The sequence below is a fragment of the Calypte anna genome, chromosome 6 (genome assembly GCF_003957555.1).
Source record: "Calypte anna isolate BGI_N300 chromosome 6, bCalAnn1_v1.p, whole genome shotgun sequence".
Taxonomy (NCBI): Eukaryota; Metazoa; Chordata; class Aves; order Apodiformes; family Trochilidae; genus Calypte; species Calypte anna.
Genome location: NC_044252.1, coordinates 29,624,828 through 29,696,506, shown reverse-complemented (window position 1 = coordinate 29,696,506; position 71,679 = coordinate 29,624,828). Strand labels below are relative to the sequence as shown.

The 71,679-nt window shown below is 41.0% G+C and overlaps 1 protein-coding gene across 1 annotated transcript; it reads left to right on the top strand.

The window, feature by feature from the left end:
* Positions 1-22,049: 22,049 nt before the first annotated feature.
* CACUL1 (CDK2 associated cullin domain 1) lies at positions 22,050-68,769 on the top strand. The gene is made up of 9 exons (XM_008494967.2): positions 22,050-22,446; positions 28,768-28,894; positions 33,249-33,351; positions 43,716-43,811; positions 48,997-49,099; positions 63,259-63,348; positions 63,923-64,061; positions 67,172-67,215; positions 68,265-68,769. Exons 1-9 carry the CDS (start codon positions 22,149-22,151, stop codon positions 68,303-68,305), a joined length of 1,041 nt encoding a protein of 346 aa, XP_008493189.2. The 5' UTR covers positions 22,050-22,148; the 3' UTR covers positions 68,306-68,769.
* The last annotated feature ends 2,910 nt before the right edge of the window (positions 68,770-71,679 follow it).

Sequence of the window (71,679 nt, the reverse complement as noted above, 5' to 3'; positions counted from 1 at the left end):
GTCTCCAGATCTATATCTAAGCCATTTGTCCACTGAGTTTAGTGCCTTTTATTAGAAATTACTTCCTGGAGAATAATGTGTTTCAGATTTAGTGACCCTGAGCATTAGAAATGGGTGAGGAATTGATTTTTTTGGTTTGCTGACTGGCCTAGGAATGTCTGATGAAAATGCTTGTGGGTTGAATCCCCCTCCTTGACTTTCTTCATTTTCTCACAGAAACTTAAAATCAATAAAGATTAAAAGGATTTTTTTTGGCCCAAACATTTCTTCGACATAGAACAGAACATGTTCCAAAATGGTAAAAATGAATGGCCTAGCATGCTTTTACCAGAAAAAAAATAGTATGTTTTCCAGTGAAAACATCAGAATTTGTGAACTATCCCAGTTCTTCAAGTCTGCACTGTGTTTTTTGTATAAATATTCACTCTCCCTTCTTCATCCCCAACAAATGTAGACAATTCTGCTGGGTGCCCTGGCAGGCCAAGGGTGGAGGACTGGACCTGTTGTAGCTGCTGGAGCCTGAACTGGAGTTGGTTTCCACTGTGCTAAGTGCTGCATCACCACCACCTTGCTAAGTTGGGGTGTTCTTCATCTTATTTCATCATTTGGATGTGAACACCTCCAGCTCCATCGAACCCCAGTTGCTCTGTCAATCCAAAGGAGCAAAAATTCCTCCACAAGGCATCTCAGCTCCTACTTCTGAAAATGAGTGAGGTCCAATCCCCTGCTGGGTCACTGGCAGAGCCAACTCATGGTCCAAAGGGCCTGCAGAGAAGCAGTGCCTGGTTCTGCTGGGCTCACATGGCATGGGCATCCCTGGGTCCTCAGTTGGGAAGAAAGCTTTTCCTGCTGCCTTATCCCTGCTCCCTTCAGTCTGGGATGTCCTGGAGTGGTGCAAACCAGCAGAGCCTTCAAACCAACCAAGCAACTGATGTGGAGTGCAATCAAGGGACCAATGACTGCTTGTCTTGGCCTCTGGTCATTTCCCAGGTTTTTATGAATGAGTGGTAGTGCCCAGCAACAACAAAACATCTTTTCCAGAATTTTCAGCAGCAAGAGCTTTGACAGAAATGGAAATCCACCCAAAATCCCATTTTTTGGCAGGCTGCTCCTACGTTCTTATTTCACAAAAAGTGTGGAAAATAGTGTTTTCCAGCAACTTAAAACCTAAGCTTTTGTGTTTTAAATGAAAGAAAACCAAACAAAGAACGAAGCAGTTTTTGAGTTTTTCAGTGCAACTTCAAAAACTCTCCAACTTCTTTTCAGCACAGAAAATGGTGTAACTTAGTCCACAAGAATTTCTCTGAAACCAAGTTATATCTTTGTAGATACTTAAATTGCACTGTGGTCAGAGCCCCTGGCTGCTCACAGTTTTGTGCTCATGAAATTTATCTCTGGGCTTTTATTTGGTTTTTAGCTTAGAAAGGGTTGATACAACCATAAATGAAGCTTTTGTGCTTGCTCTCAGATGAGCCAGAACATTTGATAACATTTTCTTGGTCTATTTTCCTGTCCTGTATCAAGTAAATAAATTCTTTGATGTGCCAGCAGAAGACCTAATCTTTCCTATAATGATTCTTTGTTAAGTTACCTCTTTTTGTTGCCCTGTGCAGATATTTTCCATTGCCTGAGTTCAAGATGTTCTTCTGAAAGGCCATTATATGATACTTTTTAGGGGATTTTTCCAGAAAAACTTTGGAAACTTTTGAATCTTGGTTAGTGAAAGAGGGAGGTGTTGTTGAAAAAAGTGTCTTGAGAGCCAAAGAAGATGGCCTTGAGAGCTTCAGAGAAATGAAACTGCCCTATTTGAAGAGTTCCCTCTCTGGTTTTAACTGCTTTTGTGTACTCCCCAGTCTGGTAATCTTCAGGGGGTGGAATGTGCTACTAATTGGAGAGAAGGGAAAACCATGGATGAGGATCTTCTATCAGGCAACAGGAAATCACTGAAAAGATGAAACCTTGCTTGCTGCAGGGCTCTGCCCCTCTTGCATTCCCATTTCTGTCTGCCTCCACCCCATCTACCATCCACCTCCTGAAACCTTGATCCTTCCTTCCATAGACTCTAATGACACTAAAAAGAAGTTATTCCTCACCTTACAGGGCAAGCCACAAACTCTTCATGTTCATCTTCCATGAGGAGGGCAGAGGAAGAATATCTCCTACATCCCTTTACCAGAACTGTCCTGGGAGTTCTACCACCAGGGTTATTTTTCCTACCAGGAATTTGCTTTCTTGCCCTTTCCAAACAATTATGTTTCCTTTCCTCAAGTCTTCCTTGTTCCTCGGAGCTGGTTCCCCAGCTGTGTTTGTTTAGCCCCACCATACAGATCTAACACATAAGAGGCCATTGTATGAGGTTATTAACTGCTGCTTCCATTGAATCTGTTTCATTTCAGACTCAGAAGCTCCAACTTTTGAGTCACTTCTTTTTTTATTTATGATGCAGAAATGATGATGCTGAATTAAGATTCAGCTGTAAGCTGTTCCCTACCTTTTGCCCCATCCCTTATTAATTGTTTTAAAGCTCTATGATTCTTCCTGCTGCTCTCAATGTGTTCTCCTTGTTTGCAGTTCCTTTTGTTGGTATTGGAGCATGAAAGGACACCAATGGAACACTACAATAATATGAGGTCAAGGAGTCACTCAATGGAATTGATAGGAGGTAAACAGAGAAAATTAGTATAAAGCAGCTGCAAAATGAATAGAGGCTGGAAATTGGCAGAGAGATTTTAGGCACTAGGGGACTATGGTCTTGGAACAGATGCCACAGCCTTGGTTGCTTTAAGGAGAGAGTTTGATCAGTTGATGGGCATGGAATTTTACCTGGAAGAGCTCTCTGTGATAGCAGGAGGGAGTCTGAGCAACCTAGAAGGTGTCTCCCAGCACTACTGTCTTGCTCTTACAGTCAGACACACTGCAGGAAATGCTGCCACAGGAATCTTTTCCTGCAAGGAGGAAATTCATTGCCTTGATGGATTAGAAACATCTCCTTCTATGCTGTGGGATCAGCAGGATGGGTGGACGTGTTCTCCTTGTGGGACAGGGTTGGCAGCATGTTTTGTGGAGGTGCTTGAGGTGCCAAGGGCTCCTACTTTGATGGCATTGCCAGAAAAGCCTGGATAGTCTGGAGAAAAGACTTTGAAACTGGAGACTGGGTGGACCAAGTCAGGGTCCCACTGACAGATTAAGGATCTGAAGTGAACAACAGACAAAGCTGCTAATGAAAATTAAGCAGCTGTGCCCTCCAGGTAGGTATTTGCAAGGAAACAGCCACACTGCAAATAGTTTGTTAGCAGCAATATGTTGCCTACCAGGGTACAGAGCATCTTAGCTCTCTACATGAGATGGAGAACAGGATCAAGTGCAGCAGATGGTATCATCCAGGTTAGATTGGAAAGCATCATGAGTGGAAAGGGAATAAATGCCAAGGGATTAGTGAATTCTGTGCAGACAGTCCCCAGGCTGTCTCAGCTGCTTGATGGCCTCAAATAAAGGCCTGACACCACTTGCTCCTTCTGAATGCAGCACATCCTCTGGCTGTTGGGAGAGCAGAGCCAGTTCCTTGCTGTTGCCACACGGGTCAAGCCTCTTAAAATCATAAAATAGTTTGAGTTGAAAGAGACCTTAAAGATCATCTAGTTCCAACCCCCTGCTTTCCCTTTTAGCACCTTTTGCTCATGTTCAAGGCAACTTTTATTTGGTTTAGTCCCCCAGATTTGACATCTGCCTGCTTAGGGCATTGAATTGGCTTGTGGGGGTCAAAATTATTGTAAGTGGGGTGGAAGAGCAGGCTACCTGTTTTTGCCAATGGTAGCCCATCTCAGCCTGCTTGCTGCTCTGACAGTGCCCTCAGCCTCTTGTGATGACTGGGTCAGCAGGGAGTGTACTGGGGAGCTGTGGGGATCTCCTGCTGGCCCCAGCACCCACGAGCTGCACCTTTGTCATGACAGCTGAAAAGACTTCAGCTGAGAAGAAAAAGGAACTGGTGAAGCAAGACGAAGATAGAACCCACTGTGAAAGAGGAAGCCCTGCCACAGAAAGCACATCACATCACATCTCTCAGGCTGGCCTAATTTGATCAAATATTCATGTTGTGTTTTCCCTCATCCCGACTGTGATGGCAGCTGACATCGATCACCAAAAGCCCTTTGACAGGGATAATGTCCTTGTTGAGGCTGCTTCTCTTTCAGCATGCCCTTAGCAGCATCTTTTCACACCTTTATAGATCTGCACAGTTACTCCCATGACTTGATTTCAGGAGCCTTCAGGCCTCTGGAGTTCTGGTGCCTGAGGAGAAGCCTGGGCAAGCAGATGTTGATTTGAACACAGGGCACATCCCCACAGAGCCAGCGGTGCAGCCTCCTGTGGACACTTTTGATGTGACATCTATTAACATGTCATGGCACCTTTGGTACAGCTGACAAGTGTGGCGTTTTTTAAGAGCTAAAAAAGAAAGGCTTTCATGAAATCCTGCTTCATATTATTGCCTCTCTGCTATTTTTGAATATTGTCCTCCCTTGTTATGCAGAAGCAAATTGTGTGACTTGGATAAATTGTAGCACTTCACACATCTGCAATGGACTAACTTGATTACAATACTTTAATTCTGCTTGATATCAATCAGCTCTGTACACAATAAGATTAATTACTGTTGTCATTTTGTCAGCTCTGTAATAAGAAAACACAGATTATGAGTGACAGGTGCAAATTTTGGAGGGAGCAAGAAGAGTGAGTTTGCCTCCCCTGCTCCTCGGGGAGGGAGAAAACCTGCAAAAGGTGAGCTGACCTGGGAAGGGATGTGCTGGATGGAGCTGGGATTATCACCTGCTCTGATCTGCAGATGGATGCTTGTTTGTATCTAATCCAATTCCTCTTTTCTGTCAGCACGCCAGAGCATCTCACAATTACATTTGCCCAAGCAGATTAATTTTATTTGCAGGTGTGAGATGGTGAGAATGGAAATGAGCTGCTGCAAACTGTTGGTCTTCAGGAGGCTGTGTTAGATATTTGCCTCTCTTAAACTGCACCTCTTTATAGTGATTTTCCTCTGATCCAGAGTGGGTGTAAATGCCACCAGATCAGAACAAGCAATGATTTCCACCTGCTCTGCACTGCTATAAATGACTACGCAGGGAACTTGACTGAAAAGCTGCCTGCTGCTGCAGAGGTGACAGACATAGCTGGTATTTTTGCTTTGTTATCGTGCACTGGCATTCTAGTGCAAAAGCTATGTTGAGTTGTAGAGTAGTATTGAATTCTCCTCCTCTCCTGATATGAAGTACTTTGGTTACCTTCCTGCTAGGGAGGGAGCCAAGGCCCCCACAAGCTGCTCCAGGCTGGCTCTGAACCAAGGGGTAGTGGCAACCTCTTCATTCTTCCCACTTCATCTTCAGAATAGGGAGCAGAGCTTGGAGCAGAGAAGAAAAGTGAATGTTTTGGAGGGTGCTGTGATCTTCCCCGCCCCACAATGCCAGCAAGAGAAATGATGTGTCCTGCATAAATCCTTTTTCATTCCTTATTACACAGCACATACATCACTGTGGTGCTATAGAGCATCTGAGAGCTGCCTCCAATATCTCACACAGAGGAGAGGTTGATCTTATGAGGGCTTTAATGTCACATGATGATCCCCTGGCATTGTTTGTCAGGCTCCTGTTTCCAACTGGAATGCTCAAGGATGTTCAAGCCTGCTGCCTATGCTTGTATCTGCCAGGCTGTGTAATTCACACACTCCTCCTCAGTGCTTACTACTTGATGTCAAGCACTGAAGGAAAGTGATTGATGATAAACTACAGGAATATATTTAACCTTAACTCTTATTAAATTATTGCTCTTCTCACTGTTTCAGCTGTCAGTGATCAAATAGATACTTGCTAACGACTCCTGTTTTTATAGGATGTGGTGGAACTCCTGAAATTCATCATGGACAGTTATTCATGCAGTCAGAGTGATGTTTTTATGGCAGTAAAAAAGGACAGTTGGAGGGAGTGGAGGGACAGGAGGGAATAAGCACTTGCAGATCATTCAGCAGAACAGCATTAGCTCACTAAAACTCCCATGTCCCTCCCCAAGAGCTGTGCTCTGGGCTAGGAGCTTCAGAAGGGGTTTTAGGCTGTGCCTTCACCTGGAGTGGGAAGGGCTGGATTCTCAGGAGGTTAAGGTAAGGTAAGGTAAGCAGTCCAAGGGGCAGAGATCAGCACAAGCAGTTCTCCAAATTTATATGGCTTTTTTTCCTATCCTTACCTATGAAAACATGGAGCCATGCCCTCAGGGAATGTGGTCTGGATCAGCAATGTCTCTTGGATGCCTCCACTTTGAAGATGAATTGTCTTGGCTGGGAGGTGGGACTTGAACTGTGAGCACTGCTTCAAGAAGCCAAGGTCTTAGGGATGCTGCAGGTATTCCTCAAATGGGAATTCCTTGGGATGCTGCAGGTATTCCTCAAACGCTGAGCTTCATTTAGGTGTTAGGCTGTGCAGAGGCAGCATTGGTGACTCTGAGACAATCCTGATTGTCTACAAGCACCAAAGAAGGTTGTGCTTGCCTGGAGGCAGCTGGGATAGGGAAGGAGGAGATGGCACTTCTGGTAGCTGATAACCCTTTGCAGTTGAAGCACAGAATCACAGAAGATAAATAAGGTGAGCCCCTCACCACATGGTTTCCAAGGACACAGTCCTTGGACACTGCCTGGGCTTTGTTGCCTCCCTCTCATCCATTGACAAAACAGCAGCTAACAAAAGCCCTTTGCTCATCTTCTCTGGGCTTTTATAGTTAGGTGGCAAAAATACTCTTCTGGTAGTGGTGTTTATTCAAAAATTGAGCATAATTTTTGTTTTTAAACAAAGATTTTGATTGGATTACCTAAGCCCACAATGTTGCTTTGCCCTTTGCTAAAACTGACAGCAATTCAGCAATTGTTTTTGTGATGGGATCTGTCTATCAGATGTAAACCCAGAGAGACTCCTGGGTCTCCAGAGAGACTTCTCAGCTTTCTCCAGAGCTACAGAAGACTCATTTTCACTTTTGATTTAGGTCGGTTTTGAATAGGTGATCCATCTGAATGGGAAGGACTTTTCCAGCTGCTTCAGTTACTTACTCTTTAGTGATTTTGATCTTGCTTTCTTTGATGTGTTTCTACTGCTAATCTTTTGTTAGTGATGCTTAACTCAGTGTTAATCTCAAATACCTGCCTTTACTGAGAAGCACCTTGATATAAATCAACCATTGTTGTATTAGGGAGATGTTCAGAGTGATGCCTGAAACTTCAGGGCAAGCTAATGGCTTGAGACCAGAATCATTAAAGAGTGTAGGTGTTTCTTTGTTTTAATTTTTTTTTTTTTTTCCTTCAGAAACTCACAGACAGTATATTCTCAGTGGTCAAGAATTCAGGAAGGAAAGGAGGTTTTTATCACAGCAGCTTGAGTGCTGGAGAGGGACCATTTGAAAAGGACAGAGGATAAAATGCCATGAATCAATATTTCTATATGCCTTCTGCTGCTGTTTATTTGAATCCATTTGTTCTGCTGACATCTTTCCCAGGTGTCTGGAAATGTTATTTCTGTTGATAACATCAGCAATTGATGTGTTGCTGTACAGCTGGGTGCATCCTGGGCAAAGGGCTGTCACTCTGACTCTCTAACTCTTCTTTACAGAAATAAAAAAGGTGCACGGTCACTTTTATCTCCCAGCTCTGCACCCCTGTGTCACAGGCACTGGGTTCTGCCCCTGGAAATGCTGCCCTTGCAAGGGATGAACCAAAAGGCAATGAAGAAATGGCTGTTGACCACCAAGGGTATGCCATCAGTTTTGTTTTCCATTTTGTGTTTCCATTTTTCTGGGTTTCCATGTGAGACAAAGTCTCTGAGAATGCCATGGAGGGTCCAGCAGCTCTGTTGCTGATGCTGCACACCAGATAGTGGTGGGGAGATGACTTCATCAGTGGAGTTCTAGAAGCTTTTCAAGCAAGAAAGGGCTACATCATCAGCCAGAATGCATCACAGATTTATTGGGAGGGTAAACAGAGAGCCTGCTGGTTCCTTCACTGGCCACATATCTTAGAATCATAGAATCATAGAATCATAGAATTAGCCGGGTTGGAAGGGACCTCAGAGATCATCTAGTCCAACCCTTGACCCACCGGAGCAGTTGCTAGACCATGGCACTGAGTGCCACATCCAGTCTTTTTTTAAATGTCTCCAGGGACGGAGAATCTACCACCTCACCGGGCAGTCCATTCCATAGCCTAATCACCCTCTCCGTGAAGAAATTCTTTCTAATATCTAACCTAAACCTCCCCTGGCACAACTTAAGACTGTGTCCTCTTGTCTTCTTGAAGGTCATCTGTGAAAAGAGTCCAGTTCCCACCTCGCTACAGCCTCCTTTCAGGTAGTTGTAGACAGCAATGAGGTCTCCCCTGAGCCTCCTCTTCTTCAGGCTGAACAGCCCCAGTTCTCTCAGCCTCTCCTCATAGGGCCTGTGCTCGAGTCCCTTCACCAGCCTGGTTGCCCTCCTTTGGACCTGTTCCAGGACCTCTACATCCTTCTTAAACTGAGGGGCCCAGAACTGGACACAGTACTTGAGGTGTGGCCTAACCAGTGCTGAGTACAGGGGAAGAATCACCTCCCTGGACCTGCTGGTGACGCTGTTTCAAGCTGTTTAATTCCTTACTTTCACTATTGAAAATGTATCCCTAAAACCTAATGTATTTTTCCATTTGTTGATTGTAATGGTGTAACAAATGCATTTAGCCCAATATTACTTAAGTTTATTTACTTAGAATGCAAAGAATTGTAAAAGATTACATATTTCACTAGGAACTGGCTTGACCTCACTTGGAATAATGGAGAATTTATTTTTTTAAACAGAATCTACACATAGATACATGTACATACCAGCTTTGGGCTGGTATTTTCATCAACCTACAGCTCCTATGAGAACAGGAAAGATTTTGTTGAGCTGCAAGCTAGAGTCTGATGTGTTGTGTGAAAGGAAACAGCCTTGATTTATCTGACTCCCTTCCAGCCCATGTTCTGAGAAGGTGGCACTTCTGCTAAAAACTCCCCAGCTGAGGCAGTAGTAATTGTAATAAATGACATATTGCTTTGTGTAAAAACTCTGTCTTGGGCTCTTTCATCATTACCAGTACACAGGAAAAGCAATTATATTCTCTTTCAAGATTCAACGACAACAAAAAAAGAGCAGCTTCCCAATGAATCACAGAACTATTTATGTTTTGGGGGGAGCATCAAGGCGAGCAGAGTGGGAACAGAAAACAGTTTCCAAAAAAAAAAGAGAAAAAAGAAAACAGTTTTGCCTGCATTCAGTGACCTAGAAAAACATTTTTTAGCCTCTCCATAGTTACCAGAATATCCATTTTTCGTTTTGTTTTGTTTTGTTTTGTTCTCAGAGCCTGGCAGCCCCAGGAGGTGATTTCTGTGCTCTTTGAGCATTGGATCAGTAAATGGAGAAGAGCACATCCTTTCTTTGTAAAAATGTGCAGTCTCCTACAGTTTTTCCTATTCAGGGGCTGCTGAAAAGAACACACCTTTCAAACATAATTCTTGCTCTTTGGGAGGTGCTGAACAAAGCTGAGGCTGGATACTTATCTCTTAAAGGAAATTCTGCCTTTTCCAACATGGAGCTGGTTACATTCCTGTTCTGATTGGCTGCTAGTTCTACTTTTTGAAAGATGAAGAAGCAGATACCAATATAAAGGGATTCACACTTGCACATGCAAGTTGCCATGTCCTAAGTCTTATTGTGCATGTTCATATAACTGATAAATAAGTTGGTGTGGTGAGGTTCAACTTCAGGAGAATTCTCTCCCATCATCTGGCTTGTTCTTTTTATCCTGTCCAACATCTGCTCAGTAACTTGTGCAGAGCAGAGGTTTATTGCTAGGTTATTCTCTTGGATAGTGGCTGGTACAGCAGGGACCTGGGTCTGGGCATGTTTCCTGGTAGACTCCTCCAACAAATAATAAATGGCAAGAGGACTGAGATCCCTTCCACCAAAGTTGTTCTGACTGCCCCATTTGGGCAATGTGAAAAGCCAGAAGAGACTTTCTGGAAAGTTGCAGAAAAGGAAGAAATTGTGCACAGCAGCCTGGCTACACTGGGGTCTTACAAATTCATCAAAGGAAAGACACTACAACAATCCTGAATGACAAGCAAAAGCCATGGTACAATCCTGCTCCTGACTGCCCCACACAGGCACCTCTGCCAGAAGTACAGTCACTTCTGAACCAAGACCCTGAGGTGGTTTTTTTTCTGGTTGAAGCAGAGCAGCATCAAGGTCAAGTTGGAGAGGGACAAGAAGGAAGGAGATTGAGGTCCTGGAGCGGGTCCAAAGGAGGCAACTGGGCTGGTGAAGGGACTCGAGCACAGATCCTGTGAGGAGAGGCTGAGGGAGCTGGGGGTGTTGAGGCTGGAGAAGAGGAGGCTCAGGGGAGACCTCATCACTCTCTACAACTCCCTGAAAGGAGGTTGGAGCCAGGGGGGGGTTGGGCTCTTTTCCCAGGCAACTCTCAGCAAGACAAGAGGGCAGGGTCTCAAGTTGTGCCAGGGGAGGTTTAGGTTGGAGATTAGAAAGAATTTCTTTACGGAGAGGGTGATCAGCCATTGGAATGGGCTGCCCAGGGAAGTAGTGGATTCTCCGTGTCTGGAGATATTTCAAAAGAGCCTGGATGTGGCACTCAGTGCCATGGGCTGGGAACTGCAGCAGTAGTGGATCAAAGGTTGGACTTGATGATCTCTGAGGTCCCTTCCAACCCACCCAATTCTATGATTCTATGACAAGATGTCTGTGCCCGAGTCTCCCCACAGAGCCAGCACAGGAGAAGGATTTGCACCCTGCCTTGGGAACTGGGAAAAACTCTGGGAACTCATCTGGGGTAAGTGTCCAAGGCTGGTGGCAACACAGGGTGATGGAAAAAAAACCAACATGGGTTTCAGAGTTTTATGAGGCAGCAATTTGGAATGTTTGGGTCCAAGGGAACTGTGAATTTTAAGACATTTGAAAAATTATCAGCCAACCCATAAATTAGCAGCATCAGTTCACTGCAGTGTGCTGAAGGTTGATGAATTTCTGTAAGCTTTTGAAGACAGGTCAGGAACACACTGAATTACAAGTGCAGGAGTAGTCTGGTGGATATTGCATTTCTTAGCATTACCTGAAGCATGTTCTCTGAAACTATAGTTGACAGGTGAATGCAATAAAGAAAATCTGGTTCCAGGATGCATATTGAAAGCAGGTGCAGTAAACTGAGTTCAGTGGCTCAGAAGGGGGTAGCTGTTACAAAGCTCGACAGAGGATAAATTATGAAGTGCTATTTCTGGCCTAGGGCAAAAAAAAAAGAGAAGAAGAGAAAAAAAAGAGGTGGGCAATGGAAGATTGATTTGAAAACAATCAGTTTAAATTATTTTAGAACTGTATGAAATGAAGATATGCTGCATTTACAATGATGAATGAGTCCAGAAGCTGTCCTAATTTCCCTTATTTCTGTCATATGGGCTTTTATTTTCCTATTTCATTTACAGAAGAAACATTTAAAGACACCATAAAGAAATTTCATGTATGTGAACACACGTGAGAGGCTACTTGCTACCTGGTTTATATACTTTTATTTAAGCAACAGCCTACTAAGTATTTAATTTTCTTTGTCTACTTCAACCAGATCCTCCATAGCTGGTAATTTATTTGGGATTGTTTTGCATAGAAGTTAACTTGGTTTATCAAGCAGCAGAGAAAAGCTCACCTAAAATATGATAATTTTCATTCCACCTCAACAGGGAACATGTGAAGAAAACTACATGACAGCTGCTTAGATTGGTGTAACAGTAACAAGTCCCTGTGCTTTTCTTCATTTTGCATAGCAGTGAGTTTCCGAGTAAAATTTCCACATGCCTTGAGCTATACTAATGAATACACATAAAAAGTGAATTGTTTGTGATTTTCCTCATGCCCCATTCATTATTCCCTGTAAATAAAGTTGATTTTGTTCAGATTTGCTCCTGCACTCTTTTTCACAGAATCACAGAATCACAGAATCCTAGGGGTTGGAAGGGACTTGGTTGTCTTGTAGCATCTCCATTATGACTTTGATCCTGGGTGACATTTTCAGCTGATACAGATCAAAGAAATTGCACCAATGAATTAAGGTATTTAAAAGCTTAATCCTTCTCTCCTAGACTCAGGCATATGTCAAACTGGGAGTGTTTGCATCAGGAATGCTCTGCTGCCACTCTAATTTTGCCACCAAAAGCTGCCTTAGGTAAGAAATTGTTGTCTAAGAGGAAAGCACAAATTGTTTTACCACATCAAGACATAAGAGCATTTTCTTTGAGTTCTGCTTTGACTTTGAGGGAGATCTCTATGAAGACAAGTGGATAGGTGTCTGCTTTAGGAATAAAATCTGTCTGGGTGATTCAGTCTTGGAGCAGGGAAGGAGCTGCTTGCAAGGAGTATCAAAAGCAGAGAAAATAATTGTCCTGAAGCTGTTGATGTTATTACCATGGAACAACCACAAAACAGGATGAGATTTGATACGTTTTTTGCAATGTCAGAAAATGGTATTTGAGGCTTGATAGAGTTTTAGAAATCATTTGCAAGGCTGTTTCTCCTTCTCATTTCCTGATAAGGTCTCTCAGTGGTTAGATACAAATACCTGACAGAAGCAAAATGTGAATTTAAGTTTGTTTGGGGGTTTTTTTATATATATTTAAAATATTTTAAAATACTGTATGTATAGAAACCTCCTAGGAATGCTTTTGCATGTTTTTATCCCTTTCCTGCTGGTGTGCCATGTGCACATTTGCTATGTGGCATGAACAAATGTAGTTCCATATTCATTTTTGCTTTCATTCTGAAGTCAGAATCCATGATGTGCATCAATGTTCTTGCTTCTTTTTATTATGCATGTTTTTATTATGTTCTGTGTGTCTTTTGCACCTATATTCCTGCAGTCTGCGGTGAACCTGGGAGAAGTTTGCTCTCAAATAGAAAGGAGTTGGAGGTATTTTTTGATGAGGAAAGACTATGGATTGATTTATTCCCTTGCTGTTGTATTGTAGAAGCTGGTCAGGGATCCAGAGCCCTTTGTGGTGAAAGAGAAAGGCAATGTCTGTCCTTCAGAGCCTGAGATCTCACTAGGAAACAAGAACTACTGAATGGATATGGACAGGCAAGGAGGCAGAAAGAAACAGGAGCTCCTGTTAGAGGGTTCAGCACAGCCCAACACTTTATGATTTTATTGACCTAATGTCAAAGGAGAACTTTAAGGATAATGAGGATAGTTTTACAGATACTCATGTCTGCCTGGGGAAAAACATCTAGGTGCCTGAGTGAGTGTTTGAACTGGGAGAAAAGGGCTTTATCCTGAAGGGACTGAGGGGACAGAGTTGGTTTCCTGATACTTAATGGAAGACAAGAAGTGGATCATTAGGAACCCTTTCAAGGAAGAGTCTGTTTGATGCGCAGAGAAGGTGGTCCAGAAACTGAAGAGTGTTTAGTAACATGGGTGGTTTGATGGATAAGGGGAGACCATGACTGCATTTGGTGGGTAGGAGTGAAAAAAAAGGCCACTGTAACTGAGGAAAGGGGAGAGACTTGCACTGCTGGGTAGGTAAGAGAACCCATAGGGAAAATTTTACTGGCACCCATTTCCAGGCAGGATGTGGGACACAGAACCCAGGTGGAATATGGGACAATGCCCGAGAGAAGACGTAAGGAAAGGAGATAAGGCAGTGATTCAGGAAGGAAATTAAAAGCTCTCTTTGAAGTTGAGCTTATAGCTTGATATGTTGGGATTGTATTATTGCCCAAAAGGAAGGGAGGAGGAGAGAAAGCTAAGCCAGGGACACAAACACAACCTGGGTGGTGGAAAAGAGGCTGAAGGGAAGGAATAACTGGAGTAGGAAGAAAATTAGAGAGTACTGAGCCTAGAAGCCAGGCAATAAGGTTTTGTGAGTGATGAATGATGCCAAAACTCTGGGTAGATTGAGGAGAAAGAGGCTGGAACACTGATTGTGAAGTTTGATTAAGATAAGGCCACTTGCCACACTGGTAAGAACATGAGGACTAGAGGCTGGCGTCTGTGTGTCTCTGGTCCTTGACTAACCACACTTAAAAAGCTCTTGCATTTGTTATTTCAGTGTTTAAGTTTGCCTGTAAAACCTCTTGCATTTGTGTAATTCCTTTGACCCTGAAGTATTTTACAGAGGGGAATTATTCTGGGCAGCTCAGAATTTGGAGCTGATCAGAGCAAGTGTCAACTTCTGAACACCTGGAGAATTCAGAATGAAATGTGGGAAACAGCACCAGGTCCCACAGAACGCTTGGGGGGGACCTTCCTTTATGTATCAAATTGAAAACAGGCCAAGAAACCACAAGATAGCTGTGATAACCACAAAGAGACTCCACTGAAACCTTCCTCAATGTGGCAGCTTATTGGCAGCAAAAGTTTTAACAAACCAGTATTTCCTCTCTTGTTTCTACAGAAAGCTCAGTCATGGTGTTACCTTCCATCAGAAGGAACTCCAGATGCTATTTTTCCATTTTCTGAGAAACTCTCAAGAATGAGGAAGTTGATACCCAGTATCAAATACAAAACAAGACTGGGAACCAGCTCTTCGGTTGCTGCATACCAGTGGTTTAGGCCATCCAGATATGTGGTGCTCATATTATTTTCCAGAATGTCTTAGATGTGAAAGGAAACTAAAGAAGTGATGGAGAAAGCTTTCCTACCATCTTATTAAACTGGCCTGGAAAGGCCCATTTTTGAAACAGCAAGAGAAGTGCTGCCTAACAGGTTAAATCATTAGCAGGGCTCTGGGTGGCAGGGCAGCAAAGCATCACTCTGAAGGGGAGTGGCTACTTCTTCTCTTCCCCTTTATATAAAAGGGAATATATATAGGTAGGTATTCTTTTTCCCTCCTCCAGTCTCTCCAGTTTTTCCCCTAAAAGATTCTCTTGTGGCTATCACACAAGTATCACACATATCCCAAACCTTACAGTAATCTGCTGCTCACTCCTCGTAAGGATGTGTCACACACAGAGCCAGTATCCAAGCAAAAACATGACTTTTTTTAAATTTTCTTTCTCAGTTTTCCTACATTCCTGCTCAGAAAATGTCGTTCCTCTGTCTTCAGCCCTGCAGATGAATGGCTCCACCTCTAGGTGAAGGAGAGCTGGCTTTACAGGGAGAGCATCCCCAGCACTCCTTATGCTGGTTTGTTTTCATTTTCATTTTAGAAAAACCAAAGCAGAATTTTTTTTGTTGCTTTGATGGCTCTCAGTAACCTGCACAATGCTGCTGTTACACTTGCCTGCAGGAAGTCTAGGAGGAATGGAAGCTTTCACTCTATTCACTGTATTATGAAAAACTCCCAGATATTTCCTAATTTTTACATCTATATGTATTGCTAATGCCCCTTTTAAAAGATGTCTCTAGCTACTGAAAAAATCCTATTGGCATCAGTTAATATAAAAATTCTTTTCACTTTTTTTTCCCCCCAAAAACTACTAAAATTGTTGTACTTTTATACCAAAACATCTTTGTATTTGCATTCTCAGCTTAAGAGGTGGAAAGGGAGACCTAGACCTAATACTGAAGCACAAAAGCTGTGGCAGATTCTCCAGAGATGTTCCTTAGTGTATTTTGTGATTTACTCTGCTTTTACTGGAACCAAAGTTTTCAGGATCTCACATGTACACTCTGAATAACATTGGGAGAAATCAATCAAATGATATTATTGATATAATAAGTAAAATTTGCTTTGACAAGTCTAGAGTTTCCTTTTTGCTTTTAGCCAAGAAGCACTTGTTTGATAAGTGGGGAGCTTTTAGAGAGCCTGCTCACCCGAGAGGAGGGGAAAGCAGGGCAGAAGATTACCAGGAGGTAATGCAGCAAATCAAATGAGAAAACATGATGAAACAGCAGAAAATTTACATGCTGTTTTGCTTTTGCCTTTTGCATTAATAAACCCAGGGATTTTGTGTTTATGCAACCCTGTAAGTGTGTGTGGCTGGATGCACCCCTGTGGCTGATGACCTGCCCAGCCCAGGGGACATCTAATGGCACAAGCTGTAAAAACAGCATGGGAGAAACTCCTCCACAGCTTTTTATGGTGTTAAATGCATCCAACCTCTCCTGAAGAACTTCACTGGGGAGCCAGAGTGATGTCTTTATCCACTCCGGCTCCAGTGGGAACACAGTGGATGCAGCTGAACCACCAAGCAGTGGTGGTGCAGGGCTGGAGGCATCTCCTCTTGGTGGGGACCTTGGTGGGGAAGCTGTTTGAGCAACACCCAGCACAAGGACCCACAGCCAGGACTTTGAAGAAGACTGGGTGAAGGGGGCATCACATCCCCTGTGAGGACACATGGTGCTAGGAATGGCATGGCTGAAGCTGCAGTGGTGGCTCAGCCTGGCTGGTGGGAGCATTGCTTGTGGGGACAGCAAGACAAGAGGGCACAGTCTCAAATTGTGCCAGGGGAGGTTTAGGTTGGAGATTAGAAAGAATTTCTTTCTGGAGAGGGTGATCAGACATTGGAATGGGCTGCCCAGGGAAGTAGTGGATTCTCCGTGTCTGGAGATCTTTCAAAAGAGCCTGGATGTGGCACTCAGTGCCATGGGCTGGGAACTGCAGTGGGAGTGGATCAAGGGTTGGACTTGATGATCTCTGAGGTCCCTTCCAACCCAGCCAATTCTATGATTCTATGACATCCTGCAACTGCTGAACACCTGGTACCTTCTGGCATGGTGTTTGCTGCCATGGGTAGCTCAGAGGTGGCCAAACCTCACCTTTTGTCTAATTGTACACAAGAAGAGGTTCTCTTTTCTTCCACGCTGGGTGAGCTGCTGGTGTGCATCCTGGACCTTCAGGTGTTTGAGCTTTGCCTGATGGGTGTCTTCAGCTGTCTTCACCACATTTTGTGGTGCACAGGCAGCATTAGATTCCACTGCACATTTTTCACACTTGCTGGAGGCAGGTGGTTGGTTTGGTCAAGCACTGATCCACAGTCCTTGATACTGCTCCCACTGGTCCAGCATCAGCCAGACTGGTTGAAGAAAGGCCCAAGGAACAACCAAGATGAGGTTAGAAATGAATACCAGCCAATGCATTTTATTATTTAAACCTGAGTTCCTTTTGCTTACAGGACAGAATAATTAACCAGTATCACATACCACAAAAATGCTTGCAGTGCAGTGATGCTAAAAGAGTGGTGCTTTCTATTGGCAGTGTAAAACCAAAACCAAACCCTTGTGAGCAAAATATATATGCTGTAAAATTATAGGCTGCACATGCCACCTCTTCTGCTGTCCTCAGGGCTTCGGTTAGGACATTGTTTTATGGTCCTGACAGATAACAGAGCATCCAGTGTACGTTCAGCTGGTTCTGGCCCAGGGACTGTGTCTGCTCAGGGCTGTCTCTCCTGCCCGTTCCCATGGGCTAAACACCAAGTGATTGTCATATCCAGGAATGGAGTGACACTGACCTTGGAATAATCCTGATTAATAATTTATGAAAGCAAGTGACATGTGCAGACCTGGTGGAAGAAAGTGACAGGATGTACACAGCATAGAATGGGCAAGGAGTGAACCTTGAGCTCTGAACTTAAATGGAGCTGGACAAAAGGGCAGAAGGTTTATGGGTGGGGGGGTCCTAGGTGAGTCTGGCCATGTTAATGTTAATTAGTGCACTCAGGGCCCTCCCATTAGGCACAGATGATGCAGGGAATGTGACCACTAGTGGAGAAGTTGGAAAAATGTCAGTGAATATACTGCTGCAGTCATCGTGCTTTTAATATCTTGCTGCTGATGTCATTCAGGCAGAGAAAAGGGAAATAGATTTGCATTATAAACAGCTTCACACAGTCCTGGGTCCTGTCCTTTTTGTAGAGGAGGGACACAGCCTTCCTTGCTAAAGGACAGAAGTAGGTGTGCACTTCAACCTAATGTAAAACTTTCTGATTTACCCAAAATGCAAAATATCCAGCTGAATTTTTTTTGTTTTGCATGTGTACCCAGGGTTACAGAAGGCAAACCATGGTGTCTTTCCTCTCTCTTAGGCTGCTTTCAGGAGAATACAATCTGATTTGACTTTTAACTTTTTGTTATGCACTGCACAGGGAGAGTGAACCTGTATGTCTGGTGCTGTACAGGAGAAAGAACAAGCATCTCTGGAGCATTTCTCTTGGGGTTTGATCAGCACTTACCCCTCTGTTCCATGCTGTGTGGTGAGCACTGCTTCTCTCCTCCACCAAAGGCACCATGCTGACACCTGGCTGGAGCATCTTCCTGCTGCCTTGGTAGGGGATAATTTGGGTTTCCTTGTGTTCCAAATGCACTGTTTCTTGTGCTCTCTCCTGCCTGGGGAGGGTGGCAGGGAATGTTCCTCTTCAGGCAGCTGATTTCTGCCTGTGCTGTGTTTCCTCCTGAGCTCTCAGGAATCGATACTGCTGCTGAAATGTGTTAACAGCTTTTCCTTCCCAAGGACTTAGCACATATGCTGTTGTGTTTTGTTTTGTTTTTCCTAGGCAGAGACCAACTAAGCCATTGCAATATAGACTGCATAAAGTCAGCACTCGCAGACTGTATATACTCAAGAAGCACTAAGGATGGTCTCCCTGTTTCAGAACTGGGGCATTTTCATCAAAACTTTAAGTTAATTTAAACTTTAAGCCCTATGCTCCTGGGAGGGGTACCCCACAGACTGCCAGACTGCAGTGGGACTATCAGAGCTCTGAGCCTGAGCAAGTCACCTCTTGGAGTTTGTAAAATTGTGGCTCAAAACCAAGCACTCAAACCTCCCTTTTGGTTTACCTGCTCTTTGTCATTATTCTGCAGTCAGCTGTCTCACTTGCCTTAAAAGTGCCACATTTTGTGTGCCTCCCAACAGAGTGCTATTTAAGGCTCTGCTTAGTATTCATATTTGTCAGAATTATTATTTTTTTCATGTGTCTTTTAGAACCAGAGCTATAAATCCGAGCAGCATTTTACATGCTGTGTTAGGGCTTGATTGAAATCTCATTGAAATCAATAAAAGCTTTCCTATTGACTTCAGCAGCCTGTGCTCTTGGGAAATAAGGAAAAATGTTCTGGTTTAAAAAAAAAAAAAGAAGAATTGTGCCCGTGTTATAATGTTTATCACCAATAGCAGTCAATAAACCAAAAGATATTATGCATATCCTTTCCCAGCAGGCTTCATGTATCATTTGACTGCTACATATAGACCCCAGCTGTGCTGCAACAAGCTCTTCTGGGGTACCTAATAATTCTGTTTCATAAACACAGATATCTGAGGAAAAAGAACATAGCCTTATCTGATGGATACACGTGTTTGTGTAAAATTGGAGCTATGCAAAAGATGAGCATCCAGCAGAAGGAAGTGTTGCAGCCTGCTTCTGAGAGCCCTGAGGGAAAAGCTGCCCTGCAGCCTCATTTCAACAAATTTCTGTGTAGAAAATATTTCTTCCCTGACTCACACGTTCAGTGGGTACTGTTAGGAAACCCTGATCTTCCTTTTTAGTTTGTAGTAAAGCTTGTGGCTGTGACCTGCTTATAAACAGTGCTGGGCCAAAAAAAAAAAACATTTAAAAAAAAATTGTGTTATTGAAGATGTAACAAATGCTTCTGATCTTTGTCTGAGTAATGAAATAGAGACTCAAAGTCTAAAATGAAAGTGTGAAATGTTACGTTGCTGGCCAAAGGACCACAGTTTACTGATGAACTAGTTGCAATAAAGACACCTCTCAAGTCTCCAGGGATTTTGTGGAGACATGAGGACACCCAGGTCTTGTCAGAATTTGTGTTTGTACGTTTGTATCCCCAACTAGTACTGAAAATAATTATAGCTCTGGTGTTGCAAAACCTCATTTTGCTAGGGCTGTGTTTAAAGCCTGAATCAAACTTTCACATGCTGACGAGGAAAAAAGGAAACGATGTGGAGAAGTCTCTGAAGTGCATGCAAAAACAAGTGCTGCTTTAATGATGAAGTATTTGATAGGGCCTTTATCAGCATGCAGTCATGGGTTTGAATAGTGTGAGCCACAGATGACTCTTGCAGCCTGTCATTGGCCTCATGGCAGGCAAGAAAGGGCTTCTTGTTTGATTTGTAAGATGAGCCAGCTTGTTGCACAAGGCAACAGAGGAGTCTCTGTAAAGGACTCCACAGTGAAGTATTTCCTAAGCTTTTCTGGACTCTTGCCACCAGGAAGTGCAGTGAGTGCAGGCATGGGGCAAGGAATATTGGGAAAGGGATTAGAAAGGAAAAATCATGGTTAAAACAAACCAAAGCAAACAAAAAAACCAACCAAGCTGGTCAGTACATTGCAGAGATGGTAACAAAACCAGGTGTGTGCAACAAGTGTGTGAAATAGACAAGAAATCCTAGAACTGAAAAATGCTGTGTTTGTCTTGCTTTCCCACTGCTCTTGGATGTTACCATAAGCACCTCTGCAAGAGTTAAGACAGAGCTAAAGCTACACTGATAAATTCCTGATTTCTCCTCAGGTCACAGTGTTCTTAAATACAATCTGAAAGCTGCTCCCAGGATCAGTGGAAGGGGATGAGTAGGAGGGTAGGAGGGAGTTGCTCTGCAGGTTGAGAACCCAAACGTGTCTTTCTTGAAGCAGTGGAGATATGCAAACTTCACTGACGTTTCTTTGTGGTTAGAAGAAAATTGCAACACCTACCTAACCTAAAAATGGTTTGCTGCTTCAGCTGAGTTCAATATCCATTAGAAATGACTACTGCTATTTACACTGTATTACACATCCCACTCCATAAATGCAAAGATGCAGAAGAAGTGAATGAAAATGTAATTTTTTTTATTTTATTTTATTTTTTTTTTTCCAGCTGTGGTTAAGGTGGTGGTAGAAGTAGATCAACAGCCAAAGTGGGTGTGTGAATATGCTGACCCCATAAGCTCCATGTGTAATGCAGCAAACAACCTCCTGGTCCCTGAGACCAAGACACAAAATGGAGAGGATGTGAGCTGAACAAACCCTGGGTGTTCACAGGGTGCTTTTCACATCTAAGAAAAAAAATCCTGCTGATAAAACATGTTAGCAGTCTTTAGATCCCAAAGATTTCCTTCAGATACATAAGGAAAAAAAAGCAATAGAGACAAATTCTTTTAATTCCTTGCCTTTACCCAAGCAACTTGAGACAGATTGATGCCACAGTGTGGGGACATCAGGGGCATCTTCTGCTTTTATAATATAGGACAATTTTGTCTCATGATGAAATAGAAGTCAGTACTTCTATTTGGGGAAAAAAAAACCCACGAGATATTTTTGAAAAGCCTGACATTTCTGATTTTAGATGCTTTTTTTTTGTTTGTTTGCCAAGCAAGAGCAACCCCCCCCACAGTGACAATTTACTTCCAGTAAAAACCCACTATTCACTTCCCTTCTCCCATCCCAGTAACCAGGTGCAAATGAAGAAGCCAGCTGGAAACCTGAGGAAAATACCCCAGAAGGCAACTAAGACATCAAAAAAATTGTTAAATGTTGCGTTGTTCACTGACAAAAGAGTTTTATATGTTATTCGCGCAGACTTCCCCACCTAACAGGAGGAAGGAAACCCTGTCCCCTAGCAAGGCTGCGCAGGCTCTTCCCAGCTCTCTTTAAGCGTTTTTCCAACGGGGATTTTGCCTTTTTTCCCCTGGTTGCCTGCGGAGCCCGTTCCCGCTAGAGGGGGATGCACACCGGGACGAGGACGGAACGCCGGCACCAGCCGTGGGTCGGGCAGCCCGGAGCATCACCCCTCAGCTGCGTGGACGTGTCGGAACCTCCCGGCTCAATATTAACCCTTGGGCTTTGAAAGCACCCCAGAGGTGACCCCACTCCCCTCCACCTCCTTCTCCTCCTCCTGACAGGGCCGGCGGTCCCCGCTCTGCAGCCAGTGGCGGCTCCGCTCCGCAGGACTACAACCCCCAGCATGCTCAGCGCTCCGGTGTCTCCGGTCCCGCCCGCCGCAAAGTGTCGTGCGGTACGAACGGAACCTGGGCCGGGCTGGGTTGGGCTGGGCTGGCGGCAGGGGACCCTGCCCGGAGCCGTGCGGCGGTGAGAGCCCCGCCATGGGCGGTGGGCGCTGAGCCCCCGCCCCGGTCCCCGCCCCGGTCCCCGCCGCGCCGGCAGCCGCCATGGAGGAGGAGAGCATGGAGGAGGAGGGCGGCGGAGGCGGCGGCTGCTGCGAGGCCATGATGGACGATCAGAACCACAACAACTGGGGCGCCGGCGGCTACGGGAGGCACCTGCCCCAGCTCGGTGATCGCCTCCTGCGCGGTACCGCCGCCGGGCCCACGGCCGGGCCCGAACTCTCCGCCGGGCCCGAAGCCAATGGTTTGCTGCGGGGCTGCGAGCCGGGGGGCCCGGCGGGGAAGGGGGGAGCTGGAGCCATCGCTGCCGCCATCAACATCAACGCTTCCACCTCCAAGTTCCGTGAGTGACCTCCCTGCCCCTCGCCCCGGGACACTTTGGGGAGCCGGGGGCGGGTGGTTCAGTCCCCGGTACCCGCTCCCTCCTCACCCCCAACTGCTTTCTCCTCTCGGGTTGGTGCTGGGTCTGACTCACGGCAGGTCCCGTTTGAAGGTCTTGATCCCAAAGGCTTCTTAAAGAGAAATCCATTGGGTTAAGGTGCCTTAGAAGGGGAAAATCCCCTTTTTTTAGCGCTCACCCCATCCTGGCTGCTGCCCTGTCCCGGGCAGGGGATGCGGTGGGTTTGGCAGAGGAGCCGATGGAGGCAGCTCAGAGGCACTGCTGCTTCTCCTGAGGCTTTCAGCTCAGGTTGTCTTGTCCTGAAGATTCTTCCTGTCAGCCTGGAAAGCCCAAAAGATGTGTCTGGAACCTGTGTCAGATCGCTGAGGGTGCAGAGCCCCTGGGTGGGATTTGAGTCTGCAGAGGTCTGGTGACAACAGCTGGAGATGAATTTACAAACTTCCCCCCCTCCCAAAAAAAAGAAGAAAAAAATTATTTTCAAAAGATCTTTTACTTGTAGCTTTTACCAGAACTGGCAGGTTTTTTTCCTGTTGTTATTGCTGGGCTAAGGTTGAAGGAAGGGAAGGTTGTTTACTGTGCATTTCAATGCTACTTTCATTTCCAGAAGTTGGGTCTCTGGGGAAATGTGCCCTTTTCTCTAATAACCGTTGGAAAACTTGGATTTGGCCAGTTAAAAGGATTCCTGGAAGTGTAACTATGTAGCTGCCATGATGAAATTCTGATGGGAAGCATGCCTTTTTTTTTTTTTCTTTTTTTTTTTTTTTTTTTTTTTTTTTTTTTCTTTTCTTTTCTTTTTTTTTTTTTTTTTTCGCCTTATTTCAGCCCTTTCCCTAGCCCAGCTCATTTGCCCAACTAACTCCTCAGCAGCTCAGCTCCAGAGCCCATCAGAACCTTGAAGTCCAGGCTTTGGGATCCCTGGATTTCCTGGCAGCAGGCACATTGCCAAGCCTGGCTGCTTTGAAGTTGAGGCTCCCAGACTCTGTGAGCTCTCTGGCTCCTTGCCTGCCTTGCTTGTCAGGGCTTCAGGTATCTTGAGGTGGCTTGAAAACACTTGAGACAATTGAAATGAAATGTTTGCTCAGCCTTGCTAAACTAAGCTCTTGAGTTCCCAATCCAGAGTCTTGCTTCTCCCTTCAACTTCAGAATGAAAAATGGTTTTCAGGCTGGATCCTCACCAAATTGGAAGGTGATTTTTGTTGTTAATCTCTGAGGGGGAGAAGCAGCAGCTTTGTGTGAGGTTGCTTAAGGTGTGGTTTTTGAGTTCTTGTTTTCACTTCTCCAGCATTGGTATCCGATCACAGTGTCTGCCTTACTAATGTTAAGTATTGTTTAATAGAAAATTAAAATTCCAGTGAAGAACAAAATTGTCTGAATTAAGTTCATTAGAACTTTTGGCATCTTTGTGTTTTGGTTAGTTTTGACAGTATTTTTCTATGAACAGAGCAAACCCAGTGAAGAGGTATGGACTGAGTAAATACAGAAGCTGAGTGGGATCCTGCGTGTTCTCATCCTGGCTCTGACAGAGGATCCTGTAATCTCCTCTGCTTAATTTTCATGTACAGAAAAAGGTAGAAAGGTCACTTTTGGTGAAAGTGGGCAATGATTAGGGAGGTATTGTGTGCCAGATCCCCTCCTCCCTGCTCCATCTGAGTGATGGCAGAACGGGTATAGAGAAGCTGATAGCACAGTTGTCTTCTCTGCTGCATGGAGAACTTCTTGCAGTCAAACAAACAAGGACTCATGCCTTGCTTGCTTCAGGATGGAGAGGCTGGTCTTAGAAAGGTTATCCTACAGGTGGCCTTCAAAAAATAGGGGTGTCACCTGTGATAAGTTGGAGTTCCTCTGGCATTCAGATAGGTCTCTCCCTCCTGATTCTTTCATCCAAAACAAAAGGTCCAGTGCCTGTCTTCCAGTACTTGATTACTTGCAGTGTGCTGGTTTTGTTCATGTTTGTAGTTGGAGGCTGAAGTTGTCTTGTGGGCCTTTTTTGGTCTAATTTAGCTGGTAAAATAATGGAGGAAGAAGATTAGATGGAAAACCTTTAAAATCTTTGGAAGGGCTTAAATCTGTTTCTCCTTCCTTGATATTTTGGTGGAACTGAGGACAGAAATTGGATACAATAGTACATAGTGCTTTTAATAGCTTTTCTTCTAGTTAAAGCAACTTAAGTTTATAACAACATGAAAAGTTTTCTTATAACCAACTCTTTATTCCCAGTTGATCAGTTTCAGTCATAGTTACAGATTTATAAAGCAGTAGTGTTATGAAAAGTATTCTTCAAAGACCGTAAGGGAGAAGAGAAGAGGAAGAACTTTTAATACTTGAAACAAAACTCTTCTATAGCAGTAATTGCAGGATGAGCACATGTGGCAGTGAGTGTTGGCATGGAATTAAAGCAGTGACTGTCCTGGTGTATGACATAGCTCAGTGCAATGTGTAGGCAAATGGATGAGGTAAATGTTTAACGTTTTTCCTAACCAGCTTTCATGCAGGCTGAGAAACATGTCATAAAAATAGAACAGAATTGAAAGCACCTATAGGGCAGACTCATAAGGTTGCTGGGGGGGTGTAGAAAAATCTGTCCTGTAAATGTGTACAGACACAGGGGGGAAAGGAGAGTGCAGAGCTGCAAGGCTGCAGGTTTGTCTGACAGCTGCTTGAAGAGTTTGTACACTTTGACAAAGTGGTTTAGGCTAATGAAGCCAGAAAGCTTCATAAATGTCACTTTCTGAGATGAAATAAAGCTTTTGAAAGATGCCTACATGCTCTCTTTGGTTTTTATTGTCAGAATAAGTGACAGATAATTGTCAGACTGATGTCTGCTGACAGGTTGGATTAACTCTCCTTCTCTGTCCCCTGCTTTTTTAGGTATAATTTTAAAGGAAGAATTTTTTTAAAATATATGTCAACATAGTAAATATTTTGAGTATTTTTTCTGGTTAAGTTGTCTGAATAACAAAAACAACAGTATAATTAATATTTTAAAAAGTTATTATTCTGTTCTCATTCTGTGCTTATGACTTTTTTTTTTTGAGCTATGTGTGTTTGTAAATTTTTCTGATCAGTTTAATGGTGGATATATGCCTGCTATTGGACTTTTTGTTTTAAAATCTTACTGATTTTTTGCCACTCTTCTGATTGAAGTTGACACCAATGAATTTGGTACCTTGGAGGAGGCTGTATTTCAGTTATGGCTATGATACTGAAATATCTAGGTTATGATGTGAAGCTCATGCATATTCTTTTTCAGTTAAATGGTTTCACTGCTGCATTTGACTTAAACAGTTTTTCTTTTGAACTTTTCTGTATATAGAAAAGCATCAGTGGCTTCTCAAGCTTTACTTGTCAAGCTTTTTGTCATTCTCTGGAAAACAGTTGCTTCCTATCCAGCTGATCAGTCTGATTTCTTTCTCCAGAAATCTGATTTCAGTCTGATTTCTCTGTCCAGTCTGATATTTTGTCTTCTCTCTATCACTCCAAACCTGCTGTAGCTGGAGAAAATCATGCATTTTTAGCATGCTCTGTACAAAATGTCTGTGTCACTTCTCAGAATCTTAATAAATTAAGACAAAGGAAAACGACATTTTTCCCTGTGGTTTGGAAACTGAGGCTATAGAACAAATCCTTTTTAAATCCTAAATACCTACTGTGTGGGGGGGATAAACATTTAACAATGACATCCTAAAAAGATGAAAAAGTAAGAAATTAAAGAAGTATCTATAAAGGCAGCCTCTTTTTTCTTTCGAAGGGTTTGTGTCATTCCTTTCCTTCAATGGTCTTGAGGTTGTCTTGAGTTTGTCATCAGTGGGTGCTTCTTTAGGGCATTCATTACTTTTTGTCTGTGTATGTAAACACTGCCAGGAAAAAAGATGTTAATTATTTGTGACAGTTACTGCTATTGAAAAATAATTAGTTTTCTGGATTAGGAGAATAAAAATAGTGATTCTTCAGTAGTTAATAGTGAATATTGTAGTTCACTAAATGAGCAGTGAGTGCTTTCTCCTTGGACTCTTAACTGTATAAATATTATTGTTGGCTTAGTTTCAGAACTGAAGTGTGGAAATATTTGTAAGAGCCTTTTCAGTAAAAATGAAGCTTTTCTACAATGTTACTTTGAACTCATCAGTGTTTCCTTTGCCAGTCTCCTGAGGCTGTTCATAAAAGCATTTGGTGCTTTACCTGTGCAACATTTTTAATGGGCAGACCTTCTGTTCTGCAATTTTTCTTTTTCCATATTGCCAAAAAAACCACAAAAACCAAACCAAAATACCAACCAACCAAAAAAAATTGACATCTCAGCAACCTGTTAAAAAAACATTTTGCAGTTTTCCCAATTCTTACTTGACGAGAGCTCATTTAATATGTTAAACCAGATGTGGGTGTGATTATGCACTGAATCTTAAATCAAGACTTAGCCTAATATTTCTGCTGACTTAATGTTTTCTGTAGAACAGAATAGTTCTGTGGAGACCTGGCTTATTTTTTTCTGGGGGTGTAACAAAGTGTAATATAAGTGCTCAAATCTTGCTGCTGAGTTTAAGCCTGGATATTAAAGCTGCTGCATGGAAGCTGCTCCTGAGAACATCTGCCCAGAGCCTGTGCTTTGTGAGGGGAGAGAAATATCCAGAGAGATGAATGAGGGGTGAATTTTGTTGTCAGGCAGGTGCTGAGCTGTTCCTGACTACAGGAATATTTTTACCTCCTGGAAGCTGACTTGTTGGACTTGTTAACTTACATCCTGTAGTTGTGGACCTGGACCTGTAACCTGCACCAACTGGTTAGTAAGTGGGGTGATAGTTTTAGCTGGCAGGCTCCTGCAGCAATTGGTACTCTGTGAACTGGATCTGTTTCTGTAACAGGTTTGAGGCAAAAGTGAACCAGCAGCTGGTTAGGTGATGCACCCATCATCTAGAAGTACTGCACTAATGTTTTTTTCTCAGCAAAATTTCTGGCTAAAAAACCCTAAAAAAGACACAGAACAGGAATCTACAATATCTGCTTTTACACATGGTGTTCAAACACTTATCTCACACTTGCTGTTTATGTTGTTCTTTTCCCCATAACTGTTAACTGGTATTTCCCTACAACTGTTCTTCATAATGTTGCCTAAAATGACTGACCTGGCTCCTTTCAACCCCTTATGAAAATAACATTTCAGAAATCTTCCACCTCAAACCCAGCACTCAAGCTGCATTTACACATGTATTTAAAGCACAGCCCTATCAAAAAAATGTCTTTCCAGTGCAGTGTTCAAACTGGGTTGTTTGGGGTGAGGACTATCTTTATTCTCTGTTCCTTACAGCCTGACCCACGGGGGGATTTCTTGGGCTGGACAGTTTTGGTATGAAATGTGTGTACCTTACTGAGGGCTTTCTTTTGGGTGGCTGCAGTGAAGCTGTGCTGGTGTGACAAGCCAGCAAGGTAGTCCTGTAAAGAACATCTCTACAGGGAAGGTGCTTACCCTTCTACTGTGGCTGCTGTTGGAACTAAGCCACATATGGTTGGTTCAGAAATCTTCCTTGAGAAAAGATATTAAAACTCTGGTGTGTTTGTGGAGTCACAGCAAGTGGCTTGCTTAGAGGGTGCAGTTGGAAAGCTCAGGAGGAAAATCAGGGAGTGATGGAGAAAAGTTATTTAAAATACCTCCTCTTCTTCCCAGTGTTGATTCTTATCTGGGAAAGGAGCAGTATGATGCCTGCTAGAGGGGGAACTGTAATAAATTCAATAAATTTTCTTCTGAGCCTAACTGCAGTTGAAGGCAGAAGGAATCTCATCAGTTTTTAGACCAAGGAAACTGCTGGTCCCAGCTGAGACATAAAAAGTTAATACATCTGTTGGGTACGAGTATTCCAAAAGCCAAGTCTTGTTCACCTGCATGGGAAGACCAAGTGTTAATTACTGATTCTGGACTTGCACAAAGTTGTAGAATTAATTAATCTGAACTAACTACTGAAATACTCTTTATTTTTAAATGATTGATACTGTATTGTCATGCTAGAACTCTCAGGAGTTTGTCCCTGCAACTTGGGCCCCTAAGTAGTATCCAAGGACTGATTTGTCAGTTTTTCTGATTCCATTTTATTTTCTGTAAATAAAAAAGTACACATTCAAGCCTGGGCTTTAATTTTAGAAGAGGTTATCTTAGTGACTTGTTCTCAGATTGTTTTGGCCAGCTTATTGGTGTGATCTGAAATTGCAGAGCATTTGCCTGCTTCTGATCTTTTAGCTGACATTACTAAATGTAGTTTTCTCTTTTCCTTGTAGTAATGAATGTTATAACAATTGAAGACTATAAGAGCACATATTGGCCAAAGTTGGACAGTGCCATAGATCAGCTTTTAACTCAGAGTCCTGGTGACTACATCCCTATCTCCTATGAACAAATATACAGGTAAGGAGATATTTTAACTACATTCCTTTTATTTGCTACATTACTAAATTTCCCCTTTTCTTTACACTTAAATGTTTCTTATCTTGCAGCCTATGCATATGTCATATTTTGTATTTATGGGAATAGTGACAAGGTTATGTGGAGTACAATATTGTTTAAATGGTTGGAATGATTGAATTATAGATATATCTTCACATGTTAACAAGAATAAATACTAAAGAATTAAAATGCATGAGTGCTGAAAAACTTGGAAGTAAGCTCCACCACAGCTGCTCAGTGTGCTATATTAAGAAATGTATTAAAGTCTCAACATCCTTTTCCTCAAAGGGGAAGAAGAGACTGGCATGGTAGGTGTTTGACTTTGTACTTCATGTGATCATGTCAAATAGGAACAATTTGGTGCAGAAGTGAACAGGAGTGACAGGGTCCATCCATATAAGCTGTCATTTGTGTGCTTTGGTAGATTTGGACTGACTTCCCACTGCACATGCAGTTAGAGGCTCTCTGAAGGACTGACACAAGACTCAGGTCTTTTTATCTCCATTCTTTTCTGGGGAACATTTAGTTTGTACCTGGCCTGGTGCTGTGGTTTCCTTTGCTTTAAAAGGGATCTAGTGACACAGCAGAACTGCCCTGCACACTAAGATAGTGGGCATGGTAGGAGATTGCTTCACAACCACACAACTGCTCCAAACCAAAATGCTAAATCAGTGGGAGGCCCAGCAGTCTCCCAAGAGACTGATTAAAAATGGAGTTTTGTTCTGTTGGTGGTGGGGATCCCTCCTGTTAGTAAATGGGATGGAAACTGAGCATCTGCTGCTTTATTTACTGGCCAAGATGCTTGTAAAACTGCTGACCCTTGCCAGCAACACAACTACTAGCACTGCTGTCTTCCTTTTCTTTCCTGTGGTGCTGTCAGGAGCTTTCAGCTCTGCTGGCCTCTTGCTTGCTTGCTTTTAGCCACTTCATCTCTTCCAGTTTGAAACTTTGGATTGGGGAACTGGAGCGAGATTTTTAGTCTTCCCTCTTTAAATCCAGTTAAAAACTTGAATAAATTTCCTTTTTTCTCTCCAAAATTTTGGAACTGATGTTGTCAGAACTTGGATGTCAGCAGATGTATAAATAATTGAGATGGTAAATTTGAATGGAGAGACATTTTCCAACTTTAGGGTAAATAACCAAAATCCTTTTCCTATCTTGAATCTCCAGGGTGCAAACATGGGTCAGTAAGACTTAAGCCAACATCTCCCCATAGTCATCCCTGGTAAAGAACAGGTGTGCAAAATTAATTCTTTAATATCCAGAGTAGGGCTGTACCTAGTCAGGGTTTTCAGATAGCTGCAGTTTATCCTCTTTGCCATCTTTTTACTGCTCAAAAGTTTTATTTGTTAAATGTTCAATGGGGTTTAAGTTTCTTCTAGATAATCCTTCTCTATCAAGGTGACACTTGGGGCAGTATTGTAATGCCCAGTTGTCTTTTGCATGTATTTTACCAAAACAGAAGATTGTTTGTAGTTTAGTGCTGCTGATAAAGATACTTAGTCAGTTTTTTAAGTTTTCTTTTAAAAATTATGCCTATGGATGTCCTCACTCTGACACAGCCTCTTCCAACCAGGAGTTGTTTGGATTTTTTAAATTTTTTTTTTTATAGTGTCCCTTTTCTTGACTTACAACCTAGACAATGTAGATAGAGGGTGGAAGCAAAACTACTTTTTATGTTGAATTTAATGATGGTGCTTGCTTGGAGTGTTAGAGGAGGTCTGTAGCAGACTTGAGGTTTAGATCCTCTGCACTCCCCTTGGGATGGTTCCTTAGTCTTCAAAATTGGGTGTTTTTTGAAGTGGTTGAAACAGCTACAGATTATTTTTTAATTTTTTTTTTTACAGTGAAACTGAGCTGAAAATACAACAGCCTTTTTGATTGTCTTTGTATTGACTAAAGGAATCAAGGTTCAGGATTAGATACCCAAACTTCTGTGTTTGACATGATCAGTGGTAACTCTAGGTGCCTGCTCCACAGCAGTGAGAGCTAGGAGGTAACTTCCAAGGTGTGTATGCAGATATTTACTCTGGATTAGTTTACCCATAAAGTATCAGAGTTTAATTAGTAACTGTTTTCATCTTTGAGTCCAAAGCCTGCCTGTGCAGAGTCATTTCCTATGAAAAGGGTGAAATATATTGGCAGAGAGATGTGAAGGAAGCTTTGAGGTGAGGAAAATGTGAACAGTGAGGTTGTACTGAGGTACACCACAACTAGATTGCTGTTCTTTGGGACAACTTACAGGTCTCAGATCTTCATCCTTGTGATCACATGAACCTTCTAACATCCTGCTTGGGTCTTTCTTTTCCTAAGGTGTTTGGTTACACTGAAGCACTAACAAGCTGCTGACTTCTTCTGGGTTATAGCAGAGCAAGGATGATTCACAGACCCAGCCCACAATCAGGAACTGAAAGCAGGATTTGAAAATGGGGAAGAAACCTTGAAATAGAAGTGTTCAAATACAGTATGCACACACTCCACACGCACAGGTCAAGATTGGTGTTTGGCTACAGAATGTGCTGCAGAAGTAGGAGTAGCAATGTTGTATGCAGCAATATTTTATGCTTTAAAATTCAGGTTATTTGCATCGTTGCAAATGAAGTGGTCAACCTGTGGAAGTGACTGGATACTGATTAGTTATGAAGCAAACATAGGGCTTTTGCTGGTGTTACCCAGCTGGCTGGTTTGTAAGAGATAACAAAAACCAGTCTGGCTTTTCTTACCAGAGTTTCACACTTTGATCCAAAGAAAACTGGTATTTTTTGCTTTTACCTCATCACACCAAAAATGGCTTCTGCACTTGCTTGTTGCAAAATAGGATTTGCTTTTGGTAGAGTTCATGTGAAAGAAACAGGACTATTTTGACTGTTTTTAAAATAATATCAAACTACAGATATTCAATTATTTTTTTAATATTTAATAGAAGTGTGGGCTGTCTTTTGGTTTTTAAGAAATAACATGGTTTGCTAAATGAGTAGACTTTGCATAGGGATGAGGGAATGCTGTGGTTTTGAGGCTTGTGAAGTCGTCAAAAGGAATAAATAATTACAAACTTCAAAAAGTTAGAGATAATTTGCTTGCAAAACCTTCCTCCAGACGACTTCAAGGGTGGCAGTAATTGAATGAGAGCACTGTCTTGGACCCCCAGGATTTGGAGCTGGTGCCTAACCTCTCACTTGCACTATAAAATTCTGATAGCCCACAGCTTACAGCTCTTTTAATCCCTTTTCTGCAGTTGGTTTGTTGTTCCCTGACCTTCTCAGCAGAGAATTGGGATGTCATAGTTCCCCTACAGAGACACAGTGTTGCTGTACCAACACTTCAGGCTTTTGGTGTTATTAAAAGCCTGAAGAATTCAAGTTTGGGCTCTGGACCTTGCTAGTTTGGTTGCAGCTATCCTTAGAAGCAGTCCCTGGCCTAAGTGGCTCCAGGTCCCAGTGCTCCATACAGAGGGATGGAGGGAGAAGGGAGCAGAACTGAAGTGTAGGGAGATGCCCAAGATACCAAGTGAAGTATTCCTTGTGCCTCTTAATTCTTGGCAGTAAGCTTTCAAAATGCTGTCTGCAGGGAATGAAAGCACTCAAGGGAAGTAAAAGCTGCTGGTGCTAATGTTGGTGTTAGGCCTGATGATGATCACTACCTTAATGTAACTACTTGATGAAAGGAATAGGTGTATTTGTTTTACAATTGTGGTAAATGTGTTTACAATCCAGATTTGTTATATTGCAGTATGGCAGCAATAAAATGTTCTTAAAAAAAAAAAACAAGAGGGGATGCTGAAGACCAGCATTAAAACAAGCCACAGAATGTAGAATTTAAGATTTTTGTTCTTTCTCTCCATCTTTGTTTATTATGAAAATTTAGGGTTTTCTTAGAATGTAAGTAACATGCTTGGGGCTGTGAGTTTGGAACTTTGGCCATTTCTTTTTAAAATACCTGCACAGTTTTGGTGCAACTTGTAGGACTTCTTGTCATCCCTTATTTTAAAAGGTTTTTCCCTAAATATGCATATAATCATTAAACCTATTTATTTTAATGGAGATTTCACTCACATAGGAGATACAAAAGCCACTGTTAGGAGAACTTGTAAATTAAAATAAGGTTGGGGAGGAGCAGGACAGACACACTGGGACTTCCAGAGGAGGCTCAAGCATCTGCTAGAGCTCATTTCAAGCTTAGGGCTGATTTGAAAAGTTGGGGAATCATTCAGTTAACTCTGTTACCCTCTAAATTGTGACAAAATAATTTGAAGTCTGTTATCCTTCATTGCAAACTGTTGTGAGTTCATTGTTTGTTCCTATATTTGTTTCTGCAGTTGTGTGTATAAGTGTGTATGCCAGCAGCATTCGGAACAGATGTATAGTGACCTAATAAAAAAGATAACTAACCACTTAGAGAGAGTCTCAAAGGAGCTGCAGGTAAGAAGCTGCACAATCTAATTCTGTCTTTCCTGGGATCTGTGATTATATCAGAGGAGCATGTAGATGGCCCATGGAGGGGATTTACACTAAATTGTGGACTACTTCATTCATTAACTGGCTGTCCGAATACCAACTGCTAGGTCCAGTTGGATGACACTGATCAGCCTGGGAGATCTGAACCACGTGGAGAGCATTGGCTAAACTTGAATGTGTAATATAGAATCAAAGATGAGAGAACAGGAAGTCTGCAGTATAACCTGGGATGTAGAGGCTTCAGTCAAACTTGGTCTGAGCACATGACACAGATGTCAGTCATTGCTCTGTTAATCTACCTAAACTCTGTATAGTCCTTGTGTATCATGAGCAGCATAAAAGAGAAAATCTAAAGGACAAAATTCCTTGTTAAATAGAGTTAAATAGAAATAGTGAAGAATTAAGTAGAAATTATTGCATATGAAAGTTTTGTGCTACAGTTCTGCATTTTTCTTGCCTATCTCTAGATGTCAGTGGTTTACAGCAGTCCTCATACAGCTTGTATATCCCTATGCTTCTCTGTATCTTATTTGTTCATCCATGTTTGTTTTCATATGTGTTCCTTGGTGAATATTTTTTTTTTAGGTTAGAATCTTAACACACTGTTGAAATTACCATTTCTGTAGCAGCAGTGCTGTTTTATTTCCCTACAGCTTCTGCTGCTTCCCTAACTGATTTTTGAGTTTGGTACTGACTTGTAATGCATTGTGTAGGGATGCCAAAGACAAAGAAATCTTAAACTACAGCAGCTCCTTCACTGCTGTATGATAAGTAAATTCTGTCAGTCCAGAGCAGCTGAACTGCTTTTAACTGCATCAGGTACTTCTGGCTAAATGTGCTCTCCCATCAAAATTCATAGCACTGTGACTGTTCTTATAATCTTTTTGTTTCACTCTTTTTCTCCTGTGGGTTTTCTTATGAAGAAAAATAAGCACCCTGCATTTAATGGGTACAGCCTTTGGGGCAGTCTTTGACTATAAAATATCTAGGTTATCTTGAGCCAGGTTTTGCTTCTTTTCTCTTTTGCAATTTGTTTATTCCCTGTGGAATGACAGCCTTGCTGTTCTGTACAAAATGGCTGGGACACAGTGTTTAAAATGAAACCTTCCCTTGGTTCTGCTGAACTGCTGCACCCTGTACATTTGGCTTCTTCTTGTGAAAGCTGAGGATCATTGCAGCTGTACAGGTTTGGCCAGTTCTTCTGATACATCCCATGGTAGTCAACTGCATTATTTTTGCTTTGAATTTGGGAATACCCCAGATTCTTTACTCTGTGGTAATCCTCTATTGGTTCCTCTAAAGTTCCAAAACGAGGCAGCTGCTATTAAAGTTTAACACAAAGGTGCATTAAGTGCTTCTGCCTAAAAACAAGGCTGCCATCTTAACACCAACTGTTGCAAGAATTGGGACAACTGCTGAATGCAATCTTTGTCTTGCAGAATTTTTTACACATAGGTTAGACACACCTTGTGGCAGGTGGCAAGAGGGCTGTAATATGATACCATCTTTGAGTGAAGTATGAGAGTTTTGTATGACATAAATGTGATTTTGGTTTTGGATGATAAATCCCTCATTTTGAGTTGCTGGAAGTAAAACTCCCTAACTGTGACTGTGGGTTATGAAATTTTTGCTTAAGAAATTCTTTTGTGACAATATATTATCCTGATTATTGTTTTTCTTTTTTTTATCTGAATATATTTTGCTGACACGTAGTCATTTGGCTTTTATCCTGAAAATGTGGTGCTAGGTCTTTACCCTAGCAATAACAAATTACTTTGTCAATGTTGGTCACTTTGGGAGGTTTGGGTTCACACAGGCTAATTATAAAAAAGCCTTGTATATGCAAATCCTTTTTAATGCACGTTATGTTGTGCTTTGCTTTCTCTGACATAAACTCATTTCATTTGCCAGTGATATTTAATGTAATTGCAGAGTTCTTTTTAACTGGCAGAATGTAACTTGATGCAAGATAATTAATTTTTTTTTACCTGCAGAGATGCAAATGTAGCCCAGTAGAAGCATGAATGTTGGCTTGTCTCAGAAAGCAGATAATCATGAAAACTGAAATGGCAGGCAAATGCAGTGTCTTAATCTGGACAAGCTGAGCAACTTCTTTGCCTGGAAGTGCAATGGTTTAATAGCAGGTGGATTGCAGAATATCTGCATCTAACCAGCATGCCAGAGCAAGCTGCTTCCTCCAAGAACCACTCAGCAGCAGCACTACAGCTATCAGATGCCAAATAGTAAAACCAGGAGCATCTCAGGGGGCTGCTCAAGATTGCTCTTACATGGTTCTAGCCTTACTGGAGTTTGTCTTCTTTCTGCATGGCATTCACTGCAGAAATTCCCTGTTCTATTGTTTTTTTTCCTTTTTTCCCTCAGCTGAAGTCAGCAGTATTGGGCACTCAGTGTCTTGGATGCTGCCACCTGGATCCCACAGGGCAATGCACACTCTCTTTATTCCCCCTCTATGGCTTCTGCTCTTCCAGGCTACAAGATCTTTGTGTGGTGTTGGTGTTTGTCTCCACCTAAAAAAAACCCATCAAACTTTCAGTGGTAGCAGAAATAATATGAAAATGTGAGTGGACTGCTGTGTTCCCTGCGTGTTAGACCTTGGGTGAAGAGCAGTAAAAGTTGCCTGCTGAGTAGCAGTTCACTTAAGATGAGATGAAATGCTTATTATCAGGCCATCAGCTCTTTGATATGGAGCCTTCTTTGTCCCAAGACATCTACAGCTCCCTGCTAACTCTGGGTGTAAGTAAATGATCCTCTCTTCAGGCTCTTTCAGTCACAGGAAGGCTCTAAGCAAGGATTGCCTTCTCTGCTTGCAATTGATGTCTGACCAGTTTCTCTGCATTAGTAAGACTGAGTTTTACCATATGGAGCTTCCAGTGATTGAGAATTAAATTTCCCTAGTTCTGGAGTTGATCAGAAGTTTGGATTTTGTGTCTTAATGGCTGCAGGAAGCACAGATGCACATGTTTGCTGTTGTCTTGAGATCTGTGAAGCCTGTAGGATGACAGATGTCCTACTACATGTTGTAGTCAACAGATGACTTTTCCAAGATGCTTTTTTTTTTTGGAAACATAGTTGATTCTGTTGTGGTTTAAAATAATGATAGCTGTCCTGTGGCTAAGTGCTGAGTCATTCAGGTGTATGAGGTAGGGTGGATACACAGGCTTATGCTTTCAAATTACATACATCTTTTTAAAATGAAAAATATTTGCATTAGGCACTGGTATTTCTGGTTTACTTTATTCTTACACACTGATAAAGTAATTTAAAATCAATTACTCTGGCCATTAAGTATCTCTTCAGCAAATGACACTGGTTAGTGCTTTAAGCACTGGCAATCAAAGTGCATTGAGCTGACCCATAACAAAAGTTGCCTTTTTTTGTTTGTTGAAATTAGTAAGGAGAATCAGTCTTCCAGTAAATAAATACTGGCTTGCTTGCATTGTTCTTTTTTAAATCAAACCGAAGTAGCAGAGCTAAACCTCCAGTATTTCTTGCTTAAATTCCATCTACCTGAAAGCACTGGATTAAATTTAGAGCCAATTGCTGCTTGTGTACTTCTGCTTTTGACCATTTCAGGGTGCTTGGGGATTTTCTCCTCTATTATGTCTTGAGATACTTCTGTAGGTGTGTATTTTTTTTATAATGAGCATGACTAAACTGGTGTGCTAGATAATTTTCCTGGTTTCTCTGTGACCCTCAGGACATGCAGATTTAGGGTTTTTACTGTGCAATGCAGAAAGTCCTCACAATTTCTCAGCCTTCTGTCTTGTCAGCTCTCAAACCACTCAGAGCAGTGTACGAAAATATTTTCTCAGTTATTATTTCCTTGGAAGAAGTCTCATTCGAGTCAGATTACTGTAAAAGTCATTCTGCTATTCTGAGGACTGCCAGCTCTCTGGGAACTGAGTGCCTTCTATCATGTCCCTGTCAGTCACCATCTGTTCTTAAAAATATCCCAGCAGTATCTGTTGGGGACAACCTGTTCCTTCCTTGCCTTTTCCTTTCTTCATTTCGTGTTTACCTTCTGCTGGTCCTCTCTGATTATATGGAGTTTTCCTATTTAGTGGTGAGGAGCCTGTGGTTTCCTGCCCTAATTCTCTGAAGCATTGATCTGATAAATACAGATGCTTGACTCCAGTCTTTGGATTAGGTTTTGAACTTCCTTATTTGTATTCTAGACACAGTTGTCTAACTTCCAGTGTTTCTCCTGATGTCAGGAGTACAAACAGGAAGTTTTAAGTGACCTGTCACAGCTACCTTGTGAGCTTTGATGGTATAAAACTGCATCACAGAATCATAGAATTGGCTGGGTTGGAAGGGACCTCAGAGATCATCGAGTCCAACCCTTGAACCACCGTTGCGGTTCCCAGCCCATGGCACTGAGTGCCACATCCAGTCTCTTTTGAAATATCTCCAGGGATGGAGAATCCACTACTTCCCTGGGCAGCCCATTCCAATGTCTGATCACTCTCTCTGTAAAGAAATTCTTTCTAATATCTAACCTAAACTTCTCCTGGCACAACTTAAGACCATGCCCTCTTGTCTTGTTGAAAGTCATTTGGCAAAAGAGCCCAGCCCCCCCCTGGCTCCAACCTCCTTTCAGGGAGTTGTAGAGAGCGATGAGGTCTCCCCTGAGCCGCCTCTTCTCCAGGCTGAACACCCCCAGCTCCTCAAGTGATGCTTTGAGGGACTAGTAGATCTGAACTCCTGACCATGAGCAGAGTTATGTATTGGGTACCTCCTCATGGCAGTCCTTTATATTTATGCTTTAAGGTAATTTTACCCCAGATTGTTTTGTATGTATATTTTGGTTTCCTTCCCAGGTGTGCTGGTGATTACATTATCTCTATATATTGTAAGTGGGCAGTTATACCAGTCTGTAAAATAGAACTTGCAACAGCATTATCTGTGGCTTTTTTTTGAGTAAACTTAGCAAGTCAGATAGCTTAGATTAATGGTAAGACTTCAGTAATGTACTTCTGGGAGGCCAGGCTACCTCCTCCATCCATGTGAAGAAGCCTGTTCTTATCACACTGTGTGTGGGCATTGGCTGACTTGCTAGCCAAAGGAGAACCAGCAAGCCTTCTTCACCACCACTTCTTCTCCTCTCTTATAGCATAGAAATAATATTCAAATTTACTCTTTTCAATTAGAAATTAGTTGATTCCCTGAAATAACTTCCATAGTTTCAATGTTTTTTTGAGAAACACATTGTATAGAAAGCAGTTTTCTCTCCTTCATCTTCTGCCTATAGAAGATATGAGAAATGGAGGTGAAAAATGGAAATGGAGAACTTGCATTGCCTGATTCTTTTCTTACTAAATATCTTACATCGTGACTGCTTTCTGCAACTGTAATTGTCTTTTAATATCAAAAGCCTGTTTTTTTAAAGAAGAGATCCAGACTGGCCATTGATCTGGTCTCTAATATTTAGAGGTGAAAAAATAACCCTGAGCATCCAGTGCCATAGACTTTTATCCATGGGGTTTGCTGGAAGAATATTGCTTAATTGTGTGTGAAAAAGCTTTTTACTGCTGTGAATCATCCTGAACTGAATCAGGCCAAATGAGTGATCAGTATTAGAACTCAGATGGGAGAAAACAACAGTGTTGGAAATGTGTGCATCTTCATGTGTGGACATCAAAAAGATGGCTTTTAGCTTGAGGTGAGTGTAGACATCACCACGTTGCCAGAATTGCTATTAAAAATGACATTGTCATGAGCAAGTTAACCTGAGAAAAGCATCCTCACTGGCAGATTTTGAAAGCTTTTTGAAAGGGCTTGTGTTTCTGCAGTCATTTTTGGTTGCTTGCCAAACTCCACTGGGTACTGGGGCCCCTGATATAATTACAGAAAGATGTAAGTACATACAGCACAAATGAGTGTGTATTTACTAGACGGAAAAGGTTTTGAAAATTTCCATCTAATAAACAAGAGTTTTGATGTTCCTTAGATACAATGTCTTTTTGTCTTACCAACATGCAGAATGGAAATGGAAAACATGGGCTACATCTGCTGCCCTGTTCTGTGACAATTACAGGAGAATATGTCACAATGGAAAGACACAGTCAGTCTTTGAATGAATTGTACTTTGCCTTGATGTCTGTGTTTTTTTAAAAAAAAAAATAGTTTTAATAGCACCCTTCTCCAGTGAGGTAGCCCTGGGCATCACATAAGTTGTCTGCAAGGCAAAGTAAACAAATTACTTTTTCTTGAGAAAGAACAAAAGCTTGTTTTGAAGGGTTCAGACCACTGACATGAATAACAGGTTAAGTTGTGTAGTCAGAGCCATTCTCCCTTTTTACTTGGCAGGCGTGGGAAAGATGCTGCAGCATGTATGCTGGCATTTTGGCAGTGAGCATGTTCCCAGGAAAATGGAACTGCCAGTTCAACATAGGAATGTAAGCATTCCTGAATATATTGCTGATTGTGCCAGAGGACCAGTCATAGACAGAGTAACTCAGATCTGCTCTCTGTGTTTCTTCTGAGCCATTTCTGAGTTGTCTTGAGCCAGCAGCATGGCTTCTGGTTTCATTTGTGTGTTCAGGCAGAGAATGATACTCAAACTGAAGAAAACCACATCTTTTTCATGTATGCAATTTCTTTCCCACAAATTGACTGGAATTCCTAGATACCAGCTTTCAAATAAGGGAAGGGTGATTTAGAATACTGGGTCTGTGGTTGCTTGGTTTGTTTGATGGCTTTTGTTTTTGCATGTCATCTTTTCTCAAACGTGTTTTCTTGTTGCTTTTCATTTCTCTTGCTGCTGAGATGCCCACTATGGTATGTACAGAGACTAAAGGATGTCTTTAACACCAGTTTTTAGCAGCCACCATAGTATTTTCTGCTAAGAGGTACTCAGCTCAAAACCAAGCTGAAGATGTGAAGGCACTGCAACTGTGTCACAATTTTAGAAGTGTGACCAAACATTCAGTCCCCTTGTAGACAAGTGCACTCTGTGCTTGCTACTGGAAAACTGTACCTAACATTGAGTGGTAGATGAGAGCAAATGGAGGAGTGGATATAAGCTGTCTCCTCATACACAGTGTCTTAAAAAAACCCAAACAAAACAACAACTGGATTGACAGTTTGATAGGATTCAGAATGGGGAGTGAAAGAGTTGAAGGGTCCTCTTCCTTCCTGGCTAACCTTAGGCTAGCAGTATATTTTAGTTTGAATAGTTTCTGTAGTACCTCCTTCAGGCCAGGTAAGAGTGGATTTAAAAACTTAATATTTTCTAGGGGTTTATGAGAAGTAAATGTCATGCTTAGTTCCACCTCTTCCCCTGTGGTTAAAACAGATGAATATATGTTGTATTTTATCTGGATTAGGACCAACAATGAAAAATATCAGTAAGTATTTATTCTGTTTTTTTTTAAATAGTAGCTATAGCTGAAGAAACCTACATTTAAATGGAGGCTCCACTCTAATGATGGCCATTTCATAAAAGAATCTTATCAGCATCTGTTTCCTCATGAATCTGGTGCTGCATAGTGTTTTTTAGCTTATAGAGGTAATGTAGTTTATGGAACTATTGTCTTATTAATGTGAATGTAGAGATATAGAGGGAAGTTCCTGTACTCAAAATATTAATTGAATTCATCCTTGCAGTTTTGAGCAACCATCTAGTAACCTGCTTAATGAACAGAAAACAGATGCTTCTGTTTTCTCCACACAGATTATGATGATTCAGAGATGAGAATATTGTTACTGGTTGCTTTTTGGCTGGGGTATTTTTCATTAGTTTACAAGTGGAGTTTTTTGGAAACAAGCAGAGTCGGGTAGCATCTGCTTCCCTCTTAGTGTCTTGACACAGAGGCTTGACATGAGACACATGCAGGGGAATAAAGCTGCAAGGTAACATCTCATAAAGCAGTTCACGCTGGGACTGTGCAGTGCAGAGGTTAAGGCTGAGGTCTGATATGTGCCTGACACTAATGAGTGCTTCTCCTCAAGCTGTCCTGACTTTTCTTAGCTTTTTTGACTTGACCTAGAGCAGCTTTCCTTTTCGTTGCAAGGTAGTGGTGGTGGTAACAGCTTCCAGGTATCCTTCTTGAGGTGCTTCTCAGGAGACAGCTTAGTGTACACTTGTTATTCACTTTTAAACCCTCTTAATGTGAGACAAGGTAGCAGAGTTTTCATTTTAAGTGGAGAGAAAAGATATCAGTCCTTAACATCCCCTGTAAAATGAGTGGCAGAATGGCTGGATGCCAGTGCTGGGTGTCTGTTCAGGGGATTAAACCATATACTGTCTCTGTTTTTTTGGGTTTTTTTTCATTTTGTTTTTTTGGTTGGTTTAGTTGTTTGCTTTTTTATTTTATGGAAAGTATAAACTGTCAGTGAGGGAGGAGTGGTGCCGTGTGTCAGGCAATGGTCTCCTTTTGTCTGACATGTTCTTTGAAGTCGAATTTTCCTTCTTCTTTAATCTTGGAAGCTGTATACCAAGTCTTTACAAATCAGAGTCTAACCATATTTAAAGCTGAGGTTAAAAAGGAGTGAAGCAGGAATACATACTGCTTAGAAATGCAGATTTCATTGCATGCTATTTGCAACCAATTATATATGTAACTATATATGAAAGGGAGTCCTTGGAGTTCACAGCCACTTTCATACATTGTTGGCATTTTGAACTAAAATTTTTTGGCCACCCCTGAGAACTGCATCTGCAATAAGATTAAAAGCTTATGATCAAAATGAGGAATAACCATATATAACCTTTGGCAACAGCATGTGGAATAACACTCTTTATTCCTTTGCCAGTTCTGCTTTCCTTTCTGAAATGTCTGCTCTGTATTGGTGTTTGCTGTGAAAACTACCCACGTGTTCATTAAGCTTGTTTAAAGGGAAAATAAACCTACTTTTATGAGTTTAGAATACTTAACAGAGCAAAAAGTCAACATAAAATTTTAACTGTTCTTTTAGTGCCCCTGGTGAATATCTGTACAGAACCTGAAAAATCTGCTCTGTGAAGATAAGAGCTTTCAGTTCTGATAAGGTGGTTGAGGTGCAGCTGACCATGAGTTTTTCTCACACGACTGATGCTTTGGCTCTAGAAATATATTTGAGGTTTTGTTTTTCTTCTTGTGAGATCTTGGGCATTGCTGCATTCTCCATCCTCTTCTGGCCTGGTGCTGTCAGAGAGGAAAATGGTGCAAGGGAAGGGAATTTTGCTTGTTGTCAGCAAGTGACACTGTTCTTGGGTGTGTCTGGGTGTGTATCTATATATGAACAGCAGAAACTTGAGCAGCTACCCACCCTTTCTCCCGAAAAGACCAGGGAAAGCAGGAGGAGTTGGGTCAGAGGCAGAGCTGTGTATGTGGGTGGGTTGGGATGGAGGGAGGGATACTGAAGGAACATATTACCCCAACTCCTCTTCCATCCCTGGGTGTGTAAGTGCACTCTTGAGTGCTCCAAGGCAGCTCCCCTGCATCCCTCCAGGTAAATAGATGTGAAAGAAACAGTGATTAGAGCTTCCCATTTTTCTGATTCCCTTCTCCATTTCACTTAGCTTGCTGCAGAATAGATCTTTTTAGCTTCGTTTCCTTCTTTGAGAACACAGAAAATAGCAATGCTGTCACTGTGGGATCTACAAGGCCTGTTGTAAAGTTGGCACGTTGAGGTTTTGTGCAGTAAAGTTTTTCTTGGGGCTCCAGGGTCATGCTGTGTGTTGGAGCATTCACTGCAGGAGGTTTTCATCAGGAGTGCAGGATGCCAGATGTGGAGCTCTGTCTGAACACATTGCTTTGTAGTCCCTTGGTCTCAACACCCTGAATACTTACCTTGCCCTAGGTGACCCAGTGAAATGTTTTCTGTGAAGGGTGGTGTTCCCTGGAGCTGCAATGCAAGCAGCTGGGATGCAAAATAGGAGTTTAATGCCCCCCTGCTCTGCTATCTTGGAGTAAAAGCCCATGGAGGGGTTGGGGCACTCACTGCTGCACTTCTTGAAATTTAGTTATGGATTCTAGGTGTGACAAATAAGTCCTTCAAAACAAAGGTCTGGTCTTGAATAAAGTTTTTCTTTGCTTATGTGAAATGCTAGTTTGTTGCAGGTATATATTGTATTTTTTACTGAATGGACCTTTTGCTGGGCAGTGACACAGCTCTAGGCAAAAACCAGTTGTCAAAAGCCCTGGTTTTTGGGTAGGGAGTTAGAGTAGAAACTCTGGAATGATGTGTGGCTTGCTTTGTGTAGATTTAGTGTATCAAATACGTGGCAGTTTTTTGGAGTTTGCTATGAAAGCATAGCCCATGCTGTTCCAGATCTTTCTCTTGTTCAGATCACAACCTGACTTTTTAATGGTTTCTTGCAGGCCAGCCCTCCAGATCTTTATATTGAAAGATTTAACGTAGCTCTTGGACAGTATATGGGAGCATTGCAGAGCATTGTGCCTCTTTTCATATATATGGTAAGTCTGAGAAAATCCTTTTCAAATAAAGTATGTCCTTATGCAAGATGCTGACTGAAAGTGAAAAGAATAAAGTGGAAGTTCTAATGATTTTTAACTTGCAGAACTTATGATTGATGGGTTTGTTACTTGCATAAGAGCACTGATCAAATTGTGTGGGGAGAGGAAGGGGAAGCCATGATTTTAAATGTAGATTTAAAATTGTTTTTTACCCTTTCTTTTCTTGATTGGAAAAAACCTTCCCTTATAGTTAGGTCATTATTTACATGCTTTTCAACAGTGATAGCTTGTTGGTTTGTTATGTTCTTCTGGTAGATTGTCCAGGTTTAAAAGGTGATTGTTTCTTGCTTTGAAGTTGCACAGAATCAGCCAAGAAAGAAAGGTCACTTGGAAACATCTGTGTCCCTTGATAAAGGAATTTAGTGCTCTGACTGGATGAAGATGAGCTCAGGTTCATAGCACTGTCAGGCACACTTGCAGGGGTTCAGAAACCATTCCCCATAAGTGTTGTGCTGATATTTGAATGTATGAAGCATTTACATCTCTGAAGTCAGTTTATAATTTGCACTGGTTTTATTAAAGGACCAAGGCTTTTTATTGTTTTCTCTATAGTAATGAATAATTTAAGCTTGAAGTTTGTCCTTCCAGACAATAATTTCCTTCCAGAAATTATTGTTGCTTTAGAATCACTTAGGAAATAAGAAAAGGAAAAGAAATAAAGAAATTATTTGTTTGAAAAAAACTTCCTTTTAAAGAAAAAGAAGAATTTAAACTGATTTAGTTTAAATAAAACTCGCTCTACAAAATTATTCTCATTGGTAGCTTCCAAGGGTTTGGCAAGCAGTATCTTTTAAAAAGATGTCTATTATTTCAGTGAATGCACCTGAAACCCAGTAATTTGCTCCAGTCCTTCAACATAGTGTCACTTTATAGATTCATTGCATAAGAAAACAGGAAGAGACTACTATCATTCAGCTATTTTTAGATTCTAGCCATTTTTTCACCTGTGTGCTTGGCTTGTTTATTGCAGGCAGGTGTTTAAGCAGTTTTATAACTTTATATCCATTTACAAATGGAGATAAACTGTTCAGGTGTGGACTTCCATTGAGTGCTCATATCCATCACTTCCATCACAAAGCTATCCTTAACAATTAAGACTTAAGTAATTAAAAAAAAGGTAAAATATGTTCATTATAGACCTGTAAACAGACAAGTTCTATCATTATAAGCTTTATTTATGTCACCAGACAAGGTATAGTTGCTCAGTAGACTTCTGTATCCTTCTAAATGCACAGCTGTGGTGTGGTGTGTGCATCTTTAAATAAGGAGCACACTGTATCCCTTCATTTCTCTCTGAGTTTGAGTCTAGGTGATATCTGAATATAGTAAAAGTGGTTAATGACTAATAAAGAGACCTGTAAAATGAACAGTTACAAAGGCTGTTGGGTTTTTTGTTTTGTTTTTTTCTAATTTGACAACACAGAAAAGGAAAATTAAAGGAAATAAAAGGAAAATGCTGATTTGGTCCAGCTATATAGCTGGTTTTGAGGGCCAGTGTCAAATTAAGGCTCATACTTTTCCTCTGAAATAACTAATCAGTGTTGTGCATGATATGGAAAGTATCTCTAGAGAAGTCAGGATGAAAATGTTTTTCTCTGGTTTTTTTGTATGCATTTAGACTTCTATCAACATCCACTCTTGCAATTTTACATTGTAGCATCTAATCAAGTTTTCTTTCATACAGAAGCAGCAGTTTCCTTTATTTAGGCAAGAAAATACAATTACAAAACAATTGCAAGAGGTGAAAGCCTAATTACAATATAAATTACAGTGTTGTATTTATTTTAATAGATACTTTCAATGTATTTTTAAGTGGATTCACTACTGAACTCTGCCTTTTTGTCAGAGAAGCCAACAAGGCCTTTTTTTTTTTTTTTGCTAGTGGTGTGATAGCTTAAATCAGGAGTTTCCAAGGCTGTGAAGTTGCACTGGAACTCTGTTCTGAAAGGATAATTACATCATTGCTTACCAATATGCCTTTAAATATTTAAAAATGTAGCAAGTCAGGGACCTACATGTTTTTTATATGACTGGAACATGGTTTTGTCCCTTGGTGGCCAAAAAAGACATTGCCTTAAGCTTAGTGCGTGGTGTTTTGACATCAACAGCAGCACAGGTCTTGTTTTTCCTGGTGCTTACCAAACCATATTCTACTGTGGGAATACAGGAAAGGTGTTTTCTTAGCCTGCATGTGACCAGGGTGTGTTTTGAAGCTTTTATTGAGTGATGGTAACTTTGTAATTGAGGGAGTTTTCTTTTTCCTCCTTTTCCTTGGAGCACCCCTGGTTTTCTTGTTCAGGTGGTGATGGATTTTTTTTCAGTCTTGTGGTGCTGCAGTGGACTTTTCAAGATAGCATTAAGGACCACTTTTGTCACTCTTATTCTGCAAAGTTCCATTCAGGATGTAACCACAGATAAAGTGAATTAAACTGGAAGTCAGCACATGGTGCTTTGTTCCAAAGAATTATTCCAAGGGAATAACTGTTTGCTTTATAAATCTGAATGAAGTTGTTCTGGATGCTTACAGATTGTGCCATGTGTGCCATTGTATGCCAAGGAAATGAATGAAAAAAAATCATATTTCCATTTTATCCAAATGATGATTATTGGATTTTTTTACTCTTTTTTACTTTTTTTTTGTTTGTTTTTTTTTGTTATAGGTTCTCAATTTTTAATTATACTTTGGGTTTAGCTGAAAATCTGTTTTCTGTGGAGTGAAACAAGGCTAATATTTGTGAGCACTGTGGTTTTGGGATAGTTAAAAGTTTTTATTGCCTCTAAAACAGTGCTGGGTGGTATTGCATTTCATTGCTTATCAGCTAGAGGGCATTTTGTGTGTGTCTAAACACAAATATATGTGAGTGTATATATGAACTGAATGAGATAAGCACTCATATACTTTTTTTCTTTTTTCTCTTTTGGGTATTTATTGCTTTCCTTTTAATAATATTAGCAGAATTGTAAGTCTTAGCAGTTGCCAGACTGCCTTATATAATATGGTGGTTTGTAGAAGTGATGCTTATGTCATGTCTGACTTTGTCAGATGTTGCTGTCTGCTTCCCTTTAACCTGTCACTTGGACCTCCAGGTGACTTGACACCCTTTTCAGGAACTACTGGTACAGCCTGGGTAGTGACATCTTAGACAGGAAAGCTTCCTGCTGTTCCTCTCTCAAGAGCAGGGAAGGTGACAGCTCTTCTCCTATCTTCTTTCAGTAGTGCAGCTTGGAAATAGAATACTTGTGTTAGCTGAGTTTTCAGTGTCTATTTAAATCCAGGCAAGTATAACATCTCTTTTGAAAGATGTTTCCAAGTGAGCAAACAGGAAGAGAATTTTACAGTTGTGCTTTGTATAAGTACTGTATTGTAACTCTTCTTGAATCTACTGGGATTTTTGTGTTGCTTTTTCTGGATTTTTGTGTTCTGCTTTTTAAGGTGTAGGCTTCCCAATTCTTGAACAAAAACCACCATCACAGTGAGCACATATTGCCAACTGCTTTTAGTGTAAGAAGGCTGGGGATGAAACAGACTTAAGTTATTTTTCTTTAGCCAGTTGCATGTCATCTGTCAGCTTGTAAGAAGCAGTAGCCTGACATTGCCAGGTTTGATTCCGGGCATTAGATTTGTGTGCAGATGCTCTTGTTGCTCCTGTGTGTGGCACCCATGGGTACATGGTGAGTAGTTTGTGGTCAGGAAGCTTAAGGTGGAAATGTTTTAGGAAATCAGGTCTGATGAAAGAGTGAAGTGTGGTGTGTAGCTTAACACTCCCTAGGAGATGGACATCTTCAGTTGCTGTGACCTCCTGTTGGCGAGTCCCCATTGACCAAGATTATTAGAGATGAAGTTAATCTGTTTCTTCCAGGTTATTCTGTCTGCAGAGCCTTTCCCTCGGTCTCTGTTCAACAGGCCCAGGTGAGGGGGAAAAACTGAGTAACAGCCTGTGATAAAACCTCAGCAGGTAGGATAGCTACAGGGAGGGAACCAGCAGTGGAAAGCTAATGGATTTTAGAATAATCTTTTTCAGGTAGTTGTCTCTCGTTGCAACAAACCTAATCTTCAACAGGGGAACGTATTCAGCCTTTGTTCTAACAGGTTCAGTTTTTATTAAAGGTAAATACCTGCTGCTGAATGCTTGCCTTGAAAATTTCAGTGGTTTCTGCATGGGCAGCTTGTTGCAGTCTGTGTGTAGTTATGGTAAGGGCCATGAGAATGGGTTTCACAAAAAAATATAATCATTGCTCTTATAGTACTCAGAGGGTTTGTTCCAGTTATGTTAAATGCTTTAGCAAATAGGAGAACAGCTTGATTTGAAGTATGGAAAAACCTTTCTCCCTCAAGATATCCCTTTCTCTAGTAAACCTCTCAGTTAAATGTTTCAGTAGGTTATTTTTTAATAAGTTGGTTTTCTATTAAGCCATCCGTTTAACTCTTTTACACAAGTTGTCCAGTAAATTCAGTTGTTCTACTTGTGTGTTAGTGCTGTACATATAGGAGAATTATCTTAAAGTAATTATTTTTTTCCCAGCATTTAAGACCCACATATGAATGATGTACAGACAAGAAACCTTACTATTAATTTCAGGCTAGGAACTGAGGAATGACACCAAATAGGTGCAATTGGTCCTTGGGTAACTCATGAGTAAAATTTCCTCTGAGGGTTGAAGAGATTATCTTATTATCAATGCTGAGCTGGTCAATATAATTAAATCCTAACAATTTTAATATATCTGAGTTTTGTATATATCACCTATTTCCACAGCTGATTAATTTTGAGTATCTGTCTTCTAAGATTATCAATGAACCACACAAGTGGAGAGCTGTACAATTTGCTATTATAACATACCTATTTTCATGGTTTAATCACTTTTAGACATTGGTGGAGATCTTTTCTTTCGTTAGGAACATGGTGTCCAGCCCTATTTTGGTGTTCATGAAGTTGTAAAATAGAGTGTTTTGTTTTTCTATGCCCTTCCCAGCCTGGGTAGGTACAGTGTTATATCTATAGATATAGAAAGGAACCAAAAAACATATGTCAAATATCCTATAGTTTTAAAATTTTAAATTATTTTTATTCAAATATTTTGAATTACTTTATTCCAACTTGAAAACTTCTGTTTGATTTTCCAGAATAAATTTTACATAGAAACCAAGCTTAACAGAGACTTAAAAGATGACCTTATAAAGCTGTTTACGGAACATGTTGCAGAAAAGCACATTTACAACCTAATGCGTAAGTAAACCCATTGATTGTTTGTTTTATAATGGGACTCTGGAAAACCTCAGTGCTCTGAGGTACTGCAGAAATTCACAGAAAATAGGAAGAAAATGTCAAGGGATAAGTGAATTTAAATACAAACTTGTTTTTAAAGCATCCATATGAAGAAATGTTTTTGTATAAAGTCATGGATTTCTTGAGTATCTGGGGCACCCAATAAATGTTTTCCCTTATGATTTGTGATGATGAGGTAACAAATGTTATATTATCCTGTTGCTGGTGCCGTTACTCTTTAATTTCAGATGTCATTAAGAATGTGGTGTGGTCAAAGAATTGCAGTAGGACTGGGGTTATTATCATGATGTACTCCCTGCTGCTCAGTCAGCTGCACAGTGCTGGTTGAGCTAATGGGATAATGCAAATAAAATATGCTCCAGGCAATTTCTGTCCCTTTAAGTGCTCCTGTGGTGAAACCCTTGAGTTTGCCTGCAACCTGCTACCATCACTGTGTGTCTGTGAGCCCAAGGACCTTGGTGCTCCCCTGCTTGAACCCTTGAGAGGGCAAAGAGGTAACCAGACCTGGAGTTCCATTTCCAGGCAGAAAGGGACCTGGGAGTCTGGATTGACAGGAAGCTGAACATGAGCCAGCAGTGTGCCCAGGTGGCCAAGAAGGCCAATGGCATCCTGGCCTGGATCAGGAACAGCGTGGCCAGCAGGTCCAGGGAAGGGATTCTGCCCCTGTACTCAGCCCTGGTGAGGCCACAGCTTGAGTCCTGTGTCCAGTTCTGGGCCCCTCAGCTCAGGAAGGAGATTGAGGTCCTGGAGCAGGTCCAAAGGAGGCAACTGGGCTGGTGAAGGGACTCGAGCACAGATCCTATGAGGAGAGGCTGAGGGAGCTGGGGGTGTTGAGGCTGGAGAAGAGGAAGCTCAGGGGAGACCTCATCACTCTCTCCAACTCCCTGAAAGGAGGTTGGAGCCAGGGGGGGGTTGGGCTCTTTTCCCAGGCAACTCTCAGCAAGACAAGAGAGCATGGTCTTAAGTTGTGCCAGGGGAGGTTTAGGTTGGATATTAGAAAGAATTTTTTCATGGAGAGGGTGATCAGACATTGGAATGGGCTGCCCAGGGAAGTAGTGGATTCTCCATCCCTGGAGATATTTCAAAAGAGACTGGATGTGGCACTCAGTGCCATGGTCTAGCAACCGCAACAGTGGTTCAGGGGTTGGACTTGATGATCTCTGAGGTCCCTTCCAACCCAGCCAGTTCTATGATTTTATGATTCTATGATTCTATGATTTGGGAGAGTTTACAAAGAGGTGAGCAAATGATGTGATGCTGGGAGAGTTCCCATTGCAGGTGTTCAGTCTGGAGCCTGATGTGCTCCTCTCTGCACTCCAGCCTTATTGCAGTGTCTTTGTTTTCATCTCTCTTCTGCACACCAAATGTCTGCCAGATGATGGGTGATTTAGTGTCCAGTATATTTCCCGTTTTGTCTTGGCTTGAGTACGAGTTCTCTGCAGCAGAAGGCTGGGGGAAAGGAGCTTTGCTGAGCTTTTTAGGGTCACTGTGGGTTGGCATCCTAGGGGTAGAGGGAGTGAACAAGGTGACTGCACTGAGATCCATGGGGCTTGGTACCTGGAATGTGGGAGATCATCAGCTCTGTTGCCAATCTTCTTCTTTCCATCTGACAAAGCCTCCCTAAGAAGTGCTTTTAGTCATGGAGCAGATCAGCTTAGCTTGGGAATAACAGGACAGCCACAAATGCCCACCCATGGACCTGGCATTCTATTTTGTGCCAAAGCTGCTTTAATGATGTCACAAAACCTGGAAAGATGATTGCTGCAGCAGGATCATGAACAATTCAGCTGATATTGCCTTAAAATGAAACACATCTAATTTTAAGTGAATGCATCTTTTCAGACAAGGAAAACCTTAATGTCCCATTTCATTTTACTTTTTTTCAATGACAGAGTGAAGGTAACACTGGTCAGATCTTTAGAATATAAGCAATGTCAGGTTTGTGTTACTACAGGATTAGTTTTATGTGGATGATAATAGGAGACTCAAACAGAAGTTAATTGCAGATCAAAAGGAAAAGAGCTGTGGTTCTGTATGAGAAATCAGCAATACTTTCCTCCAGCTCTGTGTTAGTACTTGCAGAATTAAAATTAAAAGAAAGCATTGAAAAATACAAATTGTCACTGACTGTGTTGCTGTTTATGGGATGTACTGTTTAATGAGCAACTTCCTTAGATTTCATTTCAGTCTTAACTGTCAGTTTATTAGTCATTAATTTTTATCTTACTTCTAAGTAAGATAATGTATACTGACTTGTATGAACTCCTTCCTGTTGGTGATCTGACTTGGTGAAGCCTTGGATAACAGGATCTTTAATTTAAAATCTGCCTAAATAAAATTCTAAGCTTGCTAGCAAGATTCCTGGAAATAATTGTAGACATGTAGCACGTGATGTAGCACTGTAGAGGTGCTGAAAAAGTTCTAGTGTGTTATTTTATGCTATTTCCAGCTGTTCTTTCTAGCTTGCTGAAATAATTATCGTAATAGATAAGGATTGTGCCTTGGTTTTTCTGAGCTGCAAATGCTCTGTGAAACCAGAATAGAAGTCAGTGTTTCTTTATTACTTCCCAATAGATTGAGTTCAATGGAAGGGTGTTTTTGTATTATGAGGGAGGGGAAAAAAAAAAAGTATTTTGAGTGGGTATGCCTAGGAAATTAAAGTCAGTGAAACTGTGATCTAGATGGAGGAAGGGAATTCTGAGGCTGGTTTTTCTGAGATGTTGCAGCTGCCACTTCAATCAGAAGCAGCATGCTTTCCCTCTATTTTAAAAAACAAACAAGAAAATCTGTTTAATCTGTTGATCTAGACACAGAGGACAAGAATAACATCTGCTCTTGAAATTTTTTGCAGCATTTTTCATTCAAAGGGCTTTTTGCTTGTACTATCTTGTCATTCTATCAGAGCTTGGAAGCTTTTCTATTTGAAGTTGTGTGCAGCAAGGATTGTAAGTACATCTCAGGTTCATTTGATGTAAGAAGTTCCTCCCCTACTTCAAAAGATGGAGGAAAAAATGTCAGAAAAGCAGTGCAGCACAGATCTCTTCCTCAGTGCTTGATGTTGCTCAGACTCCCACTGGCTGAGTCAGGCCCAGGCCCTGGGCTATGTGGTTGAAGGCAAGAAGATGCAAAACAAAGTCCTGGTACAATGGTCTTATATCTGACACTTAATTGAAGAAGATAGTGATGAAGGTATAAAGTCATTATTTACAGAAGAAATATCACCTGAGTGAACTTCAATTTGAAAAACTGAAAAATTTTGATTTTTGCTTGTACAAACACAAGTTGGTTCCTTTTTTTTTTTTTTGATAGAGAACCTCTTTAAAAAAGAGAGAGCTTCACTGTCTAGAGCACTTCTGAGAATCTAAATAAATACACAAAAAATACACAATACACAGGTCCATGAACACAGTTTTGTTTGTGAAACACTTCTACACTCACACATATTTACCAAATCAGTGCTTTTCAAATTGAAGTGGATACATTTGAACTAACTGAATATATCCTGATTAATTTTTTTTTCCTTACAAAGCTAAAGCTGACTCTTGCTGATAAGGCTGCTGTATTAAGTGGCTGGGGAGAAGTTGCTATGTGCAGAACTGCTTAACTGGATGTAACAAGTGAAGATAGTGAAGCATCTTATTTACCAGAAGCTTCAGAAATGGGGGAAGATGCAGATAATATCTCCTTGTCCACTAGGGAAGGGGTGGTGGAGAATGTTGTCTTTATTCCTCCTAGAGTCTTACATGAGATGACTTGTAAGCAGAGAAGTCCAGAAGGTGTTTTCTCTCCCTAGGCAGCCACTGTCTCTTGTAGCAGGGTAGAGGGGGGTTTCCTGGGCTGTTATCTCAGTGCCCTGGAAACTTGCTGCCTTCTTATTTATGTGTCTAGAAGAATGGTGATTATTGTAAGGTTTAACTATCTTCAGTGAGGAACATGAGTACCAGCTCCTGAACCTCTATTTTTAGTAATTGCCAGAGGTAAAATTGCAGTGGCAGAGAGTATTTGAAAGTAACTGCTACTTTTCTTTTTACTATTGGCAGCTTAGTGCCCAAAACAAGCTTGGCTTTGAACCTAACAAAAGAGAAATTATTACCAGCATGCTGCTGTTTCTTCTTGGTGCACAGATCACTTGGCTGCCAATTACAAGAGTTTGTTATTACCCCTCTTTTTCTGGAAACTAAAAAACAGGAGGTGGGTTCTAGGCTGGAGTTCTGCAGTTTTAGAAGGCAACCTGAGGAAGAGAATTCTCATTATTCCTTGCTTACAGTGATGTTTGAGGGGGAAAGAGGATGTATTAAGTTGATTATGGCATTCCAAATAAACCTCTGCATATCCCTGTAGTACTTCAGCCATTTGAATCTGTGTGTGTACAAACTGTTCCTTTCCTTCTATATTTGTGTTCAGGAAGAGGTTTCTCTTCTGGTAGGAGCAGAGTACTGAGTCAATACAAGAAAAAATCTTTCCAAAGAAGCATCTGCCAGTACTGGACAGAAGTTACTCAACTAGAAAGTAATGTGAACTCGTTCAGAGGGAGAACTGTTTTTTTTAACACTTCTGACTTTGTTCCTATTGACTTGGGGTAAGCAGGGAATATTTGTGTTCCCATCTTTGATCTCCCATGTCAGGAACAGATATTGGAAATAGGTTCTTTTTATCTGGAGGGAAAGAAATATCTTGGGCCACAGCAAAAATGCTAAAGAATAAATAGGGCCCAGGAATTTATGGGTCTTAAAGTGAATATCAGAATCTAGAGGTGATAACATGGCCTGTGAATGAGGCAGTTCCCTGAACTTTACTGATTCAGAACTAGAACATGGGCTTGAAAACATGTGAGATGCAGGAAAAATGGTTCTTGAGGATTAAAGCATTAGAACTGAGCTTCTGGCTGTCTCAGATTTTTGTTCATGATTTATATGAAGATAATTTTTATATGAAGTTAATGACCTGATTAGCTGCTGAAACCTGAGCATATACAGAGTGGTTTCCTGCATGTAGATTCTAATAGCACGTAGGCAATTGTTGAATACTGTTCCCCATAGGAGTGCTTTTATGAGTTCAGAGCTAAAACCCTGTGTAAAACACAGTGTTATACTTCTGTGTATAAAAGTAACAGCTTTTCTCACAGTTTTCCAGTAATTTTTTTTTCCAAAAAAGGGTCTAAAAAAGTCTGGAGGAAGAGGAGAAATCACAGCCTATTTTATTATGTTTGCAGTTTATAATTAGTTACTGGGAAAAACTTAAACTTTTTTATGAAGATCCATACATATGGCAGCTTTGTTTCTTTCCAGTTGTGTCACTTGGACTCAGCTATGGGGAAGAGATGCTGCTGCTCCATTTAAAAAATTTTTTATTTTTTTTTTAATTTTTGTTTTTCTTAAGGTTTATTATAATTCAGTAGAAGGGCTGTTTATGTTGGAAAGGGTTTTCTTCTATAAAGGCATCAGGAAAGCTATTTCCACTATATTTGTGCTTTCAGAAAAGTACCAGAAAAGTTAATTTGAAGGTTGCTAACAGCTTTCTGAAGGTTAAGTTGTGTAAATGTGTTATTAGTTGCAGCAGGTACAGATGTAACACAAAATTACAGTGGATGAAGGAACCAAGTTATAAATGTTAAGAGGCTGATAAATGTAGCAGGGAGCATGTTCCCTGTGCAGGGTTTTTAATTGTTTTGTGATGAGCAGGAGAGGCTTTGTTGCTCCCTGGGCACCCAGACCTATGTTCCTGATAGATTTGTTTTGCTGTAGTGACCTCCTGAAGCCTCTTGCTGGCAGTGAAGCCAGAGCCCCTGTACTGCCTCTACATCGTGCCTTTTGGTAATAAATTCCGTAGCTTTTGTTTGGAGATAGTTTTTTGTTTGGTTTGCTTGCTTTTTGTTTTCTTGTGAGACCCCCCCCCCCTGGGGCTCTGTGTCCAGTTCTGGAGTCTCCAGTATAAAGAAGGACACAGAGCTCCTGGAAGGTGTCCAGAGGAGCCACTGAAATCCTCAGAGGGCTGAGCACCTCCCTGGGAAGCCAGGCTGAGGGATTGGGGTTGTTCAGCCTGGAGAAGAGGAGACTCCCAGGTGACCTTAGAGCAACCTTCCAATATCTAAAGGGTCCTAAAAAAAAAACTGGAATAGGGCTTTGGACATAGGGGTGTAGGGAGAGGACAAGGGGAAATGGTTTCAGACTTGAAGAGGGGAGGTTTAGGTTGGGCATTAGGAATAAATTCTTTAATATGAGGGTGATGAGCTCCTGGCACAGGTTTCCCAGAGAAGCTGTGGCTGCCCCATCCCTGGCAGTGTCTCAGCCCAGGTTGGATGGGGCTTGGAGCAACCTGGGCTGGTGGGAGGTGTCCCTGCCCATCCAGGGGGGTTGGAATGGGATGAGCTTTAAGGTTCCTTCCAACCCAAACCATTCCATGATTCTATGATAACACCCCAGGAGAAGAGCAGTGCAAAAGGCTGAGAGAAGACTGATTGCCAGGGCCATAGCCTGACAGAGAACACAGGCTTTAGTTTGGTGTGTTGGGTTTTGCAGTTCACTCCCTATGCATCACCCTTTTGCAGAGCCAGTCAAGAAAGATGGAATGGATTCACTTTTCTCCCTCTGTAGCTGGTTTTTCTTTTTTCTCTTTCTGCCTTGGTGTCTCTCACAGATGATGTGCATATGAGAAGCAAGCTGTCATATCCTTGACCCTGAAAACTGCAGACAAAATCCCTTGAAAAAGTGGGAAACCTGTTATTTTTCAGCATTGCATTGTCTCTGCCCTTCTTGTATGCTGCCCTTCTAAATTTACATTCTAGAAATTGTTCTTCTTTGTACTTCTCATTTCCATATCAGATCCAATACATGTGTTTCATAAGGAAATAGCAGTTGGTCTTGTAAATTAAGTTGTTCTTGAATGGCTGTACTGAACTGGATCAAAAGTCAGTGGAGCTGGGTGACCTGGTTGTGGCAAAAATGCATAGAGCATCATTAGACGTTGGGTGCAGCAGAGTTTCGATGGTCATGGGTTTCTATTTGGAAAGGTTTGTGCCTTGTAGGAAGAGCTGAAGGCTTCTTTGCACAGTTTAGGCTTTGAGTTTGTTATGTGCTGTGGTGTGAAGCAAGCAGGTCTATAGTGTGAAGCACCTACATCTTAGTCTTGAGGACCCAGTGTCTACCTTAACATGGGTTTTGCAGAGTTTTATTTCACCCTTGCTAATGCCTGTTCCTGTGGACAGAATGCCAGTCAGTAGTTGGAACACATCTGGTTTAATTTTGCCCCAAAGGAACAGAGTTAATATGCTCCAAGGCTGCTCTGTGGTATGTCCCAAGGAATGGTAAGTGGGGCTGATCAGTCTATTTGCTTCAAAAGCACATTTCCAATCTCAACTAAAGCATTAATACTGAACCTGCCCTTGAGCATTTGAAATCACCATTCTTTTGAGACACATGGTGTGTAGTGTGATGGCAAAAGCAATATGTTAAAAAAAAACCCAGTTTGATTGCTGAGGCTCTTCTGTAATACCCTGGATGTAGCTGAGCCTTCAGACACCCCTTTGCTTCCTTTTTTTCCTCAATTTGTATCAAATCAGTACGAGAAGAAAATCCGCACAGCCTTCCTCCATCACCTTCATAAAGCTGTTGTGTTTCTTGCTTTTTAATTTAAAGGTGATACAGAACAATAAAATGGTAGGATTCTTTTAAAAAAATAATAAAAAAATAAAGGTTTGGCATGTCTGGGTAGCTAAAATGAGGGTCTTAAAAAAATAAAGTAAGGTAGCAGAGCAGTAGGAGAAAATGCTGATCTGTTCCTGTGTATTTGTACCAGAACAAAATGAGGTGATTTCTGTTAGAATTCCTCTACATCAGAAAAATAATTCATGTTATGAAACTGTTGAAATACCAGCTTTGGACATGAAAAGTTTTGGGGACCAGGAGGATTCTGTAGCTTTAAGGGTCCTTTTGGAGTTGTGGTGAAGAGATGCATTGGTTATCAACTTATTAGTTAAAAAGTAATTTTTTAGATTTTTTCCATCTGCAAGATTGTGAATCTGTTCAGTGTTTTATTTCTGCTTTATTGTACATAGGCAAATAGCTTAATCCCATTACCTCCCCTTCAAATTCCCATTCTAACCTTAAATCAACATTTTCCTTCCTTTCCTTCCTTCCTGTCCTCATTCCAAACGTTGGTAGACACATGTAATTGGTAGTGCAAGTATGTTCCACCTTTTTTCCAGCATGGGGGGGCTTGTGCTGGGGCTCTGCTGGTGCAGGAGAATTGCCCATTCCTTCTTGAGAGCACTGAAGCTGGGGGGGGAGTGTGGATCAGCTGGAAGGCAGGAGGGCTCTGCAGAGGGACCTGGACAGACTGGAGAGTTGGGATGATTCCAACGGGATGAGGTTTGACACGGCCAAGTGCCGGGTCCTGCACTTTGGCCACAACAACCCCATGGGGAGCTCCAGGCTGGGCACAGAGTGGCAGAAAGGGACCTGGGAGTCTGGATTGACAGGAAGCTGAACATGAGCCAGCAGTGTGCCCAGGAGGCCAAGAAGGCCAATGGCATCCTGGCCTGGATCAGGAACAGCGTGGCCAGCAGGTCCAGGGAAGGGATTCTGCCCCTGTGCTCAGCCCTCCAGTTCTGGGCCCCTCAGCTCAGGAAGGAGATTGAGGTGCTGGAGCAGGTCCAAAGGAGGCAACTGGGCTGGTGAAGGGACTCGAGCACAGATCCTATGAGGAGAGGCTGAGGGAGCTGGGGGTGTTGAGGCTGGAGAAGAGGAGGCTCAGGGGAGACCTCATCACTCTCTACAACTCCCTGAAAGGAGGTTGGAGCCAGGGGGGGGTTGGTCTCTTTTCCCAGGCATCTCTCAGCAAGACAAGAGGGCATGGTCTTAAGTTGTGCCAGGGGAAGTTTAGTTTTGATATTAGAAAGAATTTCTTTCTGGAGAGGGTGATCAGCCATTGGAATGGGCTGCCCAGGGAAGTAGTGGATTCTCCGTGTCTGGAGATATTTCAAAAGAGCCTGGATGTGGCACTCAGTGCCATGGGCTGGGAGCCGCAACGGTGGTTCAAGGGTTGGACTCGATGATCTCTGAGGTCCCTTCCAACCCAGCCAATTCTATGAATCTATGATTAATTAATGCCAGTCTGTTCTTAGACCTCAGCAGGTACCTCTTAGGGGCTTTTGTAGCTATTAATCTTTCTTATGCCCTTTATGATCTGTGGATCTGATGAACTGGTCTGTTATCCTTGATAATTCCCAGGTTGGTATCATAAATATTGAAGTGGTGGCTGGAATTTGACAGAGAAGAGCTGAGGAACTGTATTGTAACAATACTGGAAACAGCACTGTTACCAGGTCATACAGAATACACTCCTATTCTTTAATAACACTTAAATCTACACATGAGTTTGGTCACTGAACTGAAATTTTCATTTAAGGACTACGTGATTTGAAAAAGTTACAGCAGCAGTTTTTTATTTGTCTTGGTTCATGTTGATTAAATTAGAGCATCTCAAAGCAAAGAAATTTTTTAATTGGAAAATACAGTCTTAATGACACTTGTGTTTAATCTGGCTCTTTGGTAAAGAAGTGGGAATTATGTTCCCATTTCAATAAGTCTTCATAAAATTGTAAGCATGAAAATATCACCTGATTTACCAATTAAATATGTCCCAAAGTCTATAGTTCTGCTTTGTTTTCCATATTTATTCTTGATACAACACTGAGTATTTTCCAACTGATTAAGCCTTGGAATTTTTATTTTGTAGCATTTTTATTAGATATTTAATAAAACTTTTGGGCTGTGTAATGAATATTTTATAAGTAATCTGTGGCTTTATTAAATGCCTAGTGGCAAATGCTTAGTAAAAAAACAACTTTTAATGTGGTTTGTTTTCTAATCTACGTTATAATTCATTACAAACTCCTGAAGAATTTAAGTTACCAAAAATTTCTTTTTAGTTCTGTTTGAAGGAAAATTAAAATGCAGAAACAGACGGAGGTTGAAAGCTGGTTTTCATGAAAAAGGTTTCAAACCAACAGTTAACATGTAGAAATGGTACCTGGGTTACAGTCATGAGAAGGTAATACAGGCTCAAGCTTCATCAGTCTACTAAATAACAGAAAAGGCAGCAGGTAAAAACCCAACAAACAAAGAACAAGCAAACAAAACTCCAAAACCCAGCCAGCTTCCCAAAGAACCTCAAAATAACATCAAAAAGCTCCAGCTCCATCCTCTTCCCCAGGTCTGGTGGTTCCTTTCCCACTGAACTGCAGGTGGGGTTAAGGTGAGTGCATTGCATGGATTGGGTCTGGGACTAAAGGTTGGGATACAAGGAGCACATTCAGGATGCATCTGATGATAGCAGAGTGAAGCAGAAGGATGTGTGTGATAGAATTTAGCTGAGAGGGAGGTATTTTTTTATCCAATAGATTTGAATATTTGGGCTCTGCTGATGTTCCCCCAGGGCAGAGGTGGTGCTGGCCAAAGCTCTGCTCTGCATCCCTGGATTCCTCACCTGCATGGAAGGGCACAACTTCTATGGAGATACCCAAGCTGTTATTCTGCAAAATAATATAAAAATTCCTTATATATTGGAATTCAGTACTAAGGAGTTTGTACAATGGGGTAAAGAGTTCTGCTTCTGTGAAGACTGGAGATCAACAGTTGACTAATGCCTTTATTGTGGAAGCTCTTGAGGAGTACACTTGATAATTTTTTTCAGTGCATGACTGAATAATTATTACTTTGGAAACATCTGCCTAAGCCATATGTATGTATGATTTGTTAGGATAACTAACTTTGAACTTTTTAGTAGATTATGGTAAAAAGAGGGGAAAAACCATGCTGTGCTAACGTGTCACTGTTCTGCCAGAATAATTATATCTTTGCCAAGAAAAGGAAATATTTTGAAAGGAATGTTGAAGGATAGAAACAGATTTTTAGAATAGCTGCCTCTTAGTTTTTGCTAGTGACTCTTGAGTTATGAACAAGTGAGTTGGAAATTGTAAGATATCATCTGCTACTCCTGGCCTTCCAGGGATCCTGGGCCTTGCCCCAGGTACCCAGCTGTAATTAGGAAGCAGCTTAAACCTTCATCAAGGGACAAGCTCCATCAGGGTTACTCTGCATTAATGGAATAACTCAGCTTCTGCAGACTACCTGAAGTGCTGTGTGTTCATACCTCACTTACTCCAGTAGTTTATCCACCATATCTCAACAAACTCCAACAAATCACGAGGCCATTCTGGGTTTTCTGTCAGTTCAACAAAGTATTTCAAAGCCTCTTCTATTTCTCTGCAATTGAAGCATTTCATCATGGGAACCCACACTTCTCTTCCTTGGCTCTGCCATGAGCTATTTTCAAGACTTATTTGCAGGTTAATTAACTTCTTGGCATCTTGGTTACTTAGTCTGTAAAATGCAATATTAAGTCCTAAACACTGTGGAGGTGGTCAGATAGTATCAAGAGTGTCATTACCACTGCCATTCATCTGAGGTTTAGTTTTATTCTGCCTCACCCTGCTCTGTCTTTGGAAAAGCCACGGGGTGAGTAGGTGGAAGGAGTCTGTGCAACTTCTGTGCTGTAGAGTCTCATTAATTATTTTAATAAGGCAAGAGCCAAAGCCTTGGCATTGGAGGTCAGCAACAACAGCAGGAACTTGAGTGTGTCTGCCTCAGCTTTTTCTGTACCTTGAGTTTAAGTGTTCCCTCTCTGAAAAAGGGGCAGAGGATTGAAAGTTTGGGTAGGTTTCATTGCAAAACTGAAGATGAATTTGGGTGCAAAGGAATATTTTTGGCTCTAGCCAGAGAGGGGAAGTCTTGTTCATTCTTAGGAAATCAGTCTGAAAATACAAATACTACAGCAGTGCTTCCTTCAGGTGCTGATATCTAGCTTTTGGGAAAGGTCTAGTCTGGATTAGGTTATAATGCATGGTTTAATGAATAGTATCTTCTTTTCATTTTCTTCCCTGAGAAACAGGGAATACGTGCCATTACTTTGTTATATTGTTGAAAATAGTACCAACATACTCATATTTATTCACTGCAAATGCAGAGTGAGTTATTTAAATTGCACTGTAGCATGCAGTGTAAGCAGTTGCAGAAACAAAGATGAAATGTTATTTTTTGAAACTGCAATAAAATGATGAAGCTGGTTCTGTAGGATTGATCTCCAGGTGATTTCTTCCACTGCTTCATTCATGAAATTCCTTTCTAATGCCAGGTGATGTGGTCCAAAATCTGCTGATTTTACTTGCAGTGCCTGCTGATTTTACTTGCTTTATATTGTTTATATTTATATTATTTACTTGCTTTATGTAGATGGCACAAGTGTAACCTGCAGTTTTCCATTTACTCAGAGGTATCCAAGCAGTCAGATGTTACTTTGTGATAGTGGGAAACTTCTGTTAACTCCTGAGTCTGTCCCAAAAGCAACCCTTTCTCTCCCACAAAATGTCCTGTGCACATCCAGTTCTGTAAAGTAGCTCCTGCAGTATTTTTAATTGCTCTTGCTAGTTATAACTTGGTCACTACTGAGACCACAATCACCAGTTTATCAGAAAGTAACTCAAAAGCTATGTTTATTTAATTTTCTTAACATCTTTCAAAATGTTCAAATGACTTAACTCTGGACTCTTTGGTCTTTGTGTCAGTATTAATTCCTAGGTTTGTTTGGGTTTAAATCATGAGTTATACATATTTTAGCTATACATATTTGCAGCTCTTTGGACACTTTACAACTCTTTTGGTGAAGCTTAGGCTGAAGTAGCTACAGTCTAGTTAAAAGAATATATGTATTTATACATACACAGAGACATTGTTTGAACTGTGCATTTCTGTTGCATATATTCCTTATAGAGCATTATTCCCTTTTTAATCTTAGGATTTTCAACTTTCCTGGATGCTGAGGCTCTTTGAAAGATCTTCAGGCAAGAAGCTGTAAATATGTCATTACAAAACAGATCATAGGCTCCCATCCCCCCAAGGCTTCAGCTGAAAGGAGCAAGCACCTTGTGGTGGTTCTTTGTAAAATAAATTCATCCATAACAGTTAAATATAACCACTTTGATTACTTGGAGATTAGAAAAAATACTTTCCTTTTAATCTTCCTGCTATATGAGACACCTAAAGAGAAGACCATGCTACCAAACATTTTTCTTTTTCTGGTCAGTACTGTCGTGGCTGATGCTGAAGACAGAGCTGGAAAATCTTTGAAGTTTAAAACCCAGAGCCTGCAGTGTAATCATGAGAGATGCCCTGCAGGTAGAATTGTAAGGGTAATTTCTCCTCTACATGGTGGCTACAGGAAGGTGTCTACACTGCTCAGTTCCTTTGTAGAGGCATAAAAACTGGAGGGCAGCAGGTGGTTTAAGCCTTATTGATTTTTTTTTTTTTGGCTTGTTTCTGTAATTCAGATGAATGCACAAACCTCAGGTCAATACAAGGCAGGCTAAAGGCCTGGCTGTTGTCATCTAAGCAGTAAAGCTGCTATTGTCAGGTTTTTCCACTAGAGAAAGATGCAATTATTGCAGTGTTCAGTGTTTGCTACAAAAGAGAGCAAAAGAGAAGTAGAAAAGTTCCCTTGCGTTCAAAAGAATGAACAACATTTCTTTTTTTCTTACTTGATTTTTAGTTTGGCTTTTTTTTTTTTTTAACACTACTTGTACTACTTGTCCTTCATTCATAGGCTTTTGATCCTATGAGTTCCTATCCTTTGAGTTTTATAGACAAAGTGCTGAATGCTATAAAGTGAGGATTTGTGGGTCTCTGGGTGTTCGGTACACTCAGGATGAGAGTTCTTCTAGAAATGTTTACTTCAGTTCTATATCTGAATACTTAGAGGTATCACTTGCTTGGTTTTTCCTCACAGCTCCAGTTGTCTTCTGAAAATGGATAAAAAATAAATTCCTGCACATATTCATCATTGATAATTTGAGCAGAATGTTTCTATTTAATGGTGATGTTTTACTTCTCTGGGGATTTAAGTTGTCAGGTGCCTGGCCTTTTCCTTTGAGGACATCAGATAGCAAAAACCCAACAACTACTGTATTTTTTTAAATACAAAAATGGATGTTTAAGAGCTGTGTTTCTTGATTAGAATACTTATTAATAGTTTTCATTTTATTTCAGCTTTACTGTTGGAAGCTCAGTCAACGCCGTTTCAAATAACTCCTTCAACCATGGCAAATATTGTGAAAGGCCTCTATACACTACGACCAGGTAAAAAAGAAAAATGTTTCTAGGGCCCCTATATTGTGGTTAAGATGTTTTCCTAAACATGTATCCAGTCACAGTCTACCTAATGTACATTTAAACAAACAAGTGTGCATGGTGTTCTGCCCAGCAGGATGCTCAGTTCATTTATGCAAAAGCCCTGGTTCTTCTTGTTATCCTTCTCTGTGACCTGCTCAAGGTACTATGTGAATACCAAATAAATTAAAATAAAAATCCAACCCTCTACTCTGGATTCAAAGACCTGTTTCTTTTGCTATGTAGAAACAAAGAAGGAAGAGTGTTTAATGAGTCAGTCATGGTAGAAGTTTAGAAGTATTGAAATGGTGAAAGTTATATTGGGAATTGCTCTTCAAATGTCCATATCTTTGATGTGAGATGACTGACTGCTTCTTCTATGAAACCATTATAAATATATATATGTGTGTGTGTATGGTTTAGTTTTGTGGTTTTTAAATTCAAGATCTTAAAATGTATTTAAAATAAAACAAAATTGCATTTGTCAAAGAGAAAGATTTTCACATAAGATCTCTTCCATGTGTTTTTGTTTTTTTTTTTACAGAATGGGTACAGATGGCACCAGCTTTATTTTCTAAATTCATCCCAAATATTCTACCCCCTGCTGTGGAATCTGAACTTCAGGAATATGCTGCTCAAGACCAGAAACTTCAAAGAGAGCTTATGCAGAATGGATTTACTAGGTAATAATTTCCAGCCTAAATTAAAAGGGGTTAAAAGGGATACACCTAAAATACTCAAGAAATAATTTGATAATTTTCACAACCCATTATCTGAAGTATGGCCTTATTTTCCACATGTTTTGAGCATTGCCAACCCTGCAGATGGTACTAAAATGTAGAGGAGCATAAGTCTTGAAATATTTTCCTGAAACAGATTGCTTACAATTCATGGCTCCCTTTGTTTTGGCTGTTCTTCCAATGCATGATCATGCTTTTGTTCACCCTTTACTTTGGCTGTTTTATTTTCTACAAGCTGAGTTTTTTTCTCATAATGCTTCTGAAAATGTCAGGTGATTACTTCTTATTCCACTTTCAGAGCTATTTATACAGTCAAGATGATTATTTCAAAAAGTCATTTCTCTTCTGAGTATTGAATTGGAAGGGGGGGGGTTGGAAAAGAATGGCAAAAGAGTGGAAAATTTTCATTACCAATTTTTTTTTCACTCTGTGCCTGTTGCTCCTCTGTTAAACTGCCTGAACAGGAACACTGTGCTGTCACCTCAGCACTGGGCTGTTTTTGTAGGAGTGTGTCAAACCAAGATCAAGCTGGGGAAACTATCTTTGTGTTCCCAAGGGGATGATTTCTGCATTTCTGCATTCTTCCTGTTACCTGTGCAGTGCTGGGAATCAGGGAAGAGTCACTAGGGATGGTTGGTGTTAGATCTGTGCCTGCATTTCATATTCTCATGTAGTTTTCCTGAAAGGTAATATACCTGTCTTCAAAGCTTGGTGAATTATTGAGCTTCAGAAATCTACTACTGACCCAAATACAAAGGGTATTCTACACTCAGCCCTTGTAAGGCTTTCTTTTGAGCAAAAGAATTTTTTTGGTTGATACTCATGAATTAAGATGCAAAGCTGTAAGACCTTAGGCTGAGTGAAGAGTGCATTTTGCTCAAGAAATAGAAGTCTGAGACTTTGAGACTGAGCAGGCACATAATGCTGACAAAAGAATGTAATGCACAGCAAAAAACACCAAAAAAAAAAAAAAAAAAGGAACTTGCTTGTTTAGTCTAGCTTTCAATTTTACTAATTCTGTTGGTGGTTTATTACAACTGCATTTCTCCAGTTTCACACTTCATAGAGAATGAAAATGAAGTTTCAAGTAGTAGCAGTCCACGGCCACAAAAACAGTTGGTTTCAGAAACATTTTTCCCCAATGACCTGAAAAAAAGACAGACAGGTCAGCTGGGCTGTGGAGTTCTTGGGCTGGTGCTGTGAGGATGATTCTGTATGGAAGGATAGGAAGAGCAATGGGAAGGACACAGCACTGCAAAGGCTGGCTGCTTCTGTGGTGCTCTCTTGTTAGAGATTTGGTGGGATCCTCTCCTGGTTTATGCAGAAAAGTAGTTTTCTGGCACTAGAACGAATGCAAACCCATAGGAAGTTGTTTCCTTGTGATGGGAAGTGTCAAAGAAGAGATTAGGGCTTGAGGATAGTCATGGAAGGAAGAAAAATGTCAAGGTTTCTGTGTCACAGTTTGCAGAGTCTTGGTTTCTAAGAGTTCTTCTTCCTTCTGGCTTTCTGCACTGTGGCATCTTTTGAGTATTTGATGTGTGAAGAGTTTTGTTATGCCATGTAGGGTTAGAAAATTGGCCAATTCGAGCCCCATGCTTTTGTGCAACTGTTCCTATGCATCTTGCTTTCAATCTATTTCAAAGAAAGTAAAATAAACCCTTGCAGTGGAGTAACTGATTGATGGTGTTCAGTGTCTGATGAATGCATTTTGCACAGCATATTTTGCCTGACAGTACTGTCAGGGAGGCAGTGCAGCCTGGTAAACATGAGGGTTATGTAAAGTGTTAGAGTGTCATCAGGAAAAGGGCACAGATGAAATAAAACTGAAATACAAGTAATTTATTTTCTATATGACATTTTGCAGTGGTATTTGAAGTGCATTTTGCCTTAAAATGCATTTCAAGATGTAATAAGCTTCTTCCTGTGTTATGAACAGAGGGTGTATTTATTTATAACTTCACAGAATTGTTCAGAGGTTCTATTCCTTCTCATAGAGATGCATATGTATTTATATTTATATCTATATTTATATTTATGTTTACAGTTATATTTTTAAAGGTTGTTTTTCTCTCTTACTAAGCAGTTGTCTTCTGCTTAGTATGAAATGTCAATTATTTACCTCTAATTGGACACAAAACTGGTGATGTTTTTGCTGCTGCATTTCTTACAGCAATAACCCTGAGGAACAGTGCACAGTGAGGGATCTTCAGCAGCATTAGTGGCATGTCAGGTTCTTGTTGAAATAGTCACCTTATCAACACTGTTAAATATTAGAGTTGCTGCAGAAAGTGGGAGCACAAACCAGTTGCTTGGCAGTATTTCTCTTGTGAAGGACCTTAATCAAGGCATGCACAGCAGTTCCATCACCTTAAGTGTGGCTTCAGGGAAAACCACTTTGTGTTAGTAGAAAAAGCCCCAATTGCTAAAAAGTTTCAGCAGAGAAATGTGCAGTTGTAGCCACTGTGATGGAAGCTTGCTGGAGTCTCTCTTTTTTATATAACAGTGTTGGTAGCATAGCTACCAGCACAGGAAAATTGAGAAGTGTTGGGTTTTCAGGAGAATCTTACCTTTTTAGACTGATAGGTGCAGAGCTTTTCTGCTTTTTTCTTTTTAGACAGGTGCAGAGCAGGTCTGTAAAGTTTGGTTGAGGAGTTTGAATTAAGGAAAACAGCTTTATGCATGACTTCAGATCACAGCATGCCTGAGCAATATTCCTCATCTTACTTTTGTAAAAATGATCCTATAAATTCAAACCTACTATCTTTAACAAAGGAGTGAGCTAATTAAATCTATGAAATACAGTTTATACTTCTGTTTTAATAAATGGAGAATCCTGCAGCCATGTCTTGTTGCTGCTGTGTCAGTCTGCTGTTTATAAAGTCTACAAGTTGATCATGCCAAGGTATTCCACTATTGTTTTTTTTAAAATCATAAAATGATTTGGGTTGGAAGGACCTTTTAGAAGTCATCTAGTCCAAGCCATCTGCAGTGAGCAGGGACATGTTCCATCAGCTCAGGTTATCCTGACAATCCCTTTCTCCCTTCTTTCCTAGAGGTGATCAGTCCCGCAAGAGAGCTGGAGAAGAGTTAACTTACAGTAAGTATGGATCTAACCAGCATGCTGACAGGTTGGGCAGGCAGGTGGTGGTGGTTTTCTGGGTTCTTGGGGGTAGCAAGGTGTCAGAGATGTCACCACCACACGTAGCAAGCTGTCTGTCAATGTAACCTTTGCCATTGTAAGGAATTAGAGAAATTTCTTAGATCTAGAGATCACTGGTAAAGGCAGTAACAGAACCTGGCTACCAAGGCCTCGATGCTTCCACTTCATTTAAGGGGAAGCTGAAGTCTTGAGGAAAAATAATATAGTTGTCCCAAGTCTCTGCCAGGTCAGGATACACACAGCAGGCACTCACATGATGAGCCAGAACACCTCTGATATTAATTACCCACTTGGTGTTTCTGTTTGGGGAGGTTTAAGCTTTTCAAGTTAGAACCCTTGATTACCTGCCTAGCACAGCCTGAGATCCACCTCCCCTGACATACTAAAGGCTTTATTTGGCTACAAATGTTCAAGTCATGCAGTGGAGTAGTTCTGTTCCATCTGTAGATAAAGTCTCCTGCTGAATATTGAACTGTGAGCTTCTTCACTTTGTTACTCCCTTAATTTCCCTCTCAGTGTGGGGAAGAGACATTTCTTATTTTCTGTACTTCAGACAATCCTAATCTGGGTACAGAACTGTTCTGCACTGACTGAACACTCATCCAGCATTGAATCTAGCCCTGTACATTCTAGGTTATGATTGAACTTCACTTGTCATTAAATAGCCTTGGGGGCTGGGGGATATCTGTCCTAGTGCTGTTGTTAAATTAATTTTATTGCATTCTTTCCACCAAATATCCTCCTGTGCTTTCAGCTGGGTATGTTTGCTTTATTTTCTACCACATGATGTCAAGACAGTTTTATGATGAACTTTTCTTAAATCTGGAATGAATGAAGGGATGTTCAGATGGTGGATCAGCTTCTGTTTACACTGTTAATGTTTTGCAGGCAATGCTGGTTTTGAGTTGTTGGGGAAAGGGGGGGCAAAGGACGTAAGGTAGAAATTTAATATGAGAGAATTTCTTGGACTTTTTATATCATTTCAGATGGCTCATCAGCTTGTGCAAGCTCCAGGGGGTACAGATAGTGAAAATACTGGATCAGCTTCTCTTCCTAGCCAGAACAGACACTGGAGGAGCACGGGTGGTATCCGGAGCCTCCTTTGGCAACTGCTGATACTCAAGCTCTGACATGAACTTATGCCTCAAAGAAGAATTTTGGACTTTCTTCTTTCTACAATAAAATGTCAGTTGCTGCTACAATTGGGATGACTTTGAAAGACTTGATTCCTTGGCCTGGCCTCTCAACAAGTTCACGTTCAGCGATGCTTGTGAGGAATGCACCTTGAAAAACAATCCTTTCAAAGTGGAAATGGGCAGCCAAAATCAGCAGCTTCCAAAAATATTAGAATGGAAGAATCTTTTTTGCACTCTTTTTCTTAATATTAAGGACATTCTTAAAACTAGTTAACACGTCAGTGTATTAGTTTTTAAACTTCAAGGTATTTTCTGGAGCTTTTACTTAATAAGAATAAAGTTTCATTATTTTGCAGTATTTGTTCATTAGTTCAAAAATTGTCACCTTTTAAGAGTTGGTCCCCTATAAGTTTATCTTCTGTCAGGGAGTCTAAAATTCCAGATTTTTCTTTTCTCTCTTTATTTTTATTTTGAAATCAGTTTAACTTTGTGTTTGTACTCTGTGCCTTCAGCTTGTGCACTTTGCAACTTTATAGATCATGTTTTGTTACTGCAAAATGTGTTCTTGAGGAAAAACTTGATGTGAACAAACATGCTGCAAAGTTGCACTTTTCTCATGCATTAACGGGAGGTGAATTTAAGGAGGAAGAAAGAAAAGTTGAACCTATCACCATCACTAATAGTGACTTGGAGGTTTGTCCCCTTTTATTTTCCATATGTGTTAGTGTTTAACGCTGGGACCAACTCTTGTAGAAACCTCTTACTGACTTTCCATTGGCTTCCATGATTGCAATAGCTTGAGGTGTGAATTCCAGACTGAAGGAAACACCAAGATGTGTTTTATGCTGTGCTGTGGAGAAACATTGTGGGCAGATTTCTCCAGTCTGGTAGGTCTGCAAAGCACATCTCCATCAGCACAAACCCAATTCACACCTGATCAGCAAACAATGGTACCTGTCCAAGATGACTTTGCAGCCTCTGTGCCCTCTCTCCTGTTTTGGGGCTGTGATGGGGGTGTGATAGTGGCTGAAGTCAGGATCAGGGAGCTGACTGAGGGGTGGTGCATTGGATGCATGGGCACCCATCAGCCTCCCACTTCCAGTTAGTGCAGACTCAGCTGGAGATCCGGCCGAGCCCAGTTCCAGGAGCTCTGGACTGATGGTCTGAATCTTAATGATTGTGACACGGGTTTTAATCAGTAGTATGGCTCATGCAGTTGTTTCCTGAGAGGAGATACATACTTGAAAAAGCAGTTTGCCTACAGGTTTGTTGGGTTTTTTTCCTTTGTTTATTATTTTAATTTTTTATTTGAATCGCCTCTAGTTATGAAGAGAAATAAGCTGGTAACATAAAATCTTTCTGAAGTGAAACAAAGGATTATTTAGTTTTGTTTTGCACAGCTTAAGCTCGTTCAGAAAGAACAACACACACAAAAACCCCAGCACAACTCCCTTTATGTTTGCATGAAATCATTACAAAATGCAGGAAAAGGATAAAAAAATCGATGCGGCAGAGACAAAGTTGCTTTTTCTTTTTGTTTTGTAGCCAGGCTTCATAGAAATGAATTTAATTCTGTTAAGTTTCACATCAGCCACTTGGGCAATGCTGTTAATTTAGAGGGTGAGGGGGAGGATGAATGAGAAAGAAACTGCTGGGGTTTACAAGTTCTGATCCAATTCACCTGTGTTATTTCTTTGTGTATTTGCAAAACCTATTTAATGTCAAGGAAGTTTTTCTTTTAAAATTAAAAATTAATACTTTAGTATTTTGGTTTTTTTTTTCTTTTGTTTTCTCTGTAGCACAATGCCAGCAGTCAAATCTCATCCCCAGCAGTGGATGGACAAACAAACCACTCTGAGTAGGGAATTTTCAAGTGTTGATAGTGTTTCCTTCATCTTGCTATCAGCTACTAAAGTTGAAGCAGAATGAGACAAAACCAGAGGTTTTGAAAATTTTGCTGAAGTACACACATGGAGAAGGTAAAGAAGGCTCATAAGTAACAAAAATTATTTGCCAGCTTCCAGATTTTTATCAGTTTTGGCTTTAAACAAAAATAAAACCTCTGATAGTGTCCTTAGCTTTAAAAAACAAAGTAAAATCACTGTTTGCTGAAATGACAATATTCTTAAGAATAGATGTATTAACCTAATTTGGTTAAAGTCTGTTTACAGCTTCATTGCCACTCAAGTTCATGTAATACAGTAAGCAAGTTCTGTCCTCTCTCTGTCAAGTGATCACAATTCTTCTGTTCTGTCAGTGGTTTTACTGGTTCAAGTTTGTAAATAACATGTGGTGGTTTGGCTTCATCTTTGAGGCCAGGGTTCAACATTCATGTTTTGATGCACTGTGTTTGGGGCACAAACTTCTAGAACAATAATTCCATCAAAAGGTAAAAGCATTCCTGTCAGTGTGGTTCACTCTGTGTGCACCAGGTAGTGCTTGGATGCTTCTCAGTCCTGTGTAGCATTGTCCTCACTTGGCCACCTGAGAATCTGTTTGTTAAGCACTGTATTATGTTGTAAATTTGGCATTAAAAATTCCTGTATGTTTTGGCATTATCATAATGCTGAACTACTTTGTCAAAGACATTATCAACGTGACTCAGCATGACTACAGCGTACTTATACTAAATTATTTTGTTTCTCTGTAAACTTGTGTTTTACTTAGAGTAAAACTAACTCAGCCAACTTGAGCATTGGTACTGTAAAGCCACAATTACCAACAGCATGATCCTAACTGCAGTATTTAATTTAACCAAATAACTTGTGGTAAATCCGTTGCATCTGTAGCTTACTCTGTTAAGATTAAGCAGTAAAGTTGGTTATACAATGGGTGTCCTCTTTATGTTGCACTGGTACTATACCCAAACTTGCTACATTAAAATATTTTTTAGATGAATATCATTCCTTGATTTGGGAAGTTGAAATAGTCAGCAGTAATAAAAGGTCAAGATGCTTTTTTGAGACAAACTTTGAAGGGGAGGGTCTAACTAGGTAAGTACTCAACGTTTCTATGGTTGAATCTCCTGGATGCCTTTTTGCAGTTGTTGAGGAGGTATTTGTGGATGAATACTTGAAAGCAAAAGCTTTTGTCTCCTGTTGCTTGATTGAAATACAATCAGCCAGATTATTCCCTTTTTAATTTTTTTCCCCTAATGTGGTTGTTTATTTATGCAGGTTTAAAAAACAAAACCAAACCAGTAGAAACCAACCCCAAAGGCCACGTTCTGAGTGACTGAAGAATGTTTCCCCTTTATGCTTTGGCA

Bases quoted from the DNA above. Each gene is read 5' to 3' on its own strand.
- CACUL1 (XM_008494967.2), top strand. From the start codon at position 22,149: ATGGAGGAGGAGAGCATGGAGGAGGAGGGCGGCGGAGGCGGCGGCTGC. The intron at 22,447-28,767 runs GTGAGTGACCTC...TTTTCCTTGTAG, and splicing joins CGCTTCCACCTCCAAGTTCC to TAATGAATGTTATAACAATT. The intron at 28,895-33,248 runs GTAAGGAGATAT...TTGTTTCTGCAG, and splicing joins TCCTATGAACAAATATACAG to TTGTGTGTATAAGTGTGTAT.